At 35.4% G+C, this 72,089-nt stretch overlaps 1 long non-coding RNA gene across 1 annotated transcript; it reads right to left on the bottom strand.

Annotated features, from left to right (window-relative positions):
* Positions 1-33,132: 33,132 nt before the first annotated feature.
* Positions 33,133-70,136, bottom strand: LOC128082576 (uncharacterized). The gene is made up of 3 exons (XR_008207727.1): positions 70,018-70,136; positions 35,228-35,395; positions 33,133-33,232 (listed from the first exon to the last, which is right to left on the bottom strand). It is a non-coding gene; the product is annotated as an uncharacterized LOC128082576 (long non-coding RNA).
* Positions 70,137-72,089: the final 1,953 nt, after the last annotated feature.

Raw genomic sequence — 72,089 nt, 5'->3', positions numbered from 1 at the left:
GCTTAATTCATGAGACAAGTATAGAAATTATTTCTAGTAATTAATATAAATTGAACATCTTATTATATTATTGCTGTAAATCACTGTCTTTTTAGCTGGATATGGGAAATATTTAAGTGATTAAACACAAAATAGTTCATGAGTTTATAGTTTTCACAAAGGCATAAGAATATGATTGCATTTCCAAACTTTCACATTTGTTCTATAGGAATGCTTCCCAAAAGGTGTTGTTTTTCAAGCCAATGCCCTATTGTAATTAAAAAAAATACTATTCAACTTCATCATCCTGTTTCATCAAAACAGGACCATGTTTTATATATATCATTTTGTTTAGCTTGCATGTGGTCAAATATACATTTCATTTATATAACAAGTAAAATCCAAAAATGTATTCAACTACTTCCTGAGTTTTATTAGAGAACTTTTGGTGTAGGAATGGTTACTGGTTGAAGTATTTGAAAAAACACAATTCAACTGTTACTGTGGAAGAATAAAACACATAGCACTGAGGAGCTTCCATAGTGCTCTTTGCAATAAATGTACAGCTCTGAAATCAATTCATGGGGCATAATTTTGGTCAAGGAAGAACTCTAAGTGAGGCAGAACATTTGTTATTGAAGTTAGATGCAAAGTGTAATTTCCCAAACACTATCTGGTATCTTAAAACACTAGGGAAGTAGCATCTGCACAAAAGTATTCATATCTCCAAAACAGCAGAAGTAATCTATAAAATAACAAATTGCACCGGGCAGGCTCAGTTCCATACTGAGACACACACAAAATCTTTTTACTTCTGCTTATGCAAATTACCATCTCGCAGTGGGTAAACTCAAGCTAATGAAATAAGCTGATTATGACCACAAGGACTGCTTTACTATCATAACATCCTCCTTTTAATTGCTTAATAGTCAAAAACAATGCTACCATATAACACCAGACATATGTAAAGAAGTGGTATATGCACACAAATGGAACACTTCTGGGGAGTTTCATATCACACCTGTGCATGTCTGTAGATAGCCTGCTTACATGCAGTGTTCTCAGACAGCTCTTCTCCTTCTACAGCCTCACACACCTCTTTCCAAGAAAGGCTGGCTGTTGTTTTTAACATCTTTCCAACAGACACGTCTAATTTTATGAGTAAAACCTGGAAATTTAGTACCTAATCCTCAGCCTATCTGAAAAGTTTAATTATGCCAGCTCTCTGCTTACTTCTCCTCCAGTTTACCAATATAAATATTGCTTATTTGAAAGGTATGTCAAAATTTCCCAGGGCTGATGATATACCACCCACAACAGCTAATCCGCAGTTGTTTGCAGAAATCTATAATACACAACTTGCTTTCAAAAGTTGTTTTGGCACATTCAATATTCGATTCACCATAGAAATAGACATTGAAAAGACAACTGAAAGCTTACCATACTTTAAATGTATTTAGAAACAGTTCAATTCTCTCTGCATTGATAGAACAGCAAATTACTTGAGATGATTCTTTACAACTAGAAGTAAATGCTGAAAGTAAGACTTTCCCCCTTTACAACCTGGACAGTCAGAGCTTTTCACCTAAGTTATATACTTATTAGCAAGGAATTAAAAAAAAAAGTTGTGAGAGTAAGAAAACTTGTGACAAAAACAGCAGAATGATAAATACCTATTACCACACTTAAAACATAAATGGATGATAAATGGCTTTTTATTATTATTGTTGTTGTTTTTGATTGTTTGTTTCAAGAACATTTGCCTAAAAAACTCTGAAAAATCATTTGATAGGGCGGTGTGAGATTTTTGTATTAGGATTTTCTTTCCTATACATAGTTGAAGAAGGAGTATTTATTCATTCAGATTTCAAAAATTGAGGGCCAGTGGTTTAAAATGCACTTAAAACAGGAAAAAGTTCTTGGATATTCACACTGCCATATTTGGTATCACAGGCAGAAAAAACTTGAGAGTTGGCAATTATTCTGTTCATGATTCTTCCACCATCACTACCAGTCAGCCTCTATAAACAAGTAACTCTCTTCTAGACATCTTCCCTTCCCCAAACTAGTTTCACAACAGTGGTACCTGCTAGCATCTACCTTGCAAGGAACCTTATTTCCTGTACTGTTGCTTGAGGATAATTTAAATTGCTTCTTACCCACAGACTCTTAAATGTAATCAATACCTACTAACAGCATGGACTACCAGTCAAAGAGAGTTGACATATTTTCGTTTGACCTTTATGAGCAAACCCTCTTAGCAATGACACCTCAGTGTCTAACATCAGCAGGCTGTTCCTACACTATTCATCTTTGAAGAAGCTACAAGACCAACAAAATCAATGGTGAAAAGGACAGAATTTCATCCTTGAAGTGTGGATTAAAGAGCAGGTAATAAAACGCTGCAACAACTTGGTTTTCCAAGTACACAAACTACATCCACATAAACATCATCAAATATGCTATTACCAACAAGGCAAGCTGGCAGGGTGCAAATTTCAAACATTTCACTTACAGTGCATAACTGGGATCACTCTTTCCCTGAATCAGCGTGACTCAAACATCTTTCATAGGTTCTCAGTTTTCTAAGATATTTTGACACCATTGAGAGTTTTCTTGATTACAAACAGTTAATTCTATCCACTTACGTCTTTCATTGGAACAGCCAAAATGTCAATAACTCCGTTTGTTGCATAACAGAGCAATTAATATTTGTGCAATAATGACATACTCAGTTGTTTGCATAGAGCTTTTTGCAAAGCATGAAACACCTGACAGATTTCAGCAGCAAACACTATGGCTACGAATCCTATGCAGTGGAACAGATGGGAGAGAAAAGGTTAAGCTGAGGAAATTCAAATCTCCACTGATACTTTGCACCGATCTGCAAATGGCGAGTGCTGCAGCAAGGAACAAAGTGCTGTCTGCAAGGTCTGCACCAGACCCAGCTCACTCTGCCCAGGGAGACACGTGCAGAAGTATTCATTGGCTGCTGCCCTGCAGACTGAACAACAGACACCACTGGTGTGCAGCTCAAATATTCATCACTTGGCCAAGATGCAATTTATTACAACATCAATTAAATTACACGATGTCCAATATGATGTGAATTTTACAGTGGTATCCAATGTTATGCTATGAGTTCTCTGTATTTCCACATTGAAAACCTCAAGGTAATCACAGGAAGAAAAATAACCAACCATATAATCAAATATTATCTTTTACAACTAGAAATAGATTGCATCCCTAAAGCTGAATTACCATGCATCTTATTCTGCATTATTTTGTGCAATTACTTCTTTGATTACCAGGGTGATAATGTTGAGATGAGTTTTCAACCATTCAGCATTAGACCTTTATACACAAATATGTTTTGGAGAATAGTAAATGATTTAATAGTGCATCCATAATAGTAGCAGTAAAAATTGTATCAGCGCTATAACTGAGCTAATGGTGAATCTGATGGAAAGACAGGATAACAAAGGAGAAACGATGCAGTAAAAATTGCTTTGCTTTGAGTCCAAATGGTAAAAGTAGCTCAAGTAGTCTAGGATTTCATTTGCAGTTAGTTTCCAAAAGGAAAGCTTTGAATATAATAAAAAGACATTAAGTAACACATGAGTATAAAAAAAAAAAAAAAAAAAAAAAAAAAAAAAAAAAACTAAAAAAAAACCTAAAAAAAAACCCCACAGGATTATTTCACCTATACTATCATTCTTTAAAATTATTGCCATCAGGAGGCTTTAACAATTTTAGAAAACTTGCTTGAGATGTTGTTCTTCTTCACTTCAGAAAAGTGTCTTAAAGAGCGTGAAATTCTTCATCTAGTGAGAGTAATTGAAAAGGTCCTTGAGCATGCAAGAAATATGAAATAAAGATGCCTGATTAGAGATGACAAATTGGATGCTGGATAGCAGTAATGAAAGCTACTGTAGATAATATGCAGCAGAAAAAAAGTCTCCTATGTGATTTTCATATTAAAATGTTAAAAAACCTCTTCCTTCCATTACTTTGCTTAACATTTCCAATTGTCTCTATCATTTTACTTATTTTATGCAGTAGATTAATGTCAGGGGCAAGCCCCTCTGCTCTGTTATAAATAACAATGCTAGTTTGAAGAGAGGAAAAAAAAAACAACAAGGCACAGACTGGCCAGTGCTTAGGCTGGTTCTGAATATTGCTTATGTATACTTCTGTTGAGAAGTACAAAGATAGGTTTTGCTGTCACCGAACCTTAATTGGAGGTTTGACTTCTGTTTGGAATGATGTAATTCTTGCTGAAAAAACTATGTGTAGCAATCTTTTTGCCTGCTTGGAAGGACAGAGATAGCAGAGGAAATGCAAGATGTTTGCCAGAGATGTCATGAAAACACTCAGCTACATCCTCAGTAACATTATTTTTTCCTAAATAAAATGTTGTACGCTAAGGAGTGATGCTGGTACTTGAATTGCAGTCTCCGTACCACTCCCTGAGTGTACTTCTCCTTTGAAAGTGCACGTGCCATGTGCACTGCTCATCTCTATGCAAGGATGCTCAGCAGCTGCTGGTTTAGATGGGTTCAATCCCTCCACTTTCCTTCCACAAACAATATGCAGCTCTTACTGTGTGTGATGACAGCAAGGAACGCTTGCAGGTTAATGTTATATAACAAGAATTAACATATGGTGCAAGTTGTTCCAGCGACTTCAGGTCTCACATGGCACAAAAATGTCAGAAAGAACTTCTGCAGCAAATCTAAGCCATAACGTCACTGTGTCACCCGCTCCAGCTCAGCAGAAGCTCTATGCTTGTGCTCACCTGCGGGCAGCAGGGCCAGCAGCCCACGTGCAGCTCCACGTTTGTTAGCAGAGTGCGGTTGGCATGCTGTGGGGCTCTGCACAGCACAGCCATCAGCATGTGAACACAATGCCATCTGATGTGGCTTCAGCTTTAAAGCAGTGGATCATTTTGATAACAGCAGGTAGGAGTAGGAATTACCCATAAAACACCGCTAAGCACTGCCACTGCCTGGAGGCTGAGATGCTGCATGCACTGGGTATGAGTTTGCCAGAAGCATCCCTAGTTAAACCCCACAAAAATTACTGGAATACTTTTGAAATCACATTGATGATCTAAACAAGCGAAAACATTCCATAAACCTTCCACTCACAAGTGTCAATTCACATGTTTGTCTTTTCTTCAGGTGTTTATTTAAATAGGCATGAAAAGGAACAGTACACAGCTCCATCCTGATACTGCTCAAATAAATGTACTGTCAAGTTTTTACAAGTAAAAAAAACTCTTTGCACCTTTATATTATTCCTACTGAATGGCTGAAAAAGTAAAATTTTGCCAAAGAAGCCAAGATTTTAATAATAACTATTTTTCATCAATAAATTCCAGCACAGAACTTCATGTGCTGGTGCGCACTGCAGGTGCACCAGTGATACAGATAAGTTCACAGCTACATACTAGGAAAAACCTTTCCAAAAGAGTTGTTGGGCATGGGAACAGGCTGCCCAGAGAGGTGTTGGAGTCACCATCTCTGCAGATGCACAAGAACCGTACAGATGTGGTTCTTAGGTATATGGTTAGTAGGCAATATTGGTGGTCGGTTGTCAGTTGGACTAGATGACCTTAGAAGTCTTCTCCAACCTTATTGATTCTACGCATGGATGGAAAAATACTTCTGAAATGCTGAGTGGAGTGACAAATCTCATTATCTCATTCCTGCTCAGAAGGATGGGAGGAAAATAAAGAAAAGCAGATAAAAATATATACTATTTTATTCTCTTTTCTTTCCCTTAACCTCCTTCTTCAAATCCCTGTCACATGGCATGCTGCACACAACCAGCAGACCTTCAAGCCCATCCTGACCACAGCTGTAGAGAACTAGCACATAGGTGTTGGCAACACATCTTTCATACGGATTATCATAGTGCAGTGTTTTCACGTCCACTGACAGAAATGGCCAAAATAAATCCTCTTCCAAAGGGGATCAGCAATAGCAGCAGAGACAACACTGGCACATCCATTCCTCAAATGAAGCAATAAGAAAGCCTGCATTCCCTGTAGGAACCAGAGGCAGCTTGTTTGGAGGGGAGGTGTACGAGGCAGGGAAACACAATATCTATAATACAGCAATGAGGGATTCCCTGAACTCCTGGAGCAGAGGAGAGACTGAGCAGAGAGAGACTTTGAAATCTTTGTCACAATTGCTCTGTTAAACAAATCATGTCATACTGTACCCAAACACTGCCTTTATTGAGGTAGTGTATTGTCTAACAAGATGTTCATTAGAAATAATGTTCTTGCTACTTAGACAGTTTTGAAAATTGCTGCAGAAAGCTGCCTGGAGCTATAGGGAATGCAGTAGCCATTTCTGCATGCATTGTTCATGTGTTCTTAGAGATAAGGGAGGTCCTTTAAAGCAGCTAAAAATTTGGTCACATCCTTTACAGGTGACACAACAACTGAAAAACACCTCAATCCGCCCCAAGACTGGATTCAAATTTCTACTGCCTATAATGGGACCGTATGATTTTTATACTAGAGTGGGTTGATTTAATTGCACTGCATCAGCATAATGGCTGGCATGCTGCTTGTTAGCACCATATATGTGCATAGTATAAAATACCTTGTATCATAATTTATGCACAATAAAAAGCACACAAATGCCCCCTAGTCCTAATTTGGTTTAATATTTTGAAACAAGTGACCTAACCAACAACATTCAATAACATAAATGGTCGTGAGTCAGCAAGACATCAGCTCGACATTTTCTGGTCTGGCACAAAAAAATCAATGAAGAGTATCACACAAGTTGTTTTTTTTATTATTATTATTTTTTCTCACTTAACTTAAATATTTCAGATTTTGCTCTCTTTAAGTGTGGGTTCTTTATTCCCATAGTCTCAGATAATAAATAAAATATCCAGAATAACATTTTGAGCTGGAAGTTTTCATGAAAATATTGCTAATCACCACAAAAAGCATTTGGTAGTCAAAGAAGATCTTTGCTGGTATATAATATTTTTCTCCACAAGTAAACAGTCTAATTTTGTACTCATAATGATTCACATCATTTTTTTTATAACTAGATATGTGATAATATTTGACAAGCACTGTCTTTCCTGCCTGATGTGCTGCAGTAAAGGGTTATTAATCCAGAACAACAATACCTAGAACCTTAAAGCCTGACACCTAAATTGAGATGAACTTCTTGAAATCAGCATTTTGGCATACAGACCATTTACACTTGCTGCCTAAATCCAGATCTGACTGCAAAGGCAGTCACGTTTTGAGTCATCTGAGATATTTAAAAAAAATCTTTGCTATGAACTAGAACTCCACAATAAAAACAAGCATCATATGGTGAAGCCATTAAAAATATTATTTCTACAGCATCAAAACAGTAAATCTAACTTTACTAAAACTCTAAATACAGAAAAACACACAAAGGGTGTGCTGAACCTCATGGGAAATTTTTAGTAGCTACTTTTCCATATGCCTTTTTTTTTTTTTAATAGTTTTTTTTGTTTTGTCTTGTTGGGTTTTTTTTTTTTTTTTTTTTTTTTTTTTTTACTATTAAGACAGAAGAGCTCATTTTTATGAGTTCTTATGTTCAGTATTCTAACTTGTAATAAGTAGAAAAGTACTTATTTTTAATACAATTATCAAAAAATACTGATAATTAAGCTGAAGAAAGATTTGGTAATATTTTTGAGCAAAATAATAAATGGTAAAACAAAACAAGCATGTAATTTCTGTGTTATTGCCATAGAGGATTATATATTGTTTACTCATCTTTAATATCCATTAATTCAGATAAACAATACTGTCTACTTTGAATTTTTTTTTTTTTTTTTTGATGTCTTTGTCTTCTCTTTCAGAAACACATATAACATAATCACAAAAATTCAGCTTTAGTGTTAATACTTGTTCGCATGATGTACTCTGGTATAAGACTCTCTTCATCATTTAATTCACCTGAATTGCTATGACTTACTGTTTTTAAACAAAAAGTGCTGGAACGCCCTTGGCACCATGAAGATGCATCCACGATTTCTCATGAAGATGTCAGAAGGATATGCCTCCACCAGAAATGAGAAAGCCTACAGGGAAATAAAAGGGAGCAGAACTGAATTTCACACAAATCTCTTTTGCTTTATCTGCTTTTCCCCTTCATATTCAGAGGTGACCACATAACCTTGCGATTAGATTGATCTCTGTCATTTGTTGTATGTTTAAAATCTTTAGAATTCTGATACAGAATTACTGCACAGATGCTGGGCTGTGATGGAGGTTAATAAAAAAGGAAAACACCGCCTGAAAACAGATGTTTGGATTTTGAAGCACAAATATAGCTGACTCTCAGCAGATAAAACCAGATTTCAGTCTAAGGGATAAGAGACTAACATTCCTCCTTTAATCTGATTTGGTATACTCACTAGTATTCAGATAAGATAAAAGCATAAAAGATCAAGGTTCTTTCTTTTGAATGATTAATCAGTGTTGGGTTTTTTACTATTATTATTATTATTTTCTTCTAGAATACTTGGAGCAACTGTATATCTAATAGAAGACAAATCTCATATATGATAGGGCTTCCAGGATTTACTACCAATTGCTTGTTTAAAAAATAAAGAGGTTGGCAACAGCAGAGTTGAGCTTTAATGAGTTCTTATGAAAATTCTCCCAACTAATTAAAGCCTACATATAAATATACACCATCAAAGTTTTGAAGAGGTTATAGCTAATAGGTAGAAGACCACAACTATAAAGTTGTAGCCACTGTATCTCCCAGCATATGAGAAAACTAACCTATAAAAGTAAATAATTACTAATTAAAATGATAATTAATAAACGTGGTGCCAACGTTCTTATCAGTCTCCTTCACATAGAATATTTTTGCCACTAGCTACAGCAAAAAAAGCAATTAACAGGAATTATGTGATATGCAAGTGAACAACTTATGATGTTAACACTCACAAGTTTTTAAGCACATAAACACTGACCTTTAAAATAAATAAAGAGAACTTAGGATACCATCCAAGTGCACACAACTCCGTCAAAACAGACTGATATTTGGGCAATGTGCAGGAAAATCAACAGAGGAGGCAAAAGCAGTGGTTTGCTCACTGCCTGCAGAATGACTGACCAAAAAGATTTCTAACGTGAGTACATTAAGTGAAGTTTCAGCTAATGAAGGAGGAGGAGCTGACTTAGTAGCACCTTAACTGATTTGCTTTTTAATTTTCAACAGTTGTTATCTAATTTGTAAAATTATTATACAGAAAAGTACTACACATCAAATTAATATATTGTGACACTGATAAATATAAAGGCTATTAGTTAAATGTCTATTTGCTAAATGAAGAATTAAGAATTGTATTTTCAGCAATGTTTGAAAACCAGAAGACTTAAATAAGCTGAAATAGGATCAGAGGCTGTGTTGCAATTTCTATGAACAGGGAATCCACGTTAATTATTTCAGATCATATTTGTAAGTACCACCAATAGCACAGCTGTGTGCCTAGGTGCATATTCTAGAATAATTACAGTAAGACTGAACATTCTCCTTACTTCATGGATTGCAACAGACAGATATAAGATAACACTGCAATATCTTCACTATTCTGTTTACTACACTGCTGTTTTACGGAAAACAAACAGCGGGATTCTATGGACAGCCTACTGATACATTATTGATGCGTTCCATAAGCAACAAGCAAAATAAGGAAGCTCAGAAATTAAGTCAAGAGTGAATTTGGTTAGTTTACTCTGATAATTACATTTTCCCAACTTTTGGCTGTCTGTGCATACTGCACAGGAAAACCAACTCAGATTAACAAAGCATCTACTGGAGTTGGGGCTCTAAAGGCTTCTAGCCACTGGGGACCCACCCGTGAGGCCTCCCATGCAGATGCATACTTTGCATTTGCTTTTCCTTGTGTTGTGATGCTGACATCTTTCTTGTGAGGCTCTACAGAGAGACACATGGTAAAAAATTCATTCATTTTGCCAAATAAATGAGAAGTAAATCCACTGCCATTGGTACGGAGCTGATGACAGTCAGCTACAGCTTGACAGTGGATAACTGAAGTGCTTTTGAATCAGGGCTCTGATTTTCTCAAGGATCAGTTCAAAAGCCTTTCTTCCCCACACCTGTTCCAGAGGAGGTGGCAGGTATGTGAGAAGTCTGATGGACAAGACTGGACTCCTGTATCACATTCCAAACACTAAAGAAAATCAACTCCAAGAAAGCTCAGGGTTTCAGGAGCCCATAAGTGCTTAACCAAATAACTTGCTACATCAAATGGAAAGGTAAATGTATTGATTATGTTCTGTTCGGGACAAAAGTAGAGGTGTGGACAAAACCAGTGAAACAGCTGATACACAGCTGAACACAAGCAGGAGGATGCTAACGCAGACCTACTGCTGTGCTCCTTCAAACATAGCTGCTGCCAGAATAACTCCCAGGCAACCTCACCAATCCAAGCAGTTGTTTAGCCTAGCCATTTCTCTTGCTAACCTGCTTGTAATTAGGCACTTTTTGTGGATATCACATTTCAACATCACTGGATTTTTTTTTTTTTTTTTTTTTTTTAATATGTTTCACATGATTTAATGAGGCTGCACTTTTTTCTTCACAAAAATAACCCATGGCAGGCCCCACTGCCAATACTATGACAAGAAACCTTCAGCTCTTGTAAGTGGTGATGTAACATCCAACAGGAGCGCTCTTTTCCTAAATATCTATCTACTACTCATGAACGATTAAACAGCGAGAATGGAGTACATAATCCTTCAAATCCCAACAGTACTGCCAGAATAAAAATATACAGAGCAAAATCACACTGCTTCAAATTAGTAAACTTACATATTTACTTCCCAGAACCTGTTATTTAATATAATGTGCACTCAGCAAATACTGCTAAGGGTTACATTTATGTACCACTGGAAGGAATAGCTAACATGTATCATTTATATATCATTTATATATATCATTTATACTGAAAATGTATTTAAACCTGTAGTTTTCAAATCTATGAAAAGTTGGTAAACTAAACAAACCCTAAAAATGTACATACATTATCATTAGTGAATTCTGTAACCAAATTAATTACATGCTGTAATAGAAGGTTGCAAAAGGAATGATACACAGTTTGTATATTCAGATGCAAGCAATTACATTGGCATTGTAAAATCAAAGAATATTCTAAAAAAAAATCTAAATTAAATCTTACATCCCATTCTTCCTTTATGTGAATTTTCAGTATTAATTTTGAATTTTCACATCTCTGTTTTAAGAATGAATTTAATGAGGAATATTACCTATGAGTAACATGAGTGCTGTGTTTCCTTCAACATGCGTTTCAGTAAAGAAAGTCCAAATATATTAATTCTTCCTCTGGTATTTTAAGAATAAATAGGAGACATTAGTTTTGGAATCTAAGTATAATGAATTTTTTTCTTGGTTTGCTTTTCTGAGTTTTCATGGCCCATTGCAAACTCTCCCAGTTTATTAGTATATTCAATGATTACATTACTTACTTTGCTACACACCTTGAAATTTACATGAGATCAATTGTACTGGAAACTGAAGTCAGCCTCATGTTTTCTAAAACATTAATAAACTTTCACTTAGCTGTCAAAGTTAGTCCTAGTTTCAGTTTCCTATTGCAAACCCTGTCTGGCAATAATCTAAATATCATAATTACTTGTTCTGTTAATAACAGTTTACAAGCTCAGAATAGCGGACTATACACTCCAGTATGCAATACTGTTACTTTCTACATTAGAAAACAATCCTATGATCTGCATGAAATTAAATTTACTTTTAATGAAATATTAACCAAAATCTTTCATTAGGGATCTCATATACTGAATACTCTATTTTCTCCAGCATTTCCAGTATGCTTGCATTTATCTTTCTCTTACAGAAGAAACATGGTTGCTAAACTGCCATTATCTGACTGTGTCTCCCCAAATGCTGGCTATCTCCTTTCTACATTATTCAAGCTAAAATTAGAGTTCTTTTCTCAATTCTTTTCATAACTTTACACCTTGCTACTTTAGCTTTCTTCCTCTTCTAGTTCCCAAATCAGATCTGCTATGAGCTTCTGCTTCCTTCTTCACTTTTAAACTTCGTACAATTTATTGGTACACTCAGTCAGCTGCATGCAATTAGTTACCTTCTCTTCCTCCGAGCTCCTCTCCAGTTTAGCTACCAGAAGAACACTGAAATATAGGTGACATTTTATTCTCTTCCTTTTATTTCTCTGTAAACATTAAGATTTACTGCAACTTGCTGAACGCACTTTAGGTACTAATGTAAAACAAAATGATTCATTGATTCAGCAAGCACTTACAACAAAATGATTCATCAGAGCATTTTCTAATGGTGGTCTTTCCTTCGGGGTAAACACACACCAGGAAGAGTGCTGACAAAAAAAGAAAAACAACCAGAAAATAGTGTGTATTATATGTGCACACACATACTCAGACACTTCACACTTAGAACAGCACAGACAATGAGACATGCTTTAAAATCTAAGCTCTTGTTTCTTCAGCAGGGTTTGACCCACTTTTGTGTTTCTGTTACCTTAGGTTAGCAATAGCACTTACTATCACCACTGCTAACCATTTCTACATGGAGTAAAGCAGGATACACTGCAAGGTGAGGTGTCAAAGACAGTGAGGAAGAGGGCATATAAATTGAAGGCTGTACATCCAGAACCCAGGAACAGTAAAGTGATGTATAATTATTTAACCACAAGGTTAAATAGTTACTAATATTTGCTAAATTATTACCCTTTCCTCACAGTGTCCCATCCTCTAGGCAATCCCGTAATAGAGATGCAAAACAGAATTTGACAGTCCACTTAGCTTGCTAAATTTCTCACTCCAAACTCAGCAATAGCCAGCAGCAGAATTTCTGTATCTGCTAGAGCTAAGCTGGGCCTCCTTCACAGCAGAGGAGTGGAGTCATGTTCCAGCCCACAGCCAGCCTGTGGCAGCACAAGGCAAAAACCAAGCATCCTGGTTGGACTGGAAACTGACAGGGTTTGGGTCCTATTTCCTGAAATGCAATCCCTTTCAGTGAATAAGACTCCAGCACTATGGAAACATATAAAACACAGAGTCTAATTTTGTTTTGCAAAGAGCAGAATAAGCGAGAGTGGCTGTTTTCATGATTTTCAGAAAAGACCAAGAGAACTGTGAACAAAAACTCCTCAACTTTCAAATCTGATTTTGCATGTGCAGGAATGCAAGCTACATGAAAATGTTTAACTCAAAGCTTATTCTTTCATAATTCAGTTACATAACCTCAGAACTGCTAATATGTAGTTTATCCATCATAAAAAAGGTTATTAGTATTGCAGTAACAGATGTTAATCAAGTAATAAATGTTCACTTAGAATACTTATTTCTCACCAAAGGTTAAGGTTGTTTCAAAGTTTAGGTGTCTCTTCAGGCACTGGAACAAGCTGCCCAGAGAAATGGTGGAGTCACAGTTTATGAAGATTTACAAGAACCATGAAGATGTAGCATTTAAGGGCATTTAATCGCTGGTTGGACTAGATTGGTTTGGACTAGAATGGTTTGGAAGGGACCTTTAAAATTATCCAACCTCCCTTCTATAGCCAGGTACACCTCCTCCTAGACTAGGTTTCTCAAAGAACTTAGAGGTCTTTTCCAATTTTGGTAATTCTATGATTCCTTCAGCCTAATGTTAGAGCACAAAGAATTCTGGCGGAAAGTCCTCAGAGCAGAAACTTGTCTGATGGAGCTTCATACTGATGAAAGAAAACAGACTGTAGATGCTTTTTATTTTTCAGTTCAGTTTTGGTTACAGTATAAGATTGTCTGATGTATATCCAATTACGTGTTGACACTTCTCCAGTCTGTAATATACTTGATGAGCAACTGATGGAGCTGAAGGCATCCCTGTTCACTGCAGGGGTCTTGGGCTAGATGACCTTAGACAACCCCTTCCAACTTAAACGATTCTATGATGTCAGTAACAGCACGTTGCTCAGCTGTTGTATTTGAGCCACATTAGAAGACTGGAGTTCATAGTTAATATTTTTTAAAGTAGATTACAGCTGCTATGTTGTTAAGACCTTATAATAATATTTGAAAAATAAATTGTATTATTAATAGGATGCTTTCAGCCTGTGAGTATTAGATATTGTTGTTTGTGATTTGCACTTAAAGAGGGATTTTAATCAAGTTTACCATTCTCAAATGGTCTGTTTTGCATTTAAATAAGCATCCTTAAAAATTGATCTGTTTTGCTCAATTATACAGTGGCTCATTTGGAAGACGAGGAGTAATTTATAACACAGACTGTGAGCAAGGAAGATGTATTGCACTGTTCTTAATCTGATCAAATTTCTGCTGATTTTTGATGACAATATCTGTTTATCATAATTATTATGAGTTGTCTGGGTTAATAAAACTTGAAAAACTATATGTGAATTAAGCCAGTATGGAATGTTAAATTTATTATTTATGTAACGCTATCTGATACCAGCTCTCCTTCATGGGTCTGTAAAGCCATTTATTTCAGAATTACTTCTTGTACCACCGCTGTTAAGTAGTTCAAATGTACAAAAAAACACCTTTTAGGAATGTGTAACTTCATATTATGAACTCTCTCAGATGAAAATATCCTAGAATATATTCTAATATCTCAAATTGTATTTGATAGAAAAAAGTCATTTTCATTGAAAACTACCTGGTTTTCATTTGCATTATGCTGTAACTTTAATGAAATAGCCTCTTTGCCTTAGAGTTCACCTGTAGATAACTGATTTACTTTATAACGGAATAGTTTTGTCCATATAGAGTCATAATTATCTTCTACATTATAAGATGTATTTACAACTACTTACTGTACTTGCTCCATAGTATACCATCATTTCTTAAGAGGCTCCTGCCACTGAAATTGCATTCAGTAGGAAATCATTTTTCGAAACAAACAAACAAAAAGAAAAAAAAAAAAAAAAAAAAAAAGGAAAAAAAAGTTTTTAAGCACTCACCTTTTAAGACTACACCAAGAGTCTTTGGAGAACCAAAACAAAATCCCATAGCTGTGCCTCTCTTTGACACAGAACCTTATTTATTTACCTTAGAAGCAAAAACATAGGCAGCGAGCCAGGTTTCAATCCAGAATCACGTCAATTTTATATTTTAGGAACAACAGATCCTCAAAAAAAGTACTGCTCAGTAATGAAGTAGAGAGAAAATGTACTTCATATTACAGCAGAAAAAAATGAAACTGTGTAAAACAAATACATTTGCAAAAGAAAATTGAAACAAATTGGTTCATAGAAGGTTGAAAATTCTTTTCAATCAGCAGTTCTCTTTGGACATGGCTTTCTCCCTTATCAGGTTGACATTCTGCTTTCATCATTAGTGAGGCTAAGGAGCTTGAAAGCCCATATATGTACGTTTGTGATTTATTTTGTGATCATTCTCATGTCACTCTTCAGTTCCACATCCAGAACTATCATCATTAAAGGTATGGGCATGAGTTTCCAGGCTAAGGCATGGGAGCTTTATGATAACAGGCAGAAGATAAGTGCAACACAGTATTTTTGCTACAAGAATGACTTTGGAGTTAGACAACTGAGGAGATAAAAATAGTGTTAAGCTGATACTAAAGTCAATAAACTATATAATGACAAGAGCTAATGTTGTTCTGTTTTACAGTTCAATATAATGTAAGCTTTTGTTGCTTAAAGAAGGGCTTTATTGATGTTTACAGATAGACCTTATGGCTTACTTGTCACCAGGAGAGCTGGGATATGTCTGTCTCAGCTTCAGCCCTGAAATGCCTGCACCATGCTCAGTCTATTTTCAAGCCAAGCAGAATAAAAATTTTAATCTGAAATTCCTGTATCAGAGCAACTTGTTAAGATAACTGTCTTGCAATGATTGATCTAGTCGTGTCAAGATAATAAGGTTTTTATGGTCCTGAGGAGGATTTAATCTTGTTTTTGGAGGAATTCTGGATCTCACTGTTGCTGCTTTATCACTTTTAATCTCCACACTTTTATTTGAATTTGCTCTGCAAAATTTAATATACATTTAGTTGACAGCTGAAGACACAGAATAGTCTTTTTATACCAAGTTTTCCTGTGTTGAAACTGTGTTTTAAATCTTGTTATCATTACTCAGAACAAATCCAATTACAGAGTTGCTTAGCTACTTTGGACAGACAATACTCAGTACAATTTCTCCAACACAATAAAAGTACCTATTAAAAGAAAAAATAGTGATTTTGAATAGAAGAAGGCTGCTAACAGTGTCTTTAATTATTTGGTTGAGGATTATTTGTGATTTAAAGAAAGGGTGCCTAGGACTGTGTTACCCTTAAATACAAGCTATATATATTGTTTTGGTTTCTAACTATACGAAGAAATGGCAAATTGTGTAAATTATGAAATAAATTTGTTCAGCGCCATTCTCCACAAATTTTAGTTTTAATAATAACTTTCTATTTTTCCCCATAAGAAGGACAACTAGCACTAATCCACTTTGCAGTAAACTCATGAGCTGTTGGTTGGGGCTACACTTTCCGCAGTGTTCCAGGCACTAATAATAATAAGGAGCAGGCTACGCAGCCCACGTGTGTCTGCATCCCAAGAAATAGGGACAGGGGACTGCACTGTTTGCTGTATATTCTCTCTGGCTCTATCCCCTTTGATTATTTTTAGTTCTTAATCTTATTACTTCACACTTTTGTACAACTGAGCTGAATAAGCTACTTATCCAGCCTCTAAGCTGAATCTATCCAGATCGTTTCGAATTTATTTGCTCTGTTCCTCTTTATTCACTTTATCTTCCTTTACCAATTCTATGTCATTCGCAAATTTAGGTCAGTAAATTATAAAGTACACAAAAACGGCCGTAATGCTTTGCTTTCTGGCATTCCTTTTAACTCCTTCCTGAACTGTTTTTGTATTTATAAGATTTGCTTCTTCAAGAAAAGTACTTCTTAAGGATTTCATATGCCTTTTCCTGCAAGGGAACACTTGATGTACTTGCACAGCAAATACTTCCAAAATGTTACACGAAGCACCAGGTTGCTCTCCTTTTCACCACCTGACCACGCATAGCCACTCTCCAGGAGCCAGCCAGAAGAAGGCAGTCACTGGAGCAGCAAGCTAAGCCAGGCTCTGACATAGGGTCTCTTTTCGGTCTAGACAAATCACTTGACCTCTTGGGAGATGAGTTCAGCATTCTAAGGATTATTTCTGCTAAGCAGACATGATTTACATTTCACACAGTCTCTGTTGTCTTCATCCTTCGAATACATTTGTTAACTTTTTTTTTGCCTCCTGCTTCCTCAATTCTTTTTTCAGTTTTTGGTCATTGACATCTCTTGGCTTGCTGCTGCTTAAAAAAAACATCCCCCCTCAGGTGACACATAGTGAGTCAGGGAAAGGACGCTGTCACTTGACTCACTGCAGCGCGTTTCAGTGCCATCTCTGTGATTTTTCCCTGGTACTTCAAAAAATGCAAACTAAGTCACGTAAATATAGTGCACCTCTCAAAATACAGCAAAACCCTTGTTTTAAAATAGCATCAGTTTTTGTTTTACACCTCAGAATGGTCTCTTCTCTATACCAATGTTTTCAGTTCTGCCCTTTGTAAATGATCAGACATGCACTTTCCACAAAGAATTTTTAAGCTTTCCTTCTCCATTTGGTGTATTCTGCTGAATACCTGAGTCACAATCACCAGCTAGCAGCACTCTGCTGCCATGTGATGTCTTCCCATATGCTCAATTACCTTGCCAGCCAATTTTCTTCCTTATTTTATTTTTTTTAGGTCAGACTCCTTGCAAGAGGTTCCTGTACTACACATAACCTGAAACATCCTGACCTTCGTGATTCCCTGTAATTTATACAGTCTGTTTTTAAGAACAAGCCATGCACTGGGCCAAACAGCTTTTTCTGCATAGAAACTTCCTATCAGCCAACATATATTGGCTTGCTTATGAGCTTCCCTGTGCATCTGCATGCCAGACAAGCAAGATGGAAGGAGTGCTCTAATCAGAATCATCCTTTGGTCTTAAGGGACCAAACCAATCTTCATTTGTTATTTCTGGTGAGGAGCAGTGTGAAACATGGGTGATGCACATCCAGCTGCATTCCCACCATGTTTCAGCAGTGCTGCAGGAAGATGCTGCTTGCACCAGAAAGTGCAGCCAGCACTTCTGTCCCTTCTTTCTTTCCCTCTTTGTTCCTTTCTTTCCTGCCCAGCAGGGAAGCTGAGATTGCTGTTGTCCTGTTAAAAGCACACAGTAGGCATCCTGCTCCCTTTGTCCCCTACTATGTGGGTCCTCAATAGGTCCATTCCTTTCACTTTTCAAATAACTCCAGATGTCCCATTTTCTCTATTACAATCAATAATGGATATTTTAAAAGCTATTACATATAAACCCATGTTGCATGCACTCATTCAGAGTGCAGGACTGGAGAAAGTTATCAGGGCTGCAAACAGGAGCAGTCTGACTGTCCAATGAGGTAGATAATTAACTGCAGCAACTTGGCAGAGTGTCCTATTTATTGTTTTTTCATGTGTTTAATCCCTGGGTTATCAGTAAAACACGATCCAGTAGCAGTACGGGTTACATGTTAATGCAGGTATTAGCAGGAGCCTGCCTCCTTGCTTCCAATTTTCTCTATTATAGTAACACCCTGCTTCTGCCTTTTGTTGTGTGGAGGTCATCTGGGGATTTATTCTGGAGTGCTGTTACTTCTAGGAGGTGAGAGCTGTCAGAAGTGAAAATGCAATGATCTCAGCATACCTGAATGCTCCATTTTAAAATGCTGTCAGTATAGAGACTGCTTAATAATAACATGCAGATCTCTTCAAAAGTAAAGCCTCCTATTTACTTCCATGGAAACTACAACAGAGACAAAGAGCACAATAATACTGTTTGGTAGAGCAAATTTTCAGCTACAAAACTCTTTTTCAACATTAGTTCTGCATTTTTAACTAGTGATGAACAAAAGCCTGTTTGCTGTGCTCATAAAAATCTGCACTAATCACTTCCACCACTGTTGAAATGCATCACTCACTGCCTCATTGTACTCGCATCCACTGTTTGGTCTCAAACATTCAGTAAGTGAATGGTGAACCCTCCACTGCAAGGTTTCAGATTGCTTTGTGCAGAGTGTCTGAGGGATCACAGATTTTTCTTGTCACACTTAAAATCCACATTCCTTTCCCTTCCCTAATGAATCATCTCTCATTACCCCATGTTCAAGAGCCTGGTTCATCAGCTTCATCAATTTTAAGTGAAACTTGGTGATGGGTTGGGGGTCTTCTCTCAAAACAGCTGGGATGGAGGTGGGATAGAGTTTATCTTGAAGAAAGGGAAGGTATTAGGGTATATAAAACCATGTTGCATGCACTCATTCAGAGTGTAGGACTAGAGAAAGTTATCAGGGCTGCAAACAGGAGCAGTCTGACTGTTCAATGAGGTAAATAATTAACTGTTAATTAACTAATTAGCATAATTAAATAATTATTAAATAATAATTATGTGATAAATAAGTAAGATGTGGACTTGTGATACTAAAAATGTACAGAGGCAGTTGTCACAGCAAACCTGGAGAAATGCTTTTGGTACAAATGCATTTTCAGGTAACTAGTGATAGAACAAGAGGCAATGGCTTTAAGTTGCACCAAGGGAGGTTCAGGTTCGATATCAGGAGAAATTTCTTCTCTGAAAAAATGTTAAGTATATGCACAAGCCGTGCCGGGAGGTGGTAGAGTCACTGCTCCTGAAGATGTTGAAGGAAAGGGTAGATGAGATACTGAGGGACATGGCTTAGCAGCCATGGTGGCGACAGGTTGATGGTTGGACCAAATTATCTTAGTGGTCTTTTCCAACTTCTATGATTCTACAATTCCTTACCTCTGACTCCCCTGCAGCCTGAGCTCTTGCAGCAGCCATCCTTCACCATATGAGTGGGGGACCTTCCATGCAGAGCCCATGCCCCATGGGACTTTCCCAGCAGTGCCCAAGGGATGCTTCATGCTTCCTGTGCCTGCACTGTGAGGTACTGAGCAAAATGGCAGCAGACTAACGTGTCAGCCTTGGAAACTTCACTTCTAGACATAGTACTGGGTGCAGGAAATCCATCTTAAACTAACAGATTAGATAGAGAAAAAAGGAAAAAAAGAAATACATTATTGGTGAGTATACTGTGGCATTTCTAGCTGTATGTTCATAGAAGTGGGCTTGCCTTTATGCAGCTTGATTCTGCTAAATGTGATTTCTCTTGAATAAAAAATGAGTTTAAAAGTTTGAAATTCAAAGCAACCCAAATAAATGAATTTTCTGCTTGAAAAAAACTGTGTATATTTTTTTTTATTATTAAATGCCATTTTCAATATTAACATGCAAATATTCACGAAGTTTTTTGAAACCTTTTTAGAGATTATTTTCTCAAATTAATTTCATTTACCAATAATCCTGAAAAAAATGTAGCCAGAAGGCATGACAGCTATATTTTGTATTTTAAAATGAAAACAACTTCTCCAAGGAAGTCAGTAGCTCAGTAAGGTAATGAAGTCATCAAAAGAAACTTCTATAGGTATTAGGATACCTCTCACTGGGAAATCAGCTATTTCACTTGGTTCATCTTCATCATATATTTTAATAAACTATAGATCACTATGAAGGAACTAATATGCTGGCCAAAACCAAATAGATTTCAAAAGAAAGATCCAGGACTGGCAGTAATTGAATGATGAACAGCTTGCAATATTACAGGACAAACAGTAGATATGAACTTGCTACACCAAAGAAGCTGCACCAGAGATGAGAGGCAAGCATTGTGCACTTCTGAAAGCAGGAATATTTTGTCACACTGTCATCAGATAAAATTTCTGATGTATAGTTAAATAACCTTTACTTTCATCCCTCCAGTGTAAAAGATGGAAATCTTTTAAGAGCGAGAGTCCCAAAGAAATGTAAATACAGTGTATTCACTACTGACATTTCAAAAGATTTTGCCCCACCAGTGGAGACAGCTATTCTCTATTATCAGGTTTCCTGTCAGTCATGTTGATTAAAGTTGATAAATACTGCAAGCCACTTGGGGTAGGCTAAAGGACACAAAGAAAAATGTAACTTATTTGAAAAGGAACATATTTCCTGGGAAACGAAAAGCAGGCCATAGATGTCTGCACTTCACTACTTTAAAAGAAAGCAAATTCCATTATTTAAAAAAAAAAAAAAAAAAAATCCTAGAAGTATTACATATTAACATACTGTAATTAACGTAATAGTTCTTTTCATGAACAAAGCAGTGTGATGTTGAAAAGTTAGCTCGGTTTCCGTGCATGCACAGCCATTATCATGTTTATCGAACATGGACAATAAATGACATTTCTCAAATTTGAGGTCCAGACATTCCCAAGGGAAAATGAGTTTGAGTGCATCTGGAATACTGGGATGACTTTTCACAAGACCAAGGTCAGTAAAGAAAGCAAACTACATTTGAAAGTATACTACATGTTTTCTATAAATATGTAATATGTAAAAGACAAAAGATCGGGCTAATATAAATTCATAGGGTCAAATCAGTTACAAGTATTCTGATTGCCACTGCTGCTGCATTATTTTCCAATCTTCCAGGACTCTTCAGCACAAGTTGCCATCCATTTCAGAATTAATATTAGAAAAGCATTTATTTCTTGCTTGCCATAAAAGCAACTAAAAGTAGAAACACTCTCACAGGATGTGGTCAGTTATGCAAAAGTGAGCTACTACCTCCGGAAAGGAAAATTTATTAAAAAATATACAAGCAATTAAAAATATGTTGCACCTAAAATATTGGGAAAAGCTGGAAGAAAAGAAAAGTCTGAATCCACAATTACTTCAAGTTATGATCTTGTATCAGACTTCAGTGGAGATACTTACAGCAAAGTAGAAGAAAATGTGAATGTCCAGAAGCAACAATGATAAACCACAAAATATATTCCATGAAAACTATATTCCCTGCAATGGTGATTTTTCCAGAAGAATATTTTTATAACTTGACTGAATATTGTATCTATATGAGTAGAAAAGATAGTAGAATCCAGGTTCAACTACTTGGAGAAAGAAACACTTTAGAGAAAGCTGAAATACACTGTATGAAAGAAGGAATGAAACTTCTGGTAATTGAATTTAATTTTCTATTTAAGAAAAAATCTTATGTTTAAAACAAATGATTAATGAAATTCATTATGTGGCCATAAAAGTATTTGATGACCGACACATTTTAGGCTAATAGCATGAACTCAACTGCCAGCAGAATATATTCTTTTAAACTCTTAGGGATTTTTAAAAAGGCCTGCAGGGCCTTAAAAACCTAAGATGATGTGGGTTTGGAAATTCTGAACTTAACCCAGTTTGCAGCAATATTTTAAGATCACCATATATGCATTTACCTTTCTGAGCATATTATTTGGATATATATATATTTTCTACAGCAGCTGGAATAGTTGAAAATTTAATGCAATAAAACTACATTAAATTTCTGACAAGTTATAAAAGGAAGAAATCTAGTCCCACTCCTGCACTTCTTTGAGGTAAGCTGAAGTTGTTTTTATAATCAGATTCTTTTTGAAGTGCACAGGATGCCCAAATGAATGCATATATTTAAGAATCTCCCTTTCTACTGCTGCAGAAATCTAGCTGAGATAATTAATATACCTTTTACAGCAATTTCAATACAGCTACCTTGGGTCTCCTTATTTGTTCAGATGCTTATCCATCATAAAATCACACTCCACAGAATCAGATTACAAACCCTGACGAGAATTCCACACATGTGGCAAACTACGCCATTATAATTAATTCAGTCAGCAAACCATTACATGTTAACAGAGAAGAAGACTCTTAAATTCTGGCATTTTCCTCAGGCTTTAAAGAATTCTCAATGAAGAAATGTTCTATGATGCAGCAATATGAAAATAGTCGATGTTCTATTTTGCACTGACTTGTCTTTATTCCTGTTTAAAAATAATGGTACGTAGTAGTACGTAGTAGTCTATAGTTTTTATAGTGTCCATATCACAATTTAGTCTATTGGGTGCAAAGAGAAACATCTGATGACTATCATGATCTAGAAATAATGGCACCCTTCTTAGAGGTTTTAGATAAAGCAAAGGGGATGATCTTTGCTTGATCTAAGAAATATCATGATCTAGAAATAATTGCAATCTTCTTAGAGGTTTTAGATGAAGCAAAGGGGATGACCCTATTACTCACTATATCAACAGATACCATAGCAGGAAAATAATTTCTAGATTAATTCACCTGGAATATCACTTTTAAAATACAAACTAATGGGAACTATATTAGCGAGATATTATTTGCCCAGGATCTATTATACTAGCTTGTTTATAGCAGAAGCTGGTAGTTTGCACAAGTCTAGACCCTTTACTGTTTCTTTAGAAATCCATTTTGCAATAAAAATGCAGAAAAAAAAAAATAATACTAAATTATGAAACAAACAAACAAACAAACAAAAACAAAAAAAAAAAAAGTGGTATAAGCTACTACTCTACCAAAATAGCTTAAGCCATTCATATCATAGAAGTAACATGAAGAGCACCTTGAGTGTTCAGAAGCAATTATGACAGTGATAACTGCAGATGAAATGAAGCAAAATGTGAAAAATTTATCTTCATGTACACTTTTCTACATAACAGAATGGCCTCCATTTATCTTACTTCTTTTTCATTAGACTGATTAGTTAACTGGCTTCAGAAGCAAAATATGAATGAGCTGACAAATTGTTCCCTTTGACTTTTGCACAGTCCAAGAGTAAATATCAGATTTAACATGTAATCATTTAAAATAGCTGATCTGACTACAAGTTAAGATGTGAATATATTAACCCAAATGCGTTGTCAGTACATACATGAGAATTTTGCCCCTAACATGCACTAAAAGGATAAACAAGTAGCAGCGCCTTAATTTTACCTTATTTATGATCCTATTGAATTCATACATAGGAAAATACAGGAATCTACTTAATCAACATGAGAAAAAAGTCTTAATGAAGAAAAAAATGAAAAAAAGGACTCACAGTGCAGGATATACCTGATGTGACGATACAAATAGAATGCTTGTGTATTATTCACCCTTCCCCACAGCTAACAACAATCACTAACTGGGATTTTCATAATACCTGATTTCATTTGCCTTCAGTTTAAGAACTACTTGCCTTCATTTTAAGAGCAAACTCTGTGAGGACTCCAAGCGCAAGTCTACTAATCTTATCTGTGGACACAAGAGATCTGTGGACACAAAAGATAAAACAAATCCTTATTATGTCAATGGAAAAATAAATGTCATTTCCTCATACTGAGACCTGGCAAGCAGCGACTGTGTCATTTAACACAAGAATCAATACAAAGAAATCACTAGGTTTTGACCCAGGTTGGTTTTAGGGATGTGCATACTTCATGACTGCTTTAATGGTACTCTAATTTCTGTGTGACTAATTTTGAGACATCTGGGAACACCTTCACCAGGTGGAATTTTTACTCTTTGAAATTTTCACAGATTGTCTCAAATGCAAATACAAAGACATTAAAAATCCCTCCCGTCTTAAGACGATTTTTTCCATCTGTATTATGTTATATATAACAGGCTGTCACATTTCTTTTAGTTTTTTTGTATGTGCTTCAGACATGCAGAACTGTGCTTTGTGTTATACATTGAAACATTTCAAGACAGATTTTGGCCACAATTTTCAACCTTCTCTTTGGCCAATTGAGCAACAGAGATGAATGCCCCCGCATGCAGCCTTTGGCAGGTATGAACCCTTCGGTTTGGCATTGTCTTATAATTTCAGTAGCCTTTCTAACACACCCTAATTGTGTTTGGCAGAATCTCATGATAGATTTTATTAGCATATGTTCTGTATGTCTAGGCACTTGGTGATCTCATCCTTTCATTTAGCAATCATAGCATCTGAACTACCAAGGAGTTAAGCCTTCTAAGACTCTTTTCTTGGCTTGCTAACAATCTTTTAAAAAAGGTTTTGGTTGAAACCCTATTCCTTCAATCCCTCGTGCATTGTCAAAAAAGCTATTAAAAATCTGTTACTGTTATAGAAATCTACAGGCTATCCTGGAATGCTCTAGAGCTCTGCCTTGAATTCAAAGTACAAAAGATGCGTTCCAGTCTGATTGCTCCAGTCTGTGGTTTTCTGTATCAAAAAACTGAAAATTCTGTTTCTGTTTTCAGCATTATAATCTTAACTCCCCCATGAACACTGGAAACTGGGCTGACTATATAGATATTTTCCAGGCCTGTTTTCATTTCCTTTCACTGCATCTTGCTTGTCCAACATCTTCTATTTCTGATCTCCTGCTATTTTAATTCCCTTCCCTCAAATTCCTTTTCCTGACATTTTTACTGTCTATAATCTGATATTAAAAAAAAAAAAAAAAAAAAAAAAAAACACAAAAAACCAAAAACAAAAACAAAAAACAACCTCACAACCTCTTGTATGGTTTGACTCTTAATATAAGTGTACAATTCTCTCCTCTGCTGCTCAGAGAGAACCACATGAAGGCTGGAGGCTGCCTGGCCAGTATGAGGAGAGGAGGCAGACGCAGTTCAGCTCATATTCCTGCAGGTGAACTCTGGAATAAGGTTTCATATCCTTCTGACTTTCCACACGTGTCCTGAAGATCTTGTTCATAAATTTTTTGACTTTTTTGTTTTTTTAAAAAATATTTTAGGATTTATACCATTAGCACCATGGTCTCATCTGGGGCCTATACATGTTACTGGGCTGCAGCATTTGGGGAGCAATGCTATCAATAGGCTCCGCTCCAACACTAAATGCAGACAGATTTTTCATGAATAAAATCCAGTTCAAAAACATTTATACAACATAACCTCTGGAACAAGCTCAAAAGAAAACTACTCCAACCAATATGCACGCACACGTGTTCAAGATGTATTTTCCCCATCCTCACCCTTCCCTTCTATTTTAAAGAGGGGTTGCCTTTATGCTGATCAGCTTTTGCTTCTTCTGAAGCCTACAACACAGTTATCATATGGTCAGTTTGTGGGCTGAGTGGTGCACACCAGAGTCCCATGGTACCCTGAGTTCAGCTTCCTGCCTTACCAAGTACCACTGCAGCTGCACTCAGGAGGGCAAGAAGTTCTCTGCTTATACAAATGGCTGTTGCTTGAAGTCCTCATGTGGCAACATCCTACCACCAAGAGATAACAAAAACACACAGATAGCATGGGTAAAAACCAACTTCATTCACATTTGCCCTTTCTCTTCCTATTTCTCAGTGTCAGTGGAGTTATTGGGAACCATTAATTGGTTGCAAGAAGCAGCAAATTAATAGAGGCTTTGTGATATGCCACCTAGAAAATGAGCAATGAAGAATGACAACCCTTCTAACATATATGTGTTGGTCCTACACTTGGCCCTATTTCTTCATAACCATCAGAAATAGCAAAAAAGTTTTCCAGCACACATTGACATTTTTCACAAATAGTACGTTACATTTTATGTCAGTACAGCTGGTATGTACCTTGAGAGCTGTACTTCATTCACTCAGGTTCATATTTAATAGGCATCAGAGATCATAGAAATTTTATGGTATAATTCAATAGATTACCACACCAACTGAAATTACTAACGTTAGAAATTAACCACCTTTATAGCAGAGGCTCTCGGGATAAAAAATGAAGCAAAATGCAATGTACTAAAGAGACATAAATTTCATGTTTACTAAGAATCTGTGTGAATAATGTGTTTAATATGCTCTTATATTCATCTAAAATGAGAGCAAACAAAGTAATACATTTTCTACAGAGGCTTAACATAATCATTTCCTTGAGAATGCTAAATTTATCTTTAACCTGTTTTCTCCAATTATACTCATTGATGTGTAATGGAAAAAAAGAACAACTCTCAGAATTAGCTTTTACAGCATCTTTGTGGTCCCAAGCCAAAAAAACAAGGCAGGATGCTTTCCTGCTTTATTCTCAAATAAAAAGAAAACACTACCACTGCTGTATAGAACGAACACTTTAAATATGAATGTGTTTGTTGAGCTGGAAAGTCAGTGTTGAAATGCTGCCAATTTCTGTGACAAATGCTGTTATCAGGAATGGATGGGAATTAACAAAGCAAAATAAAGCTTTAATACGCTGATTGCCTTGCTTTTTTCCTGAGCTAGTGAAACCTAGGATATTTTATAAGGTACTGCCACACTGAAACCCTCAAGTTAACTGTAAAAGTGCAAGTAGATGCCCTGGCTACCCAGCTATCCTGAGATTTCAAAAATGAGGAAAACCTCTTCCTGACAAATCTCTTCTGCAGCTTACCGTGATTGTACCTCCACATCCCGTTTCAACAGCCCTCCAGGATATCTCCAGCACATGCCTCCAGGTGAAACCTTTCCTTACTCCTGCAAACAATAGAAAAAGACAAGACAGAGAAAAAAATCTATCAACTTAATTTCCAGGAGAATAGCAGTACAAAAGAAAAACCTAAATATGGTAAACTTAGCACCGGGTCTTCCCAAAAAATGAAGTGCAATCTTGTGGAAAATATAGTTAAAACTACAGTCAAACAACCTTGTCCAGAGTGTTCTACAGTCAAACAAATACACATGCACAAAAAGGATTTGAAGGTATGTCACAGAGTGAAGACAGAGTTTTGTTAGGTGAGTCTTCAAAATACATCAGTATTACATGGTAGTAGGTGGATTGAGGTGCCTCTCAAACACTCAGTTCTCAGCCACAGCTGAAAACCTTGTTGTCATATCACCAAGGTTAATAATTAGTGTCTTTTTTAAGAATTTCCACTACTAATCTTCTACATCTATCTTTCCCCCATTCTGGTAGTAAAATAGAACAAGGATGGAACATTTTAAAAATTAATTAAAGCCTGTCCTCCTAATGAGTAAGCTTGAAAAATTTGAAAGGATGGAATTAAGCCTTATGCTCTTAGAGGAGAAGATGGTCAATATTAAAGTAATGCCCCACTGAAAAAGTTATTTTCTTTTTAATTTCTTCCATCTCAGCTGCAATTCAAAGCCTACAAAAGAAATGTTGAAGTTCACAGCACTAAGAGAATATGATAATCTATTTGAGATAAACATTTAAGATAACAAAGTGATTATTTTAGGAATTTTCACATCTACATAGTCTTCTGTGCACATCTTCTCTACAAGAATAGTTTTCCAAATAAAAAGATGGTCAAATATTCTTAGTGAATCTCTACTAACAGAAATTAATTCAAGTGAAACTGCACCTTATTGTCTCTTAATGTTTCATACATTCAATACAATGCCTTATTGTATTGAATGTATGCACTAGAATAGAGACTGTGGTTTGCAGAAAAGAAAATATGGAGTCCATATATAGGAATTGTAGCTGTATGCGTATTTTTGCATGTAAGGAAAAAAATCTTCCCAAGCAACCAAATTTGGAGGTCTAGCTTTTTAATGCAATCTTCAAAAGCAATAAAAAAATTAGCAGCATGTTTTTCAAAATTTATGCAGACTAAAGACTGAAAAGAAAACTATCCTCTAGGAATGGCATAATGGCTTTTCTTATTTTGTTAACATTGGGAAAACAAATGGCTATAGAAAAAGCTTTGATCAAGTATTTTACAGAAAAATGCCTGTTAATGATTCTAAAAAAAGCACATATGTTCAATTTAAAATAAAATTATTCATCTATAATACCTGTAATTCAAAAGAAAAAAAAAAAAAGAACAAAGAGCAGTTCAGATAATTTTTCTGTTTTGCTTGATGTGTCTTATCAATCAGCACATGCTATGCTAGTAGCCTGGCACAAAACAAGAGCTCTCAGTTGTGAAAGTCATACAAATAACCAATACACCATAATACTCCACAATATTCTCCTGCACTACTGAATTATCTTGAAGCATCAAGACTTAAAACACTTAATTTTACCGCTCTTATCAACTAGAATAAAAAAGTCTATCAAATTAATTAACATTACCGATGATAATAAAAACCCACAGAATCACAGAATCACAGAATCACCTGGGTTGGAAGGGACCTCAAGGATCATGTAGTTCCAACCCCCCTGCCTAGCAGGGCCACCAAACATACACATTCAGATCAGGTTGCCCAGGACCCTGTCCAACCTGGCCTTGAACACGTCCAAGGACGGGGCATCCACAACCTCCCTGGGCAGCCCGTTCCAGGGCCTAACTACTCTCCTTGTGAAGAACTTCCCCCTAACATCCAACCTAAATCTTTCCTCCTTCAACTTGGATCCATTTCCCCTAGTCCTGCTATTGTCAGCCCTTCTGAAGAGTTTACTCCCCTCCTGGGTGTAGGTTCCCTTCAGGTATTGATAGGCTGCAATGAGGTCACCCCGCAGCCTTCTCTTCTCCAGGCTGAACAAGCCCAATTCCCTCAGCCTGTCCTCATAGGGGAGGTGCTCCAGCCCCCTGATCATCTTAGTCGCCCTCCTCTGGGCAAAAAAGTTTATTTCTGATAAAAAAGGAAGTTGCCATTGAATAACTGTGTCGGAGTTGAACAGCATTTCTCAGGTTTTACTAAAATGTACTGTTGGACATGAGGATCTACTCTTTATCTGTTACTGCCTGGCAGACGTGTGGTCAATAATTTCTACCTAACGTGTGGTTTTGTTGGTCTATGTAACACAGAGCTTCACGGTATTTTAAGTATGATATGGTCTGAATCTAGAGTATTTTTCCTTCAAGAGTATGTAATTATGGAGCATGATTAAATTGATTTTTAATTTCTTACAAAACTCATAAAATCAACAAGCATAAAAATGATATTACATCAGCATTTTTTCTTTGTAACCTCTGCCTTCTCTATTTTCTCCCAGTACAAATCTACATGTACGCAAAAATGTTACTTTGTTCCTAGGTTAAAAAGTATTTTTATTAAGAGATGAGTATTTTACGAATGCTTGAACTCCATTACATACTATTGGTATGAAATATAATCATTGCTTAACAAAAATTCCCCAGATTCTTATGCAGCTGATCTACTTTTCTAAAAACAGTGTGCCAACAGATTCAGATGAACAGAACTTTCTTATCACCATTGGCAGACTTTCATTCACAGCACATGATCAGAAAAAAGGAACTATATTATAATTGTGTCAAATTGTACTTTATACTAACTCACCCTCTTCATTCTATTCATTCTGTTGCCAAAAAAAAAAAAAAAAAAGCATAAATCTGTATTGTGCTGTTCTGATCTTTCAGCTCAGTTTCTTAAAAAAAAAAAAAAAAAGAAAAAGTGATACAGTAGAAAATGAAGGATTAATTTGCCATTGCCTGATTAGCTCCAAAATTACCTATATAAAAATAGAATTCAGATCTACAGGGCTGCTCTGAAAGTAATGCTTGTTATTTTACTATGTTTTCTTACAACATCAGAGGCAGATATTGTTGGTGTGGCAGTAGAGGATGACCCATACCACCAATATTCCATTTTAATTTGTTTTCATGTGACAGATGCCACAGAGGGGCAGTCTGACAGAACTGTGTCTGACATGGAGATGCATATGAAGCAAAGGGATGGAATTCCTCATAGTAAATCTAAATAATGTGTTTTATGTTCAAAACATTTTAACATAATTTTATATTTTAGATATTGCTTCCCAAAATAGGAATGCACGGGAATTTTAAAGGAGATTTTTAAGTTTTGTAAATGCAGTCATTTTGATACAACAGTTTTCTGGATTATTTTTCTACCTCATTTTTATACACAGCTAGAACTTCAAACAGCTTTATGAATACTGACCACATAGATATTGGTTGAAGGAGCAAGAGCTATCTTGTGTTCAGACTAAGACTGTAAATATGGCGCACACAGTACTTCAGGTATCCCAAAAGACTACTTTCTCATTCCAGTTTTTTCAGCATTAATTGTCAGTATTAAGCAAATATTCCAAGCTTCCGGCTTGTTTCAAGCTTATTTCAGCAGTCAAGAAAACCTCCTGGAATTCCCTAGGGGGAAAAAAAAAAAAAGAAAAAAAAGAAAAAAAAAAAAAAAGCAGCAGACAAGATAGTAAATTACTTCAGAGCAATTGTCCCCTGGAACTGAAGGGATATGAATAGGAATAAAGATATCACACTGCTTCCCTCTTCTTCATATACTCTTCATTTTATAAAACAATTGGACCTAACTGTTTTTAATGCTCTGTTTCCTTTTTTTGGCTACTGCTGAACAGGAAACAATTCACTTTTGTCCACATATTTTTCTCATTTCAAGGCATAAAATGTAGAGTCCATCCCTTTGAATTTATTAATTCATCCACTGCAGATGGCTTTTGCCTTTTCGGTTTTCATTTGACTGCTTCCTTCTCCTTTTTCATCTCTCCTTATGCTTCCCCAGTTTCCAAAGGTGACATATACACATGCTCAAATCTCATGAAGTAATGTCTAAATCTGCTGTAAATCACATAAGCCCTTCATGAGTCACATGTACCAGAAATTTTAATTCAACAGGTTAAATGTCACCTACAATACACAGAATATATTTTCAACAAGCTAAATATTCAAAGATGATATAGTGTTGTCCCTATAAACTACTACTCCTCAGAGAAAAATGTATAAAATTAAAGCTATAAGCGCTGGAGTTAAATTGTTTAATTTGCACATACAAAGACTAAAAATGATTAAATATTAGTACGTTAACACTTCGAGGGGCTTCTTAGGTATGTTACAGTTCCTGAGCTTCCTTCTTGTTCAGTCTAAAATAGGATTTATAAGTTTTTACTAGAATTTAGATGGGTTTAAAATCTCTACATATAAGCTGTACTTTTACTGATTCATTCCATGAATTTCCTGTTGAATTTTTATGTGACACTTGATCTCCCCTGTTCTGATCGGATAATGTAAATTTCCAATGGAGATTAAACACAAATGAGTATGAAATTGATTTATTATAATAAATGAAATTGAGGTCTGAGGTCCTTCTTCTCTTTTCTTTTTTACCCCCACCCACACTAAGACTGCCTGATGAATGTTTTTTCTAATGGTAGTATTTTCCAAAGAAAATTTAGAAAATTACACATTGGAAGTTACATTAAACATTGTTCCAAACTTGTTTAATTTCATATGCAAAAGATGATTGTTTGAATAGTTTAACTTCTATAATTACATTGTTGTGGAGCCAACATATTCTGACAAGATTCTTTCAGAATTCAAACTCGTTATCAATTTAATAGAGAAACTGGTAAAAAACATCTGTCAAAATCTTGTGTCACATCTCTACACTGAAATACTTATTCTAAACATGTTGTGCAGAGTACCATTGTAAATGTAGGTGTAGAATTTTTTTTTCCCACTATCACTGCGAAAAATGCAGCCTTCTTGTCACAAAGAGGTGGTTCATCCACAAAACATTAGGCTTAGCTTCACATTCTGAAACAATTCAAAAGAATTAAAGGTCCTTGATATACACACAAAAGTTGACTCTGCAGATACCGTGCTTCTATACAATCAAAGCTATTTTCTCTGCCTGGATTTATGCATCACAGAAATTTAGAAAACTGTGTTTTGTTTTTGCCTACAGAACAACGTTGAATGGTGAGCTACTGACAGCTGCGTCATTCCATCTCAGCTGATTAAAGACCATATCTAGAATGGCAAGAAAATTCAGTAACTGCATCATACTGCTTTTGTTTCCCAGAGTGAAAAAATCTTCTCAGCACGTATTCTGCCACCAATGCAGATGCACGTGTAGATGAGATGATGCACCCTGAAACAATTGCTAGTATTTATGCCTCTAACAGTCACAACACATTTTCTACAATACTCAGAAATACTATACTTTTGTCAAAGATGTTTAAGCAGAAATTCCATCAATTCCACAGGATTCAGCATCCACTTTACCTTAAGTGAACAATAGGAAACTGTCATAAGGACTGATGGTCTTCTAACTTGTTGCATTAGAAGATGTTACAGGTTTCTGAGCTCAAGAACATCAGTGGATAGACCCACAAACACAAGCTATTCATATATAAACAGTGTACTCAGTCCCTGTTGTAATTTTAGGTGGAGTTTACATGTTATTTCCAAGAAAACAGGAAGAGATACTGCTTTCATGGAGAGCCAACCTGTGAAATTGGTACTTGCCTTAGCCAATTTATTTTTTCTCTTGACTGAATTCCATTAACTTGATCACTAATAGACCACTGACAGACAAAGATCACACAGTTTCTATCCCTTTGAATGCTACCTACAGAAATTTGAAAAAGCTGCATTACTATCATAAAGTGCAGTGGCTTTTGATGAAAAATAATATGGCAAATTTACTTCTGCAGCTAAGTCCCTTGTCTACTGTTCGAACAAGAAAATGCTGTTTGGAAATGTTAAGTTTTAAAGAGCAGCTCATGCAGTGGGCACAGTATTTATGCTTCTTGGAACAAAGTGTTGGAATCAATACTGTTATTTCTAAATGCAAAAGGCTTGTATTGAAAGAGAGATGAGAATGCAAGTACAACCCCCCCAGAATACACTCCTTAATCTCCTTGCTGGTTTTTAAAAGAGTTTCAGATTCTCTCTTGTAACATTCACCAAAGTTAGGCCAGAAGAAGTCAAAGTAATTTAGATCCAATCTCTTTTCAAAAATGAAATGAACAGAAGTTTTATTAAAAGGAAATGAAGAGGAAATTGAACTTTCATATTTCATGGTGCAATTGTGATGACAGAAAACAATATTCGTCGACAGAAGTTTAGAAGATATTTATACGTCTGCGCTGCCACACAGGGGGAGTTGTGTCACAATAGAGGGCAGGTAATTTTTAAAAATATAATGGTGCTGCAAGTCAGATTACTTGATGGCTATTCCAATCAAGTTCAGAATATAAAACTTTCCACATTCTTATGGTCAAGAATGAGAAACAAATTGAAATGTGTAAAATATGAGGGGTTTTCACTAGAGATGCTTATGGGTAATGCAAATTTCATCTGTATAAAAGCTGCACAGTGCTGTATTATATGCTGTGTAAAATTAAATCGCTTAAACTGAAATCGTAAGTCTATGGAAGACAGGTAATATAATGGAAATGTCATAATTCTGCTGTGCTGAACAGCTAGGATGAAGAGAAGAAAATGTAGAGATACAGGTGTGAATTACAGTGTGTCACCACGGAAGAAAAAAAGAGAGATTTGCGTTTAGCCTTAAAATCTAATGATTCCATAGCTAATCCAACTGTAAGGAAAGCAATGGCTTGAGATGACTCATGTTCGGAGGCTTCTCCTTGTGGGTGAAAGCTCCATACTCTTCTCTGACTGAGCACACAGTTAAGTCATCTGTAGTTTATATACACTCTATAAGATACTGCTGCTAGTAATCCTTGTACCCTACAGTGGATACTTAGGCACAAATTTTCCAAAATGCCCAGTAATTTCAATCCCTACCACTTCAGGCTACTGACTGAAGTATTTTTCAGAAGCAGTACAAGGTAGGTGACTGGGAAAAAGGGATCTGCATGACTCAGTCTGGACCACTTCAAAATAAACATCTGAGAAGACTGTCATCCTACATATAAATGTAAGCCACGGTTTTTTCCTCCTACTTCAAAGTGGCACAGCCAAAGAATGCTTACATACAACAGGAGAAAGGGATGATATTTCATTCTCCCACTTTTTTTTTTTTTTTTTTTAATGCACTTGTAGGTAAAGCACTTACCTTAAATAAGTGTTTTAATTTTCCTACTGGGGGGGGGGGGGAAAGAAAGAAGTTCAAAGATAAAGTTTTCCACAGACTTAATACTTCAATATTGTCTAATAAAGGTTAAAAATATTTTTTAATGAGAGAAAAGAGAAACCTATTCTATGACTCACACAATTCAGTAGAAAATACTGCACTCTCTAATGCACATGTATAACACCATTACAGCTGACAGAAAGAATCTATATGCAATCAAGTTTTAGCATTGCAAACAGATCTCACTACTTAAATTTATAGTGTGCACCTTGAAAAAGCTTTTTATAGATATCATAATGTTTTCCAAATACATGCAATATTTCTAATACGGTTGTGTTGAAAAGAAATAGCTATCTACTTCATAACTGTTTCAATTCTTATAGTAGTTAGGGGTATCTGACAGTCAATGGAGAATAACATCAAGAAAGAACTATATTTTTCAGCAGTTGTTAGTCATGAAGTTACAGATAAAATGCCACATGTCAGTATAAGTATTCCTTGACACAGTCATGGGTTAATTACCTTTTATGATCACTATGAAAATGCTGGAAACTAATGCATCAGCTGTTACACTGATTTGTCCATTTAACAGGTGATTCTGATTAATAGAGAACATGAAGAATCGCATCAAAAACTGACACTCAAGACTTCCAGAGCAGGCCATATAAGCAGATCAGAACATCATCACAGCTGAAAATAACCAGATTGACATAAATTAATAAAAATACTTTTAAAGATCATGTGGAAAGGAAATTAACTTGGAGAAGTGGAAGCACTTCTATAGCAAATTATTTTGAAACAAATGACAAGAGTGGGAACAGACTTTCAAATTCTTTCAAATGAGGAAGAAAATTGTATGCAGCATACTCAGACATTTTAAAACCATCAGACATAATTTGTCAATTGCAGTTTTCTGAGGACTCTGAAAATTTTTCACAAAAGAATAGATTTCCACCTACTGCTCTGAACTGTGAGCACAGCCAGGTTAAAAGAATATTTTTCACATTTGATTTCATTTGCACATGAGAATCCTGCATGTTCAGATTGAGTTTATTTAGCAATGAACTTTATTTTCCCATTGAATCTTTAAGCAATGTTATCTTAAATATAGCATTTATAGAAGTATAGAATGGAATTTCAGGTGATATGGGAATTTTGACCAGAGTGAGGATAATTGAGTGATTGTCCCGCAGTGTTTGGACAGTGAACATTATATAGCTTCTGTAAAAGGACAGGGCTCCTTATTAAGCTCTTTTTCATGCAAAGCTTGCAAAATACTCAGGTACCTACACTCAGGGTCAGGAAGTAAAAATAAAAACATACAGAAGATTTAACAAGGATTTAAAAATTCCCTACATTATTAAAAAAGAGACCACATTCTAAATCCCTCTAATATGTAATTAATTCCAAGCATGAGGAATGCCTTTAACATCTCAGTCAAGGTTTTTCTATTTGTAAATTATGAGGTGTTCAGCACTCTCAGGGGATTGAGCTTTTAATCACACAGATGTCCATTATGAATTCTCTGTTTGCTTAGTAGTACAATAGGAGAACTCACAGCATCTTTGTGCTATAATAAATCTGCAAGCTCAGACAGAATGCTCATGATTGCCTTCTAAATTCTTTCAAGGTCATTCTACGTGATTTCATGCTACATAACATCCTTTCTCAGTCCATTTCACACTGAGAAAAGATCATGATAAACATTGATTTTTCCCTGCTGGTATACCTGAATTCCACCATGTTCCTCCCCCCCCACACCCTGGTACACCATTTTCAACTCGTTTGATTCTAAGCTGCTGTGTAGACACCTTAAAATTCAAAAAACAATTAGGATAAGGGAAAAGAAGCTGCATTTGAAGAACGAACTGGAAGAAAAAAAAAAAAAAAAAAAAAAAAAAAAAGCAGTTACTTCTAGCAGGAAAACTGGTAATGGAAATAGGTTTTAAAAAAATAAAATAAAAGAACTCCACAAAACTACATACCAACAATCCAGGAGTGGTATCAATAAAAGATGTGGGGTAAAAAAATTATCTGAACAAGGCGTAACTTAAAATACGCTTGAAATCTGTGTTTTGCAAATGCACATAGAAACGTACTTCAAGTCATTGCAGACTGTAAATGTTAAAACAGGAGGTGAAAATTTAGTCCCAGAGTTTGACATGTCTGGGTTAGGACACGTCCTTCACAAATTATTCACCATCAGAAAAAAGATACAAATGCCTGCAAGAGCATATTCTCAGAACTAGATGTGGTTCCTCAAGCGTTCTGGCATGAAAGGAGTGCAGAAGGTGCTAATAATACTTTTCTCATGAGGAAAAAAAGAGGATTCCTAAAAGAAATATTCACGGGCACAGGCAAAAATTAGCCATCTGATTTCTACTGAATCTTATTGCCTCAGGTGACTCATTATCTCAATGACTTTTGTCTGTGCAGAGATTTAAGATTAATGGATTAAATTCTCAAAATTCTTAGTGAATTTATTAGCTAATATGATACTGGTTTGCAATTTGATTAAAAATAGTTGAGAGCCCGTTATAAAGACCAGAGTTACCTTTGTGTAGCCTCAATAACCCTTACTGACTGCTTAGGTCATACAGGTACAGCATCAGTTCTTTAGAAGTGCCTCTCATGTTGGCTGTGATTTAACAGATTATTTTCAGTTGGTGCTACCAAAATTCTGGAGTTTTCTTCCTTTCTATCTAGAAATCCTGTTTGGGTAGAATTTAAATTCCTTAAAATGCTACTCTGTATACTGTGCAGTATATCTGCTTTCTAAGCAAACAGCCGTGAATACAACTGCTGTTAATCAAGCAAGATACTAATTTGGTTTGCAATGATGTGCCATAGCAATTAATATTTATCCTTAGAGCTTATCTCATGATTTGACTGTACACAAACAACAGTACAAGGCTGTGTCCCCTTCAACTGTGATAAATTTTCTATTGATTTCCAAAACATACCAACAAACAAAACACTCTTTTTAAAGAGCTTTAAGCTGAAAACAGCACACAGAGCAGACAGATGTGGGGCTTCAATATGACAAATTTATACAGTGACAACAAGAAATCCTAACTCTGCCAGCCACATGCTAAAATTCAGCCCAATGCATCACACGCTAAAATCTCAGAGGGCTTCTGGGTGCTGAGAGCATGCTCAATGAGTTGATGTGTGCAAAGAGAGCTGGTGTGTCCCAGTACAGCAGCATGAATTGAGGGATGGCCCCATTGTAGGTAATTCAAGACCAGGCTGGGTGGGGCCCTAAGCAGACTGATCTAGTGGGGGGCAACACAGTCACAGGAGGCTGGCGCTCAATGATCTTTCAAGGTCTCTTCCAACCATAGCCATTTGATGATTCTATGAATTTGGCTTCAGCAATGATAGTTCATCCATGATTTCTCTTGTCTGGATAATCCAGGAAATCCTTAATTATACTCACACTAACTTCAATTAAAAAAAACAAAAACAAAAACAAATCAAAACAAAAAACCAACAAAAAAAAACAATGCTAACAAAAAAATAAATAATAATAATAAAAAAATTGCTTTGTCAGAGAGTTGTTTTTCATATTTTAAACTAGATTTAAACAAAAAAAAACAAAAACAAATAAACAAACAAAAAAATCCAAGCAGAGTTACAAGACAGGGAGGGGTAACATGAAAGCAGATCATCTAACAAGCATGTCCCACTTTGTTATTTTAAGACCTTCTGGACCCAATTTTTAAAACATAAATGCTTGAATTAAAACTGTGATTGAAAACAGCAGCAGTACACATATGGACCAAGTTATCAAAATACTTGTATACTGTTGGAAATAATAAAATAATTTCTACTAGTCATTAATGTGACACATTCTTTATTGGGAATATCCACTAGTCCTGCTGGGGTTAAAGCAGTACTTACAAGATTTGCAAGACAAACAAATCTATGGAATGATTAGAGATCACAATTACAGGATAAATGCCATCTCTGAAAATTTCAGTAAAAAGGATTCCCTTTTTAGTTACTCCTTTGACATTTGCTTTTTTGTTGTTCTTGAGTTTAATTTCAGGAAGAGTGAATGCTTTGCAAGTGCAGCATTCAGCAGGTTCCCTTTTCCAAGTTTTTTTAGCTTCCCTGACGTGGAATTATGGGACAGACTTCTGCTTCAGTAGAAATAAAAGGGGAGGGAAGCATAATATTGTATGTGGACAAATCTACACCAATAACTTCATCAATCTGCATTATAAATCAATATTAGAAACAGACTCTGTTTTGACAGAGATACTTTAAACAGCTCTATGCTAAAGTTTAGCATCAGAATATGTATATTCTGAGATAAAGTTCTGCATACATGAACAATGAACACTATTCTGTTTAGAACCTGAGCTTTCATTCTCAATTAAGTCTTCAGATGTGTCAATTGTCTTAACCTGATTTACACTTTGGCACTGCTACTGATGCATGCAGAATTACCATCAATTTACACACTGATGCTTTAACTTTTTTTCCCCCAGCTCTGAAACAGTAGGGTCTGGGCAGGTATATAATTCATATTGTCAAATTTTATGCATCAGAGGGCAAATACTGGTGGCCTCATGAGGGAGTAAAAATGGGGTTTGCAAACTTAAGACCTATCCTAACAATCCTAAACTATCCTTTAGTTGAGTTAAATCTTTCATAATCGTATGAATTTCCAGAAGTTTTAAGGGCTAAAAAAATTTAAATGGCTCCCAGGAGAATTAATTGAAGCAATAGCAAGTAATAAGACCATCACCCCCAGGGAAATTCAGCAAGTTTTTGGTGTTCAGGGATTTAACAGGTCCCTATATCAAGCAGACAAAGAATAGGATGTAATTTTCCAAAGCTGCAGTAAAATTCCAAGTGAAAACTCAACAATATTAAAAAACATGAAGCAGTTCTTGTGCCAGAGAAGCAGGTATCTCTTCAAATAGCTTTGAGAAATCAAGTTTAAAAAAAAAAATGTGCTTCCACAGGCCATCCTTTGCCATGAATAGATGCAACACTCACATCACTCGGTCATTTATACCAACTGTCTTTGAGATAAGCAACTTGAGCAATTTTCATACAACTTTGATGATATATGAGTGCAATTGGAAATACACCAATGCTTTTTGCAATTATTTTGTATTCTTCTTTGGTATAACCTGTGTTCCTTTCTCCTTCTAAGACTGCTCTCCCAGGTGCTTATCAGAATACACTCTACGATTTGAAACATTCACTTCCTTCACTTATCTTTGAAATAAACATCTGTGATTTTCTCTCTACAGTGACCAGTATAAAGAGCAGATCATGCTGGCACTATGACAACAGAAAAATGAATATTAGTACTAATACATCTCAGTTATATATGAGGGAATGTTGTCTAGCATCAACATGGGTGCAACAACACATACGATAAACAACAAACACTCACTGTAGGCAACAAATGCTCATGGCCAGGCATCTATATTATCGTTACTGAAGAAAAAAATTTTGCAGTAATACAGTGAAGTTTCCTGTAACTGCCAAGGGTTTTCTAATTTCTACAGAAAGGAACATGCAGGGCAAGAAATCTGTATCTATAATTACTCTTCAAACCAGATAAAGTTTAGGGATACTGACGTCAGGCAAAAAGATACAGTGTAAAAATGTCTGGCTGTAAAATGACCATCTACGTTTATAGCAATGCTTGGTTTTGTGGGTAGCAGTATAGATGTAGAGCCTGTTTGGATCCTTGCTTATTTTATTTCTGAGAGTTAAGAATTGTAACATTATATAAATGACACCTCTTAGGCTCTTAAATCACTCCACTGTCTATAATAGATGTAATAAATGTTTCCTATTCCAGTACTACAAAAAATTGTTGAGGCGGTTTTATCCATTTGGCAGTGGAACTCGCCTGACCGTGATGTATGGCACACTTGTTATTTATTTGCAGAGGCTGGAAGGCAAATGCACTATACGAGAATAGTTCTTTAATGTAAAGCATTAAATTAAATGCTCAGCCTCAGGACTTGGACTGCCAATAGAAGTAAATAGATGCTCAAAATAACACAGGAGCTGTTGCTATTTAAAAATGTGGTATTTGCTATTAAATTTTGTTACTTACCAGCAGATTTCCATCCTATTCCCCTTCCTTCAGCACTACAGACCATGTACTTCCCAAGCGGATTTACATGTTAGAAGTAACACAACTCAGATATACATCAGATCATATTCTTCAGTATTTTGAATCTGAAATTTCAACACTTCTGCTGCTGATACTTCAATGGCTTTTTTTTCATGCCATATTTTCAATTTTTACAATTTTAAATGATCTCAATCTCACAGTATTAGTATTGCTACTCCCAGACACAGAGCACAGGATGAAGGACAGAAAGGATAAGGTTCCAATTTTAAAGACCACCTTGCTCAACCTACCCATGGAAGGTCTACAACAGCTTCAGAACAATTTTGTTCCAGAAATGACTCAGGACTTGACAGATTGCAACAGATTCTTTTAGAGCATCACCTAAACTGCAATTCTTTCCATCCCAGTTGACAGCTAGCAATAATCTGCTCCACCCAAATTATCTTGTAACAAAAATCAAACCCAAGCATTCGCACCTCTAGAATCACCAAAAAAATATCACATCCATTCTCAACCCCTAAAAGGTCCAAATCATTTTTCATCACCTGGCTTTAATATAATTTATATAGTACCTTTAAAGATTGTCAGGGGAGTCCAGCAAGCAGAGAATCAAGGTCTAGCACTACAGAGAGAACTGTGATACTTAACAAAAAGGAAAAAACAAAAGCAACAAACCCAGCTCGCCCAAAACCAGAACACTTACAGATCTCTCTGGAAGAGCACAAATCAGTATTTTTCTCTTTATCGCTCTGCAGGTCAGGACAAAACCATTGAAGTAAACAGTTTTAATACTAAGATTCAGATAAAGCAAATACATTTTCAAGATCACATTCTTTCAAAAATACTTTTCAAGCTATAGAATTAAAAACACAACACACAAACACAGAATCCCAAGCAGGCAAATGAATCTGTTTATAATGTCATGCACTATCTTATGAAATAGTTTAAAAAAAAAAAAAAAAGATACACTCTACAGCAGCATATTTTTAAACTGTTATCTGTTCTTGTTATCATCTAACATTTATCACCAGGTAGAGCTTCTGTTCTCCTGTTTCTGTTCTGTTCAGCTGTGATTCTGAAACCAGCCTATCTAGCAGTTATCATTCTGCCCCTAAAATACATGCATATTAACAGAAAATCTGAAACATTAACACAAAGCCATTGTCTTCCTAAGCCTGCCAACTGAAAAAGCTTAAGTTTGATTTTTTTTTCTTGTAAAAAGCAGCAACAAAAACAAAGTTTTTTCTAGTTTCTGTTCAGAAAGAAACTACTGCAGAAATTTCAGTTCTGTCAATTTTTCCTATACTTGAAATAAAATCCACTAAATGTTGAAATGACTGATATGAGACAGATCTATGTTGATGCAGATGTTATGGAAGTTTCCTACTGTCAACTGCATGTCTGACTACACTAATAAATACAGCAGGAGTCTACAGCTAACAACACTTTCAATAGAAACAAAGGGAGAACAAAAAATAAAGCAGTACAGATCTCTTCCAAAATTCTTCTTTTTGTGACTTATTCTAATGCAGTGACGAGCAACAGCAACTTGAGGAAATTTTGAGGAAGGAAATCATCTTTTTATAAGGCTAAATTTCAAAATTTCCTAGGAGGGAAGCAGATGACATCATGCATTCTAATCCTTATGTAATTAATTCTTGGCCTAATTGAAGATCAGAGAAAAGGGGTAAGTGAAGGTAAACATAATATTTGTTCCACTTGGGGGCTGAATTGAAGACCTAACATTCAAATTTCACAGCATCTTCTTACTCGTACTCTTCTTGTCCCAGTGGTACTACAGAGCAGTTTTGCACCATGTTCAGGGATTCAGGAAGGAAGAAGAGGACTGTCTCAGATATAAGCCCAGAACAAGCAGATGAAAAAGTGGAAACCCTGGTGATCTACACAAATCATACAAATCTCACCAAAGACACTAACAGTGCAAATTCATGCTGATAATTAACAGAGAGAGGATGGCAGTTTCAGATACTTTAGGAATAATGCAGGTTATAAACTGGGGAGGATACTAAGCACAAAAAGACAAGTGAACAACGATCATAGTGATCAGTTGGAAACTCTACTCTGCTGCCTATCAGGGGAAGACCTAGAGCACATCAGAGTTTGCCTGGCTGGAGGTTGGCTGCTCTTTCAGATTAACTCACTCAACTTTTGGGTGAATTTCTCAACTGAACCCAAAATAAAATGTCATTTATGAGCTCTTAGAGAGTGCAGTTAAAAGGAACAAATCACCAGCACAGCAACCAAAAGTGAACTGAAATGTTTACTACAGAAAAATCATTAAAACCATCCTTTCAATCAATCATCTTGGAAGGCAACAGGATGTTGCACCATGACAGATGACAGACAGAAGAAATATAAAGCTCATATATATTCACCACAGTAAATCCTCAGTTACATGTCATACAGAATATTCAACTAAAATCTGCCCACTACAGTGAGAATAACTCAGGAAATTTGATCAATTTGATCCTTCCCCACTTCCCCCCCAATATTATTTATTAAAAATCTATTTAAAATTTGATTTTTTTTTTTTTCCCCGATTGTAAAATATTTAATTAACTTATCTTGTCAGGACACTTAAAAAAGAAAACATCATTGCTTTGCATACAGTTCTCCTCCATTTATTTTCCAAAGGGGTGGAAAGGTGTTGATAATATTCAGGATAGCGCAGAGTAAGATTAGGTTTAAGTCTCAATCATGGTTTGATTTCAGTAACACCATAGTTCCTCAAGTAGCTCTCATGCAAATACTTCTAAATTACCACTTGCATGTAATTACATTACTTAAATCCATATCTAATAACATTTCTGCTACAAATAATGGAAAAAAATTGAGTTAAAAAGCTGTTGATCTCGTAGTACATTGCCCAAATTGAATGGCAGAAATCTTGTGGGGAGTTGAGTATTCTTTAAAATTTCTGCCAATTTCTGCAGATTTCCCTTTTTCCAAAATCAACTGTAAAATAGCCTTATATTTAGAGTCAGACAGACTCAGAGTTAAACTTGAGGATGAAAATCTAATTGTGCAGTTTGGAAGGCTTTCATTTATTTCTGCATTACTTCTTTCAATTTTTATGATCTCAATATATCTGAAGAGACTTTTTACACAGTACAACTCTTCCTGCTATGCTTTCTGCCATAACCAGCTAATTGTTTTCTTTAGCATCAAAAGTTGCTGCAAAATTGAAACATTCTTCCTCTCTAGGTAAAGAGAATGGGACAGAAATAATTAGGTAAGTAAAGGAAAGAATGTCGCCTCAGGTCAGGTTTATTTTGGTCTACGTTTTAGGAGAAAACTTTAATGGGATTTCCAGATGTCAGTTTAGACTTATCAACTGATCCATCTGAATATGGCAAGTGGACAGTACTTTGCTCCTGCTTTTAATACAGGAGGTGCCAAGAATTACAGTCCTCTATCTCTTATTGCTGCAGAATGGGGAGTCTGAGAGAAAACTAATTACTTCAAGTGCATCAGAAGGTTAAATTACAATTTAATGTACAAAATGTTAGCAGTAGCACAGGATACTTAATGGTGAACATGAAAATATATTAGAAAATCAGAAAAGGAAAGGGAGATATGGAAGGGAAGCAAATCCATTATATATTTGCAAGCATTACTGAACACCATGTACACCTTCTAACAGCAGCAAACTCAAGAGTCTATCATGAAATAGGCTGCTTCATACGAGATGGTTTAAGCTGGCCTACAGAGCAACAAGAGAAGACCGTGAGCAGTCAGTGCTAACGATGGCACACCATTTTTACAGACTAAAGGTCAAGCAGTGAACTTCAATTATAGAGCGTCAGGATGCCCAAATGTATGTACCTGATAACAAGCCTAAAGTACCACACTTCTGCAGATTTCTTTAGAATTTCAATATAGCCTTTTAGCCTTTAGCACTGATTTTTTTTTTATTTTTTTTTTAATTATTTCTCTTTTTTAGAAAGGGGAATCAACTAGATGTAATCTTTGACAAGAAACTCCATCTTCCCTTCCCTTCAAGATAAATTGTTTTCAAGGTAAATGAAGCATAGTTATAAAACGTGGATAGTTATGCAATTTAACAACAACAACAAAAATCAAAATTCTCAAACTCCCTCCCCTCCTTGCTTTATATGTGCCTAATCCAAAAAAATCTCTATTTCTTTTCCTTCCAATACAGCATTTATTAAAATACGTTTTTAGTTAGAATTAGCAACTCTAATGACACATTTTGTGAATTTAAAGAGTATCATCATTCTAATTTGATATTTAAAACAATCAAACATTAGTTATACAACAACTAAAATGTTGGGCTTGATCTTTGAAAACTTTGCCATGGTCACTGTAAAATTTTCATTTACACCAATTCTTCCATTTATAATTATGTCTCTCTGCTCCCCCAACTCAAGAAAAACAGATTCTATGCATAAGCCTATTATTAATTACTTAATTTAGATTTTGATCCTTCTTTGTTTTTACCTTAATCTTCTATTAACAAGCAATTTATTGGTGTTCATTTAATATTTTTTATTACTTACGTTTCTCTGTTTCTTTCCCAATTTCTTTTCCTGCTTAGTCCTATGAATTTATACCAGGCAATTAAAAGTTTTCAACAGACAAGATTTCATAACACGCTCAAGTTGTTACCATTTAGGAAAATCTGGTTCCATAAACACAAACATTGTCTGAAACTAGGGAAAGGTCATCAAAATTCCATCTCCCCAGTCTGACAATTATAAATCTTTTACTTTAGACTAGAATTAATTTTCACTATGTTTTGAAAGCAGTTCAAAAGATGAAGTCTAAATAAAGCACTCTACAATGAGGGAACTGATGTGAATTGTATAAAATGGAGTCCCAAATCTGTTTTTTTTGTTTGTTTTTGTTTTGTTTTGTTTTGGGGGGGAGGAGGGGACAGCCACTTTGCAGAAAATTTCTCTAATAGTAGAAAAATACACTGTAGTATTGTTCTTATTTTAATTCTAATTTGGCAATAAAAAATATCACAAACTAAAAAAAAATAAAAATAAAAATTATATTAAAGATAAAAATAACATATAAGATTCATCATATTACTATGAGATCATTAGATCTGAGTCATTAGAGCATTACAAACCCAATCAGACTTCCTAAAGTAGAAAGATTTTTAACCCAAATGCTGTTTAATAAAAGTGTTCCTTTCAGTTATTATTGTTTAAGAATATATAGTCATTACTCCTCATCTAAAAAACTAGGAGGAAAAGAGTATATAATTCAGAATTCAGATCAGTGTCCAAACCCCGTACATGTAACTCAGAAATAAGTCTACATCTTGGTGTTTCCTTGGTATATTCTCGACTTACTTCCAAATAATCCCACTGCCATCCACAAACATTCTCAGCCTCATGCCACTGCAGTTTTACTGATAAAGGTTTCCACTGGGACAAGAAAAAGCACAACATTGTTGTACAAGTGGAATGCCATTAGTGATTTCATTAATAAGTCAGAAAAGAATTTATTTTCTATCTACCAGAGCTGTTTGGCTTCTCAAGGATTAACAGCAGCCAACTACAATGCTACAAAGCCATTCCTTTCAGTAGGACTGTGCTTTAACTTGTCACATCAAACCATCAGAACAATCCTTCTTCCTCACACAGAGCCTTCCAGAGTGACAGTGCTTATCCTTCTGCTTGTAACTGCTGATCTTAATATTTATTTTGCATATAGTCCTGAAGAAAGTCTTTGTGATTATTCACACATGCAGTTAAATTTATTTATTTCACTAGAAATACTACTACTTGGTGCAATATTCTTATCTGAATAACTGTTCCACATAGTTACTGATTAAAATCCAATACTTGCTAAGTAACATTAAGCTTCAAATATTTTCTTCTGTGTTACAGAGTAGGAGGTTTAGATTGTTCATAAAAATCTGAATATAGCTAGAAACTATTAGACTAGTTCATACTATGGCAATACTCCTCCCTCTCCAAATTCTCTGATTAAAAGCAAGAAAAAAAAAATCTATTTCAAGGAATTATTTACAGCTCTGACCTTTTACATTAGATATCTGAATACCCACAATTACTATAAGAACCCTAGCTGAATATTTAAAACTTTACTTAGTATATATTACACATTTAAATACATCAACTTGTCCAATAAATTGATGAAAAACGACATGCCAATTTAATAAGGCAGGTTTACAAGACTGTAATCTTGTGACTGAACATGTGAATGCACCGGAACAGAAAGAAAAAATCACGTAGAGTCTTTCATGGTCTGACTACTATCTCATTAAAAACGATAAACACTGCAGCCTGTATCTTTTATTGTCAAGTGTGCCATAAATCTAAAACGAGCAGAAATTTCATGACCTACTCCATCAGTTTTCACTTTGCAACAGGTACAGCAGTAGATAAGTGTCTACATGGCTTTATCCCAGACTCTGGTTGCACAGCTGTACAGCTGCATTTTTTTTCTCCCTGCTTTCTTTTCCAAGCTGTGAAACAGATTAATTGTTCTAAGCATATTTTCCATGATACCTCTCCTTGCAGGCACTTATGTTAACTTTAACTGGAAAATATATGTCCTTATTTACAAAAAGAAAGAAAAAAAAAAAAAAAAAAGGAAACTGTATAAACATAATAATCTACCATGTCAAACACTAGGGACACTAGTCACTCTATGAAGACAGGATGTTGGAGGATGCTGCACTCAAGTGTCGACGAAGAGCATCACTGAGGATCACCCCAGTGCTGGCTGATGTAAAATTCAAGATTTTTTTCCCCCCATCTAGTTCAGGCCTCAGGAGAGTAACTGAAAACACTGACCTCAACAGTCATACCAAGTAAGCTGATTCAACACATTTTTCTTGCATGAAAAATATGTTTCAATTCAAATCATTTCTCAAATGCAAATATCTACTGCTTAAGGAACTGAAGCATAAACCAAAACTTTATGATAGTTCCACAGAATTGCCACAGCTGTTCTTATAACATTTTGATTCAGGTACACTGAGATAGTTTGTCAAATCATTCTACTGTTGCTAAAGTGAAACATTCATTTTCAAGCATTGCAAATACTAATAAGAGAAGGATGTCTAAAATTCAGTGTGAATTTCCCTTTAAAAAACTGCACACCACAATTTTCCATACACTGTAGTGAAAAATGAAATAGCTGTTCCTTCAGTCCATGAAGAATGGTATTAGAAGGCATCGATTCCAGCAGAAGACCTTATTAGCAACACATTAATAAAATGTGATTCCATTCCATCTGATACTAGGTGTGATGCAGTTACATCGCAGATATATGCAAAAGATAAATGTTTCATAATTTGTAACAGGAAGAATTGTCCAAAATTCTCAGCTGGACTGAGTTTATGTTTTTGAATGACAGAATATGTTATGCTTTCATTACATCACGACAAAGTAGAAGCTTTCTTGCCCAAAGAAGGAATTTGCACATTACCTCTGCTGCTGTGGTATTTCAGTCTCTCCATTCCATCACTTTGTGTAAGCCTTTACCAAATCTCTTGAGAATTTACAAAATCCAGAAATGAAAATACATTTATGAAAAACTTGACTAACCCGTAAATAGAATATCACAGTATTTACAGGATAACATTAGTTAGTTAGTATAGACATACAGTCTCAGAGGTTATGAAATACACTGTAACTGGACCACATAATAGCTCACTTCCTTTTTAAAACACAGTCTTCTGTGATAATAGTAGTAATTCAACCATCATAATGAAAAACCAAAGCTAACATAGAAGGATATAACTTTAAATAAATAAAATGAGCTAGGTTCCCATCTCAATCGTCTTTTCTTTACAAGGCATTTTGAGTTCCGCAGTCAAGAACTGTAGTGCTGGGAACGAAATAAGAATTCATAGTTTAAATTAAAAAAAAAAAAAAAAAAAAAAAAAGGCTGGAAAGGACCTCTAGACATACAGTAATCCTGTTCTATTCCCCAAAATAAACCACAATTATGTCATTCCCAGTAGCTATTTGTCAACTCTGTTCTTAACTATTCCTAAATTTGGAGACTTTAACCTCCTGAGGCATTCTATACTAGTGATAGCCTACCCAGCCATTAGAGTATTTTTTCTCATTATGTCTAGCCTAAACCTCGCTTGTTAATGCCATTATACTTATCCTCTCCATGACGGACATAATGGAGTAACATATAGCTTCTCTTCTACAATAATAGGTTTTGAGTAATAAAACTAAAACTGTCCTGGTTTTGGTCTTCTTTCCCTTAGGCTAAACAAACTTAATTCATTTATTTTTTATTCAAAAGATATGCTCTGATATCTTTTGAAGCTGTCAGAGGGGCTTTCATCAAATAGCCCACAAGTACATGTCCTTCTTGAAGTGCTGTGCCCCAGATGGGACATATTACTTCAGTCTAGGCTCACTAATGCTAAATAGAGTTGAAATATTACCTCCTCTTCTTACTTGCAGTCCATGTAACAATGTGAATTTATACCTCAGTGACGCTGAGACAGGAAAGAGATAAAATAACTGTTCTGCAGTTACCGAACTATCTGCTATTTTGCTGAGGTTTATGCATTTGATTCCAAAGATCAAAAGATATTTTCTTTTTCTCAGATCATGAACCATTTAGAATTTGTTGGAAAACTGTTCTCTTGTCACCTGCAAATGACAAGTTGTTTCTCCTTCCCTTAATTCTGCCCAAAGAGGATACAGTAATGCTTAGATGAATTAATTTCATTTATGACCTACTAGATCCTTATGAATTACTCTCTTAAAAAACCCATAATTATGCACTTGTCTTTGTGGTTTTTTTTGCCTACAAATATAATTCATACTTTTATTCCTAATTGTTTAGAGACAATCACTGCAATCTCTACAAATATATTAGAAGTAATTTTGTACAGCCTGCTATTCACAGAAGGAATAGAGAATGTGCTGCATTTTAAACCCATGCTATAAATTTTGACAGCCATTAAAATAGCTTGAACAGAAGTTCAAATAAAAAAAAAAAAATTAAAAAAATATTTTCATAATTCTCCTAGCAATTTATGTCCATAGTCTTTTGTGCTTTGTATATAATTTAAAAGCATACAGAAAACAAGAAAGTGTCCCAGACATCATTACAGTGGCTTGAATATACTTTATGCCATATTAATTGACTTCACGCTTCATCTGGATATAAACTCAGAATAAGCTAGGCAGAAAACGTGTATATATTTAAAGTAACTAATTATTCTGAAGTTTTATGCTTGACAATTCTGTGATTCTGAAGTTTTATGCTCGCCTTAGGCAAGGATGAAATTCTGGTCAGAAGCCATACTGACGTTTTCCAACACTTTTTTTACTGTGGTCAAAATTGCCTCAACTTTTCTGATGCGACATCTGAAAGAAGAATAAAGCATCTATGGTGCAGGTATTATTATTTCTAGCTTTTTTGAACACTACATTAATATCAACACTGAAACAATTTGGATATGCTTTAATGTCCAAGCCAATAAATGGAAGTCAGGCCATCTGTCACAAAATGTGACAAATCCAGATGTGTATGCAAAACTAATTTAACAGTTTTTGGGAACAGACCTAATTTTTCCCTACGTTGTCTGTAGAGGGCAGAGCATCAGAACAACTAGTCCAAGGCACGTAGCTGCGCCTACGCCCAGTTATTCCCAACCATCGACACCTCTACCAGATCCTTCATTCTGTTTTTCTCCGACTTTCCCAGGTTAGGGGAATGACTATAGAGCTAGTTTGTTTTGTTAATAAACACATTTTTTATCTTGAGCAGTGTAATGCTATTTAGAGATTACATCCTGCAATAAATCAAAAGTAGCTGAAGCATGCCCATTACCCCTACACTCAAAAACTGACCTGTGTCAACTCAGGTTCCCCCAACATGACACTAATACAAGTGAGTCAGTCACAATGCATTGCAGATGCTGACAATTGCAAAAATTGTAACTAGAAATGCCTCAAATACATACTGAAGCGTACATCATACGTAATGGATTTCACTAAATTTTGCAACAGATATTACATTACCCTTGAAGGTTGACCTGTGGTGCAAGAAGATGATAGACATTCAATTTTAGTGTTGCTGCTTTTAATCAAAGGTTGTCAATCACAACATATTATTTCAACTGAAGTTAAACAGAGGTTTGCCCCTGTCAGTAAAAGGTTTCTGGTATTGGACAAGTGTTTCTTGTTGCTTTATTTGCATTTAAGTTCAGGTTCTCATGAAAATGTCTCACAGTTTTGGACTTTTTGGACTAATCACTTATCACTTCAAAAGTGTGCTGTACTCTAATGGAAGAATTTGTGAACTAAATCTACTGCAGACATTAAACTGAAAGATTTTTCTTATTTCTGTAAGTTCAGAGTGGGAAAAAAATATGACTGTCAGATAAGAATGAGCTTAATAAAAGTTTGTGGATTCAAAAGATTTTGCTTCTTTGCTTTCTAGAAAGGAAAAAAAAAAAAAAAAAAAAAAAAAAGGATACAATTTCTATGTGAGGTTCACACCATTTGCATACATGAATTTCACTCCAGTGGCTTGCAAAGCCTTCCTGGTTTGCTCCAGATGCTCACCATAGCTAGTGTTTAAGAGCTTCTCAAGGGCAGGGATTCCCAGACAACCATTCTTGCAAACACATCAGGAGCGCATGCTCCTGGGTGAAGTCTACATGGGTCAGTTGTCCAGGGATTCCTGAAAAAGCACGCTTCACTTTTCTGAGGAAAACTTACTGCAATGCTAATTTAGCATACATCTGTGATAATTGCTAGATGTGTCTCAAAAATACATGGGGTACAATAGAGTTTTTAATGAGGGGTAAATAAGGCAAACAACAGTATTTTCAGATTAAAAAAAAATAATAATAACAACACAAAATGAAGCATATTTCACTTGTTCTATTCTGTCTCAGATACTTTGGTACAAGCTAAATAATACAAGACTTCCAATGGCCTCATTAACTTCTGATGAGTTATATTATAGTAAAGTGATCTTATTCCAAATGATGAACAACAAAGCACCCTTTGTTTTAAACCCACATCAGTTCTTCAGGTACCTGATATTTTCCAACTCAAGTGTATCAATTAAAACATTCTTCCTCTTACATTAGCATCTGTTTCCAATTAAGAGATCACTATGTAAAAAGCCAACCAAAAAATATGTTTTTACTACAGCAAGAATAAAATAGCATGCTGTGTGACTATAAAAAACAAAAATGCCCATGCTGCAATAATCTGAAAGGCTGAATTAGGCTGTAGACTGTAGTTATTAAAGGAAGTCATGCAGAAACATGCCCTTTAGCATTGTACTTATTTGAAATTATATTACTCTTTTAAGTGCTTATTTTACCATGTGAATCTTTAAATTAAAAATGGGGCATTTTAAGGTATATCCTGCAATAGCTTGTTTTCATCTTATTAACCTGTAACCTTTTATCAAATAAGATCAGCTAAGTTCACTAAACAGCTATGCAAAACAGTTGTTCTGTTTGAAATTCATCACCTTGGCTCTCAGTTTGTGCTTTCTTCCTTCCTCAAAGCCTCAGGTTGTTTCCTGCACATTTAGAAATCTATGCAGTATAACGCCAAGAGATCAAGATGAATGGGAGGACAATGCAATCTGTTCTGGGCTGGGCTAGTGTGTGGTAGCTAAACCTAACCAAGGGCTGTATGTTGTTATTCTGCCTCAGCTGCTTTACAGTTGTAGCAGTTTCGTTCTTGCAGAACAAGAAGAGGATACATCAAGGTCAGAGTAATGATGATGATCATTCCATTAAGTATCAGCTTGGAATTTAACATAGTTAAGAACATAGGTAGAACACAACGCTATTGTGGAGCAAAGTTACTTAGGAACATAGCAGTACAAGTGGCACTTGACATATTTGTGTATTGGTCTAGACTAACCTCGTGTAATGAGAGACTGGACACCCTGTACTACAACCAGGTGACTGACTCCTTGAGAGTATTAACCTTCTCTGAACACCAAATAAGCAAAGTAATCTATCTGTTTAAAAGCTGTAGTAAAATAAAAGCCTATGTGTAAACTTGAGCTCATGCAATGCGATTTGGCCAACCTAAATATTTACTCCTACTCTAAAAAGGGAAAAGTATAGAGCAATGTTTAGTTCAACTGACCATTCAAATCAGAGCAAGGGTCTACAAATATATAGGTGGAAAATAACTTACCAATATTCAGAAAGGCAAGGAGAAAATGCAAGGAGAAATCATGCTGGATATACAGGTACTCATAGGTGACTCATAGGTCACTCATGAGTCCAAATCCAGTCCTCCAAATCCAGTCCTACCTCATCATGCATGGCACAACACCAGTATGGGACCAGTGCACTCCTTCCTATACCCTCGGTCTCCCTGACTTGCAGTTAAGAACAGAACCACGCCATCTCATGCTTTGTATTCATAAAATATTTATCACAGTAGGTCTCTGCCTCTGATTTGAGCCCCCAGTACCACTGATCCAAACATGAAATAAAAACAACAACATAACCAACAGGAAGAAAGAAATAGGAGAGTTAAACGAAGGAAGGACTTAATACATTCCACATTTCAGCAATTCTCCTTAATCACAGAGTTCAGAAGAGGTCATCTCATCTAGAGTGGTATGATTATTTGGTTGTAATAGACAAAACTTTATATTTATCTCAGGCACAAAGTAATAGGTTAGCCTTTCACTAAAAAAAAAAAAAAAAGGAAGGAGAGGAGAGGAGAGGAGAGGAGAGGAGAGGAGAGGAGAGGAGAGGAGAGGAGAGGAGAGGAGAGGAGAGGAGAGGAGAGGAGAGGAGAGGAGAGGAGAGGAGAGGAGAGGAGAGGAGAGGAGAGGAGAGGAGAGGAGAGGAGAGGAGAGGAGAGGAGAGGAGAGGAGAGGAGAGGAAAGGTAGAGATATTTAAAAATTGTTATGATATGTTTAGAACTATGTTAAACATTTAATAACTAGAGCATAAGCACAGTGAAATACATAAGAAATAATTTACTATGAGGAAATAGGCCAATGAGACATCATGAAATGATTTAGTTTTTCTCTATTTGATGGAAATTCTGGATCTATTTTGCTCACATCATATATTTTATGATTTCCACCTGACTACTTGTTTTTTCCTCATTCTTTAAACTCAGGAGTTGCACATCTTGCATAACTTGTTGCAGCCTGGCACATTACCAATTAATATAACTGCTTTTATTTATTTTTTGTTTGTTCAAATTGGATTAGTGGCCAGAAGCAAAGCTGCTACTTTCACTGCTGTACAGAGGTAATTCTCCTGCTGCCTAGAGATACAAGACACTGAGATACAAACAGAAACTCTCTTTGCTTTTTTAGCATGTGAAATTATTGGTGGCTATTCTGTGCTTACAAACTGATGCCACCCAATTTTCCTTTACATGGAAGCAGAAGAAATGTGATTTTTCTCTCATGAACAACTTTGCAATTAAATAGCTGTAATTTTTATGCAAACCCAAATCAAAACCTGTACCATTATTAAAATTAAATCCTCTTCATTTACCAACAGCATTTTACAATGTTTCTTGGGTAAACCAAACACAAGGGCTGCTCCAAAAGTAATGCCTCCTATTTTATTATGTTAGGCCATAAAATCAGAGGTGGATGTTGGTGGCATAGAAGTAGAGGCTGAACCTTCCCACCAATATTCTATTACATTTTGTTGCCATGAGACAGAGGGCAGCAGAGGCAGTGTAACAGAATGGTGACTGACATAAAAGTGTAGATGAAACCAAACAGTTTCATTGAATCCCTACACACACACACACACACACAAAAAAAAAAAAAAAAAAAATACCAAGAGACACTAATTGACATCATCGACTCTTGCTAAACATTTATGGAGATTAAACAGTGGATATGAGCACAGTGAGGCAGTGGGTGGTGTGTTTTGGCACTGATACTGTCCTAGTAGCTGTTAAAGACTGGATCACCTCCACTGGGGCAAATTTTTATAAGCGTGGCATTATAAATAAGTATTACTTTCAGACCAACTTAATACATAATTAACAATGTCCTGCAAGTTCTTCTTTAATCTGCATACATTTGGAAATGGATTCCATTTTTTGTGGAGCAATTAAAAATAGTGACTAAAAAAAGTTTCAAAATGTAAGTAATGCATCCACAATGAGAAAGGACTAACCAAAAAACAAACAAACAAACAAACAAAACCACACACACACACACACACACAAAAAAAAAAAACCAAAAAAAAACCACCACCAAACTTCTGTAATTTTTGTAAGATAAATGTTCTACTCAGAGACTTCAATTTTTACAGCCCTTGTATTTTTATATGCTTGATCCAAAGTGGGTGTCAGTTATAAACGAAGATAAAGTGCCACAACAAGATCTTCATTACGATTTTTGTAAAAACAGAAACACTCAAGCCTACAAATCATATGCCTAAAATGCATAATTTCTGCAAGTTACCTAAACAGAGGGAGAAAATCATTTTAGATCTGTACACAGGGAACTTGTTTTTTTCACCTCACTGAAAGTAACAGCTGAATTTGAACATTTTGTCTGGATTTTTATATTACTGAAAAACATTTCCTATATATTTTGTTTGTCGTAGATCGAGGTGGCTTGCTGGATTGAAGCAGAGACAGGGAAAATCATCTTTATGGAAACATTTGTAGGTCATTTCTCAGATTTTTTTTTTAATGAATAGAATGTATTTTCCCAGATTCCATAGTTAAAATACATGTATGCCCTACCAACCCAATGTTGCAACAGTAGCGTGATAAACCTGTAGAGATAAAGGACGGAAGAATAAGAATTATATGCCCTACAAACATGACTAAAATACTGACATAGTACAACCAAGCAGACTTTTTAATTAAATATCTGAAAGGACGTGCCCTATTGCTTCCTCAGTTCTGGCAAAAGAGTTACACTAACTTGGTAACGCTTATTAATTATTTATTTCAATACAAGACAGCTGGACAGATAGTTTAACTTTTCAATCAAAAATAATGTCACAAGTGAAATTAATATGTTAATAAAATATACATAGCTTGCTGTGAAAGTAATGCCACCTATTTATTTCCATGGAACCTACGACTGATGAAAAGAGCTCAATGACACTATCTGATAGAGCAAATTCTCAATGCTCTATTATATTTTTCAACATCATTACCATCATTAGGTATGCACTTTTACCATCAATGAACAAGAGACTTCATGTTACACAGATAAAAATTTGCACCAATGGAGGTGACGCTGTTTCAGAGCTGCTCTGACAGTGATGCTGCTGAAGTACAGCACTCATCACTCACTGTGCTGACATCCAAAATTTGGCCTCCACAAACGTTCAGCAAGTATCAGTGAGTGCCATTTTTTCTGCACGGAGACATTCAATTCCACCGCTTTTCCTCCTTCACAATTCCACGTCAGGCACCATTTTGTCAGACTGCCCTCTACTGCCATCTGTCACTTGGCAACAAAATGCAACAGAATATTGGCAGGAAGGTTCAGACTGTACTTCCATACCCCCCAACAAACATTCACCTCTGACACTGGGTCAATATAATAAAAAAGGAGGCATTAGTTTCAGCTCTGCCCTCATGCTCTGAAATAACTTTCAGTATCAGATTTTGAGTGTATCAATCACACAAATTTTGCTTCTTTTATAATACAGGAGACATCTGTCATTCATTGCAATCCATGAATTATCAAACAGTAATGGATACTAGGAATTAATTTGTGGTTAGAAAGTTTAGGACAAGAGTCATAATATGGATGAACACAGGAATTAATAATCAAACAGTGATTTATTATTATTTTTTTCTTTTTCTTTCTCTTAAAGATATTTAAAGTACATGGCTATTCTACATCACACAGAATTCAGGCCAATCCAGATATTTCATTTACATGATGAGCTTCACAGACTGAATAATAATGATATGGTTTCAATACAGCATATGCAAGCATCTCTTGTGTAGTCATTATAGGAATTTCACCCTTCTAGCGTTTCAGCAAATTTCACTAATCTAAGTAATTTTAATCAGTGCAGGCTATCAAAGAAGACAGGGTTGGAGTAGGGATCATGAGTTTCCAATTGCCTCATCAGATTTAGTCAGGCTTTATTTAAGGCAAGGATCAGAAAGAAACGATGTGTGCAGATTTATTTATTTTTTTTAACATGATCAGATCTTTGTTTAAACAACAGCGAAAAAAAAAGAGTAAGTCTTTGAAGTGGACTGTTATTATCACCAACTACCCTAAATGTGCAAATATACCTCCTGGGCCCTTAGGCTCACCAGGCAGAATTTGAAGTATTTTAGTTCACATTACGGATTGTTAGTTGTCTCTTGGACCTCCATGATACATTAGCTCCATCTGTAGTAATTCTGTGTCTACTTGTCACGTGCAGATCCTCATAAATAAAAAAGTAAATATATTTAAAATATTTTTTTACAACTATTTCATCTCCTGCCTACCTATGAACGATAAATCAAAGTGCTAAGTTATTAAGTGGTGTGATTAACAAAAATTGTCAAATGTAAAGCCTTTTTTCCAACCTCTGCATTTCTGTCATACTTGTTCCAAAGTAAAGCCATGTACCTAGCCTGATGTTGCTAAGGAAAATTTGCATCTTTTGACACTGTTTTGTCTTCTGTTTTTCTAAGCAATATTGTCAAATACTGTTCACCCCAGCATTGGGCAAATTAGTTCAGACAGCAACTGAAGGAATAGAAAAAAATCACCACGCTCATTCAACAGAAGGGCTCATCTGTAGTCTGTAGGGGAACCTCATATAATATCGCTTTCACACTCTTTCCTCTGATTCACTCTTGTGCTCCACATTTTCATGTGCTATCTACTCCTCTAGAGGAACCATGGGACAATGAAGATCCCAAGTGGGTTTTCATATAGGACTTCCATCTCAACTTGTCCACTTCATTGAAAATGAAGATCTTTCTCTTCCAAAACACAAGACTCCAAGCACTTTCTGGAGCTCAACAGGGAACAGATTTAAAACGAATATTTAAACTCAAAGTGGAGGAACTTATATATACAAGTTGAGCAAGTGTTTAACATATTATATGTATGACTGTATTTTGTGGATTGCAACAAATACATATTACCCATTTAAAAACAAATGTATGAGTTAATTCTTTAAAAAGTCCAAGTATATAAAAAACTCAGTACTTAGAACATGTATTCAAATACTTCAACCCCAGCTGCTGATGCCTACAATATTCAGGGACCTGAAAATTGACTACATGAACAGTGCTACACCAAGAAACAGAGTCTATAAACTAAGAAAAATGATAAACATTGTCTTGCTATGCGTGATCATGCTACCCTATAAATTGGAAGTGAGACAAAAATAATCTTGATTGGAACTGGGTTTAAAACCAACTGACACTGAGCAACTCCCATGGAAAAAATATGAATAGTCATTTCAGTTCTTTAAGCAGGCCCCAGCAGATGGCATCAGCTGGCCAGCAAAGTCATGTGTGTGTCTTTTCATATAGTATAAAACTACAGCATGAAAAAGCAGTTATTAACAAATAATTTTTACTCCCATATGAAAAAGGCTAACCTCTGAATGAGAATGTCAGATATCTGTTAATTTGTCTCTTTATTTCTAGTTCTTTTGAGAAAAATAAAGAGAATTTTTTTTTAGAATGATTTATCTTAAACAAAAGATTTTATATTTTTCTATGAATATTATAGGGGCAAGTGAGGATTATTTGTAACATGAGAGGAAATATGCCATGCCTGGCACAAGTGGAACCTTGATTTTTGACTTGGAATTTAAGTTCTATGATAATAAAATAACACTGAGTACTACTACTACCTTTATAAAAGATCAAGTATAGTTCAGAGTAATTATAAAAATTATAAACCCAGATTATTGAAGTATTACTATAGATGCCTCTCACTGTTAAAATATAAAAATCCTTATGGTTACTATTAGATTTTAGCTAAATATATATATATAGCTGATTCTTCATATCTAGTAAGAGGTCTGAGTGTCCTACGTATTCTACAACTGAATGCAACAAATTTAGATGCTCTACCATATGGTGTTTATTGAATAGAGTTTTCTCTCTCACAGTAATTTACTAAACTTGCTGTGGAACTCTTCTCTTGTACTTTGGGCTAGTTAAAATACTTCTAGCACTGAATAATTCATAATGCTACTTGAATTTGCTAATTATTCTTATATTAACTTCCAAGATCTTATTTGTAAACTTCTTGCTGTAAGTTACAAAACTAGGCATACCTAGCCACACATTTTTTCAGTGTTTGAACAATCTGAATAAATTCCATGTTGGTTGTTCCAAAACTAATGCCTCTCTTCTATTTCCGTGGAAACAACAATGACACTATCTGATAGAGCAAATTCTCAGCCAAAAAACACTGTTTTTCAACAGTCATTAACATTTGGTTTGCATTTTTACCAGCGATGAACAAGAGCCTGTGTGCCCTGCTCATAAAAATCTACACTCCTTCACATAATAGTAAATCTGGGAACTCAAAACAGAAGGTGGTAAAGGAGAGGAAGAAAAGTGGGTGAAACAAGCTGTCTGCTACTGAATCTCATTTTCTGAAGATAGATTTTAACTCATCAGAACATGCGTGATTCCTTCCCAGGTACTGCTTAAGTGGCTCTAAATTTCAAAGATTTTATTTCAAAGTGTGAACAATGTATAAAAATGTGCTCAATATGATGAATGTTGAGATGTATCTGCCTTTTCTGCATGCATCCAGCTCAAAGTGGCTTATTTCGGTACTGTTATGCTCTGCAGACTTTCCTCCTTTATAGTTCAATTTAATGATATCATAAAATGGCTTGGGTTGGAGGGGACCTCAAGGATCATCAAGTTCCCATACCCAGGCCAAAGGCAGGATAGCCAACTACTAGGCCAAGTACAAGGACCAGTTGCTCAGGGCCTCATCCAACCTGGCCTTGAATACCTCCATGGATAGAGCATTCACAACTGCTCTGGGCAGCCTAATCCAGTACTTCACCACTATCTCAGTAAAAAACTTCCCAAACTTCCCTCTGACATCTAATCTGAATGTTCACTCCACTAGTTTAAAGTCATTCCCCCTTGTCCTATCACTATCTACCAATGTAAAAAGTAGATTTCTTTCTAGTTTATAATCACCCATCAAATATTGAAAGGCTTTAATTTGTTCTCCCTGAAGCCTACTCTTCTCCAGACTGAACAAGCCCCACACCTTCAGCCTGTCCTCACAAGAGAGACACTCCAGTCCTCTGATCATCTTCATCATCTCCTCTGGACCCTCTCCAAAAGTTTAACATCCTTCCTGTGTCCTGTCATTCCATCATAGAAGGCCATCAGATTAGTCAGGCACAACTTTCCATTGTTGAAGCCATGCTGGCTGTCTCAGATCACCTGGTCATCCCTCACATGCTCTAGCATGTCTTCCAGAAGGATCCATGTTCCATGATCCTCCCAGGCACAGACGTGAGGCTTACAAGGCCTGTAGTTCCCCAGGGTCCTCCTTTCTCACTGCCTTACAAAACAGAGTGATGTTAATTGGAAGTGAGATATTCTGATCAATGTTCTATTTTTAGAACTCGCTGAACATGCTGTTTATTATCACTATTTGATAAAATTTTACATTTGTTGGTTTATTTCACATGTGGCAAAGCAGAACTATTTGGTTTAGCATTCCCACTTACTATTATTGACTTTTTAAAGCTTTTACATTCAAAGATTTCTTAGCACCTCACAAATAAACATAAATATTTTCTTTTCTCTCTTGCAAAATGATCTACACTCACTCCTTGCTACTGCTCCAATTCTGATATAACAAATTAATAGTTCAAATTTATTTTATGTTACTTACAGCTATAATAAACTACAGCTTATAACTTTAATAAAAACTTTTTTAATGTTGTCCAATAGATGCATAATTTTTATATATAGTTAGCTCAAGACCTGCTGAGATACCTGTGGGTTAAGGAAAGCATTAATAAAATTTACTCATGAAAAGCGAAAAAGCATTGGAAGAACCAAATTAATAGAGCTTCCATTCATGCCATGCATCCACTTAAAAAATTAAGCAAACCCACGGGCTGTTAGACATAGAAAAGAATATGAAAAAAATATATGTAAAAAAAAAATTTACAGCGAGGGTGGTGAGGCACTGGAAGAGGTTACCTAGAGTTGAGGTTGATGCCACATCCCTGAAGACTTTCAAGGAGAGGCTGGATCAGGCCCTGAGCAAATTTATCTAGTGATGGTAGCCCTGTTCACTACATGGGATTTGGACTAGATGTTCCTCAGAGGTCCCTTTCAAGTCTAAGGATTCTATGATTAAGAGCTTGACCAGGTGTTGGTGGTCAAAAGCTTTGCATCAAACACATCTTTCAAATAAGACTTTATGACACTGTCTCATAAACTTTCACAGACATATTTGCAAAGAGTTTTCTGCATGGTGTATGGCACATATGTACAAAGTGATTTCATTGTATCCTGACACCATGTGATTTCATCTCTATGTCCATGCATATAATGCATATAATCATCCTAAATGTAACCTTTGTATGTGAAGCTCTTACAGTACATTTTGAAAGATATTTTCTTTCCCTGACAGTTTAATTGAAATGGAGATTGCTTTCTAGCACATGGTCTGGGTCTCATGGAGAGATAGAGCTAGACACGTGAAACAGGCAGCGCATCTGCATCTCACAAGTGGCAACTGAAGTATTTTGCCTTTTCTAAAAGCTGTTTCTTAATGAGGTGAGAATATTTATCCTCACTTCAACAGTGTTCTCAGACAACAGAAAACACCATTTGTAAGTACTAAATAGTACAATTCCTATCTTGTATCTTGCATACTTTTCTCACACCAACTGCAATAATATTGTAGGACAAAATAACAGCCATAAATGAGTGGTTTTCTTTCATAGTTAGGAAAAATATTAAGGGCACTATCCCATTTGAACCTATGTCAGAACTGTCAAATTATGTTGTGTACAAGCACTACTCATGATGACCCATTTTGCAGATACAAGTAATTGCTTCTTGTAGATTATTGTCATTGAGTCCCAGAAAACTCATTTTTGTCTCTCTCTGATCACTCTCCATTGTTCTGTTTCATATACTTCCCTCTCCTCACTGGCTTATTCAGATAATACATTACAACAGCCATAATAGGGTAAGAGCAATAGGCAATATTAAAAAATAATAAACTCTTGGTTTGATTGCAAAAATTGATAAATATCTGCTTAAAAGCATGATAAATGTTAATCCACGTGATTTTTAGTGTCAGGTATTCAACTTCAAGTTTACAAATGACACGTTCTTCACTTTTCTTCCACTTTCAGATACACTTCTAATACACAAGAACACAGAAGCAATAACATGTTTTCTACAATAGAGCACATAACTGAATCATTATGAAGTACATGGAAGAACCTGCCCATAGCCTTTGGTACATTAACGCTAAAAATTAATCTTGTGCTTCTGCTCTTATGAAACAGCAAAGAACTACAGGTGGTCTTCTCACTCCCAATAGCTGAAATAGCAAGAATTGTTTTTGATCAACCCTAATCATCATATAGGAACATTTAATTAAAAAAGTAATTATGGTGGAGGAAAATAAATTACTGTAATCATTGCTGTGATGTTCTTCAATTAAAAAAAAACTCATATTTTTAATGACTAGTGTATATTAAGCATTTTGTGAAGACTTTTTCATGCTTTTGAAAGAAAATAGCTTGTCTCCTGTTGCTTCATAGTTATTTATCCTTTAAATGTACAAATGCTGGACTGTTTCTTTCAGAAGGCTAAATATGATTTACTATTATATCACAAAAAAAGCACATGTTATCTTGGCCAATATCTGATTTATGACAAACACTTTTTACTTCTTACTTCACACAAATAAGCAGAATTTCTCACCTCTTCATAACCTCATCATGTTCTGCACATCCACAGCATATCTCAGGCATACACAGCACTGCAAAGTCAGACTTAAACCACAAATTCAATAGAATGCCAGGAAACATCCAAGTTGTAATTTATCTTGGGCAGCTGGCTCAAAAAGGTGATGTTCCTACACAACCACGTCACAGTCTAAGCTATGCAAGTGGAGTGATCTAGAACTTGAATTGGGTGGCATGCAGTGGTTCTGCTAGGTTCATTTCCAGGTAGACAAAATCCTTACTTTCAAAGTCTACACGTCTGTTCGTACATTTAATCCTGCTTAGAAATTAGGGTTGAATTAGGCTGGACCATTATCTAATGCATTCGGTTTGAAAATAGAAGAGCATTTACTGCCAAATTCAGACAGCTGCTACCCTTGTATCAAGACTCTAAAATTTGTAGCCAAACTGATGGATTTAATTTTTTCTCATTACTGCTGAACTTTGAACATTCAGGATGAAACTTCTCAACACTGTCCTTAGTCACTGACTTGAGCATTTTATGCAATTATATCCCAAGAAGCACTTGATTTGTCAGCTGTATCATTCCCTCGAATAGTTACCTAGAATCAATCTATATTTAAATTTCTTTCTTTCAATATCCATCAGAATTTCTGCTAACTTTCTTTCAGAAGTTGGCAAAATGTTGTATATAATTGAAGTTAAAAACTCTATTCGTTTCTAATTTCAGATGGAGGTTTTATTCCTCAACAGTTGAAACATTTATATGTAACGAATGCGTTAGCTTTTGGTAGGCTGTACTATATCATTCATTCATATCATTCAGAAAAACAGAAAAGTGAAAGGTATTTCTGCCTTGCAAGTCTTCATTTAAATGTAAAGGGTAATTTTAAGATAATAGGATTTTGAAAACAAAATTTAGCCACCGACTACATAGCCATTTGCAAAGAAATATTCCATCTTCTAAGCAGGCAACGCTGCTGCCTCTTAGTAAGAATTTTATTTAATTCTGTAACTCTGTTGTAGACATCTATAAAATATAAACATTACTGAACTTCAGTGTGACATTTATAGAGAAGAGAAAGGCAATGACAAATAGAAACATGCACTGCCTATGAAATTAAGATGATAGGACTGAGTTAATGCACTTCTTGATGCAGCACTAAAGGAGGTGTCTTTCTATGGAAACTGAACTATTGTCAGTTTAGTAGTTTCCCAGTTTCACTTACAATTAAGGTGATTTCTAAAACGAACATACAACTGAAAAAATACTTTGGATAGTAATGACAGAAGCTTTTAATCCTCCAAAATTTTCTGCATTGAGTGTACTTCTAGTTTCATCTTTCCTTCTCAACACAATTAGTAAAAGGGGATCAAGGTTTGCTGAAATACAGTCTAGTAACTGCTTGCTAATTGTTATCTCTAAAATAATGCTATTACTTGGCTATATGATTATTTCTCATTGACTTGGCTTAGCATGGAAACAGCAGGGGAGCTCTCATCATTAATAGTGCCTCTTGGCTAAAGACTCTTCTTAAAACTGCTTAGCTGCTACCCTTCTTCCCTCAAATATCATAGTTAATTTCACTGGAAAAAAAATCACTAACTAAAACAATGAAACTGATATTAAATGCTTTAAACTATTGAATGTTAGGGAAGTTGCAACTTAATTTCCCTTAGATCTTAGTTTTCATCCAGTCTAGAGAGAAGGATGTAGGCTGCTATGAAAGTATTTCCTCTTATTTTCATGGAAACCACAAATGTAAATTTTTGTTTGTGCTTTATCATGCTCTACACTGAAGAAAAAAGATAATTTGGTATTTTTTTAAATGAAACTTTGATTTAGCAGGTATGTTCAGAATTAATTCAGAATACGTACTTGTACTCTATCCCAAGCTTCATTCTAACTACAGTAAAACAAAGAATTGACTTTTCCGCTATCCATCAGATATAAAATAAAAGAGAAAATCTGAAAGATGTGGTTCTTAAATTCCTTTGCTGTCCTTTGATAGATGTATCAATATTTGTTTATTCAGCCAAAAACTCAGGAGGTTTCAATATTAAAAGAGAAAAATACTGTATTTACACAGTAACTTTATAGATTTGTTCTCCAACGTTTAATGTATTTTTGCATGTGACATTTTATTTAACTCCAGTTAAGTTAGTGATAACTAATCAAAAGATACACCTAGTTCTAGAGTTATAAATGCTATCTTACCGAAATCCTCAGAGTATTATTTCCTAGAGTGAAATTAGGATCATATCCAATATTTTTACAAATAATTTTGTGAACTTCATGTTCAGTTCTAAGTATCTAGAGCAGTTTTAATGGATTTCCTATGGTAAACATTAATTAGAATTTTTACTGACAGGAATTGATTTCCCTGGTCTTCATTTCATCAAGTGATTGCAATACTAGTTCTTAAACATATACTGCAAGGAGAAAATACAAGTGACAACAGCCTTCTTATCTAAATAACTTGCTGTCTATGTTTTCATCTTTTTCCTACACAAAACTATCCCAACTGGGTCAACAGAAGGTTTTTCTATTTTCTCATCCATACTTTTTGAGTACTATACTTGTTTTGATAATATTCTGGGCATTTAACTGCCAGATGATTAAAGTGATGCTAACAATTAGAGTATCAGCCTACTAATTTAGTAGAATGAGCTGAAAAACTACAGGATAAAGACATAATTATTTGAAATGCACAAAAATTCTTCTATCTATATGCTAGTGCAGATTTAAAACATATCACCTTGCTATGCATGCTTTTACATGGATGGCAAAATGACTCATTCATTCCTGCTCAGTAAAGTTAATATTCCAGCAAACAAAAGAGATTAAGGCCGTATGTGAAGAAGGAACTAAATGAGTATCTTGAGTATATTTGGAGTAAAAAGCAAGCAAAAGTGATGTTTCGCTTGGGAAACAAAAAACAAAAAACAAGCAAACAAACAAACAAAAAAGAAAGTCAAATCAGCCTTCTCCGGAGGTAACAGCAATTCAAAACAGATTCTCTTAGTTGAAGCTCAATACCTTTAAACTAACTGATCCTAAGAAAAGACCTTTTCATTACGGATTATCTGTCTCCTTTGCAGAGACATTATTGAAGATTAATGAATTTAATGAAAAGCCCCATGTAAGCATCAAACTAAGAATTCTGATGCTAAAACAGGGCAGCTAACTTCCTTCAGTTCAATCACACTGTTGATTTATGTGTGTAAATCCTAAACATCTTGTTTAATTGGTAACTGCTACATCTGAATAGCTAGTTCATAAAAAGGTTTGGACTACACAAATAAGAAATTTAAAGTAGAGACAATTAGTGATCTGCTGGTGATTTTTAGAGAAGCTGTTGCTACAAAACTGTTTATGACAAACTGTGGAATAACTCTTACTCATTTATATCTATTGCTTATATATTATTTACACATTATATATTTATAACATATATTATTTAATGTTTCTGAGACACTGCACTACTTTTCTTCGAAATTATTTTTTTCCTGTCACAGCCCATATTTTTCTTTTCAGTCAGCTCCAAAACCAAATGGAGATGTTTTTCCTCCAAAGTTACTTATTTTGTTATTACAGTAAGTTCTCATGCAAGGTGACAGCAGGTATCTGGGGGTAAAGGCTGCAGTCTTCCAGCTTCACCCAATAGCACTACTACACCAGAGTTCCACTGTTCCACAGACAAGCTGCACTTCTGCTCAATGGGCTGTTTTATCTTTTGAAAGAGTTTACGTGCACTTAAATTTACTTGAAAAAGAGGATTGTTTCAAAGAGATCTGCCAGTAATGGCAACTGAAATGAAGGTGTTAAAGCAGAAGTCCATACAGCTGTAGACGACTCAGCCTATGGATGGTCCCACCACTAATCAGAAGGGGGTCTGCTGAATGGATGCAGCACACTGATGCATGTTTTTCACAGCGCTTGGTCTAGTGGTTGGCAACCCTGCTTGTGGCAGAGAGGTTAGAACTAGATGATCTTTGAGGTCCCTCCCAAATCAAGCCATTCTGTGATTCTAAATTCCCTGAATTTCAACTTACAAGACTCCAAACACCTTTTCTCATAATTTACTGTTATGGCCTAGCTGTAGACAGCAGAATCCAGGAACAATGATCATACTGATAGTTTGAAATAATGCATCAGTTGTGATTCATTAGAAAGAGGAAAGCCTGACATTATGCTATGTCATAAGAATTACGCAAAATTTATAAAACAAGAATGACTGTATGTAGCTTATACATAAAATCCATATGTAGAGTAATACACACTTAACCAAAGACAATAGTACTGCAGTTATTGTTTCTACCTACTTCAGTTTTTAAATAACAAAACATTTTATCTGCCAAAAGTCAGAAGAAAGAAGGGAGTTCAACAAAGACGTTTCACCCTTAGCTGAACTCTCAAATTTTTCTGGCATCAAGTTATCCTCTTAATTACCTGTGAATTCCCCAAAAGGGTTTAATATTATTTGTTACTAGCCCATAAAATTCACAAAAATCCAGATGTTTGAGGTAATGCTCTATTAACCCTAATCTTCAGAATCAACAGATAATGTTGCATTGATTTCACTAAGTCCAAATGATCTCTTTTTCCCCTTACTCCCTTTCATAGAAATTGAGGATCAGTTACAGTTAGCTTCTGCTGGTCAATGTGATTTTCTCTTTTTTATTCCTCAGTAAGCACTGCAGATACTTGAAAAAATATAGCACTAAAGGCTATACCGTTGCATCAACAGTGCTTAAATGAATCCCATGAGTGAAGCCCAAATAAGACAATAACCATAATCTTGTTCTCACAAGATTTCTATATCTTTTGCAGACACATTTTACCAGTTTTAACTAAAGTGCCACCACAGAGAACAGAAGTATCCAGAGTAACATATCCTAACTAGTTCAGATACTGTATCATAACTTTTAAATAAACATTGTTGTCCACTATAGCAAAAACTACTGAATACGTTCTCTTCAATCCTATCTTCTCCATAGAGCGTATGAGAATAATGAAACCACTTTTACTATTAATCTCTGGGATTGAGTTTTAAATTATTTGCATAGGCTTGTGTAGTTAAATTTCATAGATAAGGTGGATAGAATTTTGATTAAAAAAATGTCTGCAACTCTTGGACTGTGTTTTACACAGGTATATATGAAATACATCAGAGTTAGTACACAGCTGAAAACTACACAGAGATTAGGCAAACACTGGGCAGCAAAAGGGAAAATGTACTTTTATCAGAAGTTTTTAATTCAAAAACTATTTTTTTTCCATCATTTCTACGGCAAACTGGAAAGTAATGTTGCATATTTAAGCTGACCTACATATTTTGAGCATATGTTTGTTATTATTATTATTATTATTATTTAGTTTTTAATCTATTTGAAATAAAGCTAATTAAAAAAAATAATAAAAAAATGTCTTTTTCCCCATATTGTATTAGAAAAATTTTGGAGAGTTTGTACTGAGAAAATTTTCTAAAATTTACTCACATTAAAATATAAATGAATTCTGGTACACTGATTCTGCAGCATTCAAAAAGTCACTATGAAATGCCTTTCTTGGCTCTACCTATAACCTTTAGAAAAAAAATTTCAGTAAACTTATCCTATTATTACGAGTATTTTATAATGACAGTTTAGAACAGTAGAGGGATTTACTATGCACTGGTAGAGACCACAGCATAAGACAGCACAAGGTCCTTCTTGTACAGGGATGCCAAGGATTTTCCTTTGCTCAAAATGGTAATTATGTCATTTATTGTTTTTGTAGCATGCCCACTGACTACATACACATAAAAATTTGTCTTCATATATGAACATACCACATATATCTTTTAAGAATATTCTTACTGACAGTATATTTTTCTGTTTTTCCTTCAAGCAGAAATGTAAAGTAGAATGACACACATTGTATAGTCTCCTATATAACGTATCACACATAAAAACTAATTGGTATAATTCAGTACCAGCTATTAAAATAATTTAAGCGGAATAAGGTTATATTTTGATTCTCGAAACCACTGTGACATGTGGAAATAATTCATGGACTTTTCCTTAAGTGGCCCCTAATGTTTACATTAAGCAGGAGTTCCAACAACATATCCTTCCCAAGTTTCATTATTAACCCCACGCATGATAGAAGAAAATGACAGTATGATGGCCATCTGGTCATAGTCCAGAAAATGTCAGTACTCAAAAGGTTGAAGGGTTAACGCCGTGTGCATATATACGCTCTTGTGCTATATGCTGTGTTTGTGCAATGCTATTCAGAGGCTAAGCCTGTCTCCAACTCATTTTTTTAAATAAAGCCTGCAGTACTTGAACCTGTCTACTTCAAGCCTTGATTAATGTTGTTAACTGCTATTCTCGCTCTCTCCTCGTAGCTGCCAGATGGAATGCTGAAGATTATTCTGCATCACTTAATTGGAGTTTATAATTAAAAAATGGAGAGTGCTGTGGACTACGTTTTGCCCCTTTGATCCCTACCCAGACAAACAAGCTTCTCTAATCAGTAATTCCCCCATGTCCTCTTTTAGAGACTGAGATCATATGCCTCTTATGTCTACGGTATGTATTAATATTACATCATTTGCAAAAGTGTGGAGATAAATTCTAATCATGCATGCTTTTTCCCTTTCAAAAAACTAATGCCACGTATAGAAATAAAATTCTTCATATGGTTTCCCATGCATACCTCCCACCAACATGCAGCAAAACAGTAAGAAAAATAGTAATATATGCTGAATGACACATATTTGCTCCTATACAGCCAACTCCAGGACATGTTTTTCTAGTTCACTTCAGGTCAATGTAAAGAAGTGACTTTCTGCATCATTTTGGAGGACAGCCAAAGGGAGCTAGGGCACCTCTGTTTCTGTTTGTGATAGCGATAAAAATGTAGTTGTATATGCACAGGAAAGAATGCATATGTAGACATAAATTTGCACAGTGATTTTAAATGAACTCCTCCTACATTTTTCTATGTAAGCAATGGCATTGCAGGCAGAAACATTCCACAGAAGGAATGATGCAATGTGAATTCTTCTGAACGTGCAAGTAAAGAGACAAAACAGTTCTAAAAGCCTTCTAGTACAAGTAGGATCTCAAACACAAAAACAAAGCCACTAAACCAGAAACATGCTCATTCCAAAAGAGAGATGAAAATGTTATAGATATTGTCATTGCACTTTAATCCTGCTGTTGCAAAAAGGAGGCTGGACTATAATCCTGAGGTAAGGTAATAAATCACTTATCAAGGAAGGCAAATCAACTACAAAGAACAGAAGAAAAGCCAAACCTACCACAGAAAACTCCTTCCTGTTGCTACCTGAAATTGTTGTGCTGACAGAATGAGTCCAACATGGTGCTAATGCTCAAAGTTGAAACACTTGCATAGAACAGCAGTGGGGAAGAGTCCTGGAGACCTAAGTGGTGAAGAAAACTATGTCATTGTGAGCCACTACAGCCAGTGAAAAAAAATTCTCAGAAATGACAAAACAGGCCACAGAAATACTTACTTCTAAACAGACAGAAACTTTGGTGGTAAGAATTTAACAGCTCATGGAGAATATACAAGACAGTGACAAAGTCAAAGTGGTTACCTAGTCCTGTCTTCCCTCAGATCATAGCTGTTGATGCTTGATTTGTGGACACAGAAAAAAAACCCTCAGGTTTGGCTTTGTTTTCTTAAACTGATCTTTTAAAATGCAATATCCCACCTTGATTTGTTGACTTGTGGCTGTACTGTTCTGATCTATCAAACTCATCCAACAGCAGATCCTGGGAAAGTAACCAAGGTAAAATGAATCCACTGTAACATCAGCTAGTGTACATCACACATAGATTTTTTAAACCAAATATTATATTCTTCAGAAGAAAAGAATAGAAAGTAACTTTTATAAACATAAAAAATCTCAGAAATGAAATTTGGATACATTCTTCAGTGCTAAATGATTAGCTATTTAATTGCTTTACTGAGATAAACTTTTTTCCTTAAGTTTTTTTTTACAAAGTAACTTTGCAATGACTAGATTTTGATGTGATTTCACATCAGTTTAAAATGGTTTAGTACAATGGGATACATCTTTTGTTAAACAGGTTTATGCTTGTTTGTTTGTTTTTATTATCATCTTACTAATTCCTCTCTTTCATAGCTACTTCTATTATTTATGAAAGAGAAATACCTCAGAAGAAGTGAGAGCTGCCCTGTGGAAGCAGGAGCTATGAATGGGCTGAACAACGCTCTACAAACCCAGAAGAAAGTCTAGGGTAATCTCTTGCATACCAGAAGTAATCTTGGTGTCTCTTCAGGTCATGAGGGCTGAAGAAAAAAAAAACGAGCTCATGTATCTTCCACAGTGTCAACAGATGACAAAAACTATTCCAACACTTGTTCCCGCTCCCCCTCCCTAAGAAAAGTAATACAAATATTTCCCTGTGATATACAAACCATTAAGAACCAACCTAATTACCTAGGAGGTAGGTTACAAACCTCATAAACACTGTATCTACAAACTTCTATGAATTGTCCAAAAATAGATGCATCTTTAAACATCTGAGGCCCATAAGTAATCATATTATTCTCATTATATAGGAAAAAAATTCTAAAACGTTGATCATATTTATAGGTTAAAAATAGCATTTTCAAGGAAAGGTATTTAGCTTCCAACTATAATATTTAGTGTTGTTGATGTATAATGATTAGATACTTGAGATACAAGTCTTTATGTGCAATTAGCTTAATCCATAAATTATAATCCATGAAGGTAATAAAAACAGTCATTTTGAAAATCAACTGACAGAGCCCATAATTTTCTGCAGTAACTGTGCTCACTAGCAGCAGCATACAAAAGTCAAAATGGTGGTTGATAAGGAATGCTGCTCTTTACCCATATTAAAACAAATTGTTTGTTAAAAACCCATGTTCATGCTATGTACCATGCTATGGTTTCTTTGCAAAGTACTCCTGGTAACTGACTAAGAAAACCTGCAGAACAATACAGTACCCTATTCTTCCCTTGAACAGAGTTTATGTAAATAGTCAAGATCCTAACTAGAAGCAGATTTCTTTTTCCGAAATTACTATTACTGCAGCATTTTATATTTTTTTCTGAGTAGCTATGATTGGTAGTAAGACTCAGTGCTCAACTACTCTTGGCAAAAACAGAGATTCTTTGTAATTAGGGGTTTCATTCTAATTTAGACCAGAGCTATTATCTATGTTTTTTCTTTTGTAACTTTTCAAGTCAGTAAAATGCAGATTTGTAACAGAAAGAATACAGCAAAAGAGGGCTGGATGCGTGTCTTTCATGTGTATATCATCCACAACTTAAATGAAAATGCTGTGGAGTTTTTGTTTGCCAGGTTTTGTTGT

The sequence above is a fragment of the Tympanuchus pallidicinctus genome, unplaced genomic scaffold (genome assembly GCF_026119805.1).
Source record: "Tympanuchus pallidicinctus isolate F22 unplaced genomic scaffold, pur_lepc_1.0 scaffold22, whole genome shotgun sequence".
Classification (NCBI taxonomy): domain Eukaryota; kingdom Metazoa; phylum Chordata; class Aves; order Galliformes; family Phasianidae; genus Tympanuchus; species Tympanuchus pallidicinctus.
This window is presented reverse-complemented; position numbering and strand designations above follow the sequence as displayed.